Source organism: Anas platyrhynchos, chromosome 4 (assembly GCF_047663525.1).
Source record: "Anas platyrhynchos isolate ZD024472 breed Pekin duck chromosome 4, IASCAAS_PekinDuck_T2T, whole genome shotgun sequence".
Lineage (NCBI taxonomy): Eukaryota > Metazoa > Chordata > Aves > Anseriformes > Anatidae > Anas > Anas platyrhynchos.
The window spans coordinates 34328288-34400376 of NC_092590.1; the positions used below are offsets into that span (position 1 = coordinate 34328288).

General features: G+C 38.8%; 1 protein-coding gene and 3 long non-coding RNA genes across 8 annotated transcripts in view; 2 read left to right on the forward strand and 2 right to left on the reverse strand.

Annotated features, from left to right (window-relative positions):
- Positions 1-17795: 17795 nt before the first annotated feature.
- NPY2R (neuropeptide Y receptor Y2) lies at positions 17796-24183 on the reverse strand. 4 transcript variants are annotated; one of them, XM_027456614.3, is made up of 4 exons: positions 23388-23483; positions 22991-23198; positions 21533-21580; positions 17796-20333 (listed from the first exon to the last, which is right to left on the reverse strand). In XM_027456614.3, exon 4 carries the CDS (start codon positions 20295-20297, stop codon positions 19140-19142), a length of 1158 nt encoding a protein of 385 aa, XP_027312415.1. In that variant the 5' UTR covers positions 20298-20333; positions 21533-21580; positions 22991-23198; positions 23388-23483; the 3' UTR covers positions 17796-19139. The 4 variants fall into 4 exon arrangements, with proteins under 4 accessions (XP_027312415.1, XP_027312413.2, XP_027312411.1 ...); XM_027456612.3 differs by lacking the exon at positions 22991-23198 and having other exon boundaries at positions 23388-24183; XM_027456610.3 differs by lacking the exon at positions 22991-23198 and having other exon boundaries at positions 21533-21576; positions 23388-23502.
- A 7755-nt stretch (positions 24184-31938) lies between these two features.
- LOC106017552 (uncharacterized) lies at positions 31939-33916 on the reverse strand. Its single transcript, XR_002402845.4, has 3 exons — positions 33531-33916; positions 33334-33426; positions 31939-33227 (listed from the first exon to the last, which is right to left on the reverse strand). It is a non-coding gene; the product is annotated as an uncharacterized lncRNA (long non-coding RNA).
- Positions 33917-38765: 4849 nt separating this feature from the next.
- Positions 38766-43754, forward strand: LOC110352972 (uncharacterized). The gene is made up of 3 exons (XR_003496997.3): positions 38766-38939; positions 40140-40274; positions 42718-43754. It is a non-coding gene; the product is annotated as an uncharacterized lncRNA (long non-coding RNA).
- A 22058-nt stretch (positions 43755-65812) lies between these two features.
- The window catches only part of LOC110352974 (uncharacterized), a 14503-nt gene continuing 8226 nt past the window's right edge, over positions 65813-72089 (forward strand). The window contains exons 1-2 of one of the 2 annotated variants that reach the window (XR_005265545.2): positions 65813-65954; positions 69856-69952. This is a non-coding gene — a long non-coding RNA (uncharacterized lncRNA). Of the gene's footprint in view, positions 65955-66545; positions 66719-69855; positions 69953-72089 lie in introns of those variants that run through there. The other variant, XR_011809051.1, reaches the window with a different exon arrangement.

Here is a 72089-nt window from a genome sequence, read left to right on the forward strand (position 1 = left end):
AATGTCTTTCCTTTGACAACATTGATTTAGTACTTCTAGCCTCTTGCAGTTCCTTACACTTTAAATTTACACAATATGAAATTATTGTCAATTATGCTAATCTTTTTAATACACATTCTTAATGTTGATAATACTGTAATCTGTAAGACATTTAATTGTTTTCACATTTATCTTCCTCCAGGCTTCATAGGCAATGAATCCCTTTCCACACTTTCTTTACTTTTGGGCTTTCCGTTGTAAGGCATGTGGTCTTAACACAATTTGACCTAGTTCTGCATGTATCTAATAAATGCAGTTCTTCTGTAGCTAGCTCTCCTCTTCCACTTGCTTTACTCTCATCTGATTCTCAGAGGAAAATTGAAAGCCCCCAAATGCTCCTTTTTCAAAGAAAGGATAGGCACTTTTCCCAGTTATTTCACATTCCAGTAGTTGTAATTCTTTTCTGTGGTTTAAGCTATGTTGAAATAATGTTAAGAGACTACCATTACAAATTATTGGAACAATGAAAAAACAAAATTCCACAGAAAGCTGGTTTTAAATTTAAAGAAGTCATTTTAGATGTTTTTAGTTTTGCCACTTGTTTTTAAGAAATTATAAAGCTTTCAGAAATCTTTATAAAGAAACATTTTTCACTTTCCTTAGAAGATTTCTTTGGCGAATGCCACTTTCTGCTCTGGCATTGTCAGCCTGGTTGTTTGCATTGTTCTCTCTCTCTCTTTCTGTGGAAGAGACTGCAGTGTAATCCTACGGATGTGCCATCACAGACCGTGCCTATGTCCTTCTGTTTCTCTGGAAATGTATTCACAGGTCTGTGCAAAAAAATCATATTTCACTCAATTCATAATTTGACATTTTTATTGCTTATTTTTAAACAGTTCTTCCTAAAAGTTATATGCCTTTAATCCAGTTTCACTTATAGTTATTGGTAACTTTTATATTTCAGTCAGTTTTTTTCTTAACATAATATTTTAGTTCTATGATCTGAGATTGAAAAATGCTCTTATCTCTGTTAATACCGCATGCTTTCAACATCACCATGGGGAACTGAGCAGCTCCTAGGACAGTATTTTGAAAATGTGTAGTCTTGCCTGTTAAATTGCTCATCTTGCAGAAACTTTAAATTAAAAATAAATGTAAACTAATACTATTTTGATTCTAAAGCTGAACCATTTAAATGATTCATTCTGCCCAACAGATAGGCAATTTTTCCTAACAGGAGGATATTGTTGTTTACTACTTTGGGGGAAAGGTACCAGAATGTGGCAGGCAATAGACAGAGACATCTACCTTAGTAGCAAAGTCTTTTTTACCATAAGTGGTATACATTTATTTTTCACTTTTATGAGGATACCTTATTGTATTTCTAGCTTTTGTCAAGCTTTGCAGAAAATGTATCTAATTTCTGTTTCAACTTCACAGTACTTCATAGTTCATTATGAATATAATATGCTGCCGGTGTCATTCCTGAGCAGCATTGTGTACAGAATCTGTAGAGTCTTTTGAGGAAATTGACTGTTTAGACACAGTGAATAAAGAGATTCAAATGAAAATCACATGGGATTCATTCCAACTCTGATTTTTTCATCATCTAACTTGCTCAGGGCTTCATTTTTTTTTTCCTTATCTGTAGTCAGATATTTAATTATTTACTCCTGAAAATCTTAAAAAAAAAAATGAAAGAAAAGTCATTCTTCACATAGAATCAAGTGTATGTACATATTAAATAATTGGATAATAAATCAGATTAGAAGAGACCATGATTATAGGATGTGACAGCACAGTGTAATATCTCATTTTAAGAAATATTTGGTTCTTTATCATCAATTGGTTATTATCACTGACTGGTCACTTTAAGGGGCAGAAAATGTTAAGAAAAAAATCCCTGGGCAGCCCTTCTTCGCCCTGCCTATTGTTTAATTTAAGTTGACTTTTCTTCTGTTTATTCCATTGGAAACTGAAAGTGTCTTTTCAATTTTATGCAGAGGAATTTTGCAGGGCATTGGAAGAGAAGAAAAAAATCTCTAATGCACTTTTTTCTCCTTACATGCCAGACTGCAGTCTTGATCAACTTCCATGCTAGAGGTGTTAAGGATCCTTAACACAAGCAATAAATCTTCCCAACACAATGGAGAGAAGTCAGAAATTCAGACACCACTATTGGTAGGAACCATGACCATAATACCAATTTACTCCTCATACTAATTATGGTGTTGGTACACTTTTTTAAGCATTTAGGAAGAGGAAGATCTTTTCTCTTATACAGTTCTCTCCTCTCATACAGTTCTCATGCCCTGGACCTCTCTTCTTAAAACACATGCAAGACTGGAAGGTTTCACTGTTTTCCTAATCTGGATTGATGTATACTATAAGAGTAGGAGGGGGAGGACTGGGCTACAAAGTGAAAAGTGTTTTTAGTGTCCTTTTGAAAATGTCTGTGCTTTGTTCTTTAATCATAATGAATTGTAAAGTGTTAAGTCAGTACTTAAAGAATTGGCAAATAGAAGAAATTTTATATGCAGGAGGGAGTGATGAAGACCCCTGCTGAACTACAAAGGCAGAGATTACTTGTCTATATTGTGCCTAGTGGTCCTTGTTTGTATATTTATGATAAAAAACAGATTTCTGGAAATAGACAGCCAGGTTTATAAAAACTGATGACAGAAACAGTGAAAACATAAGTTTTCTCATTACATGTTAGTTACTGATAACACTTGACTGACCTACATACGTCTTAAACAAGAACAAGGTATTTCTGGAATGCCTGGGGAAATTAGCCATTGCTAAATATTCCTTAGATTTCAGAAATTATGTTAATCACTTTCTGCCTTCAAGTTCCATAATGTCGTTGGAGTTAGGGCAGTCGTTACTTAGGCCGTTGGTCTCATGCGATGCAGTAAGCTTATTGCCTGAAGAAGTGCTTCAGGATCTAGCAGTGTAGCAGTATATTAATGACCTGGCTTGCTAAACCTATGTGGTGCTAACCTATGTGGGTGAATAAAACCCAAAGAAGATGTGAAATACTGAATGAGCTTGTATAGAGCCCCTAGTGTGGGGCTAGCTCTTTACCTGTATTGCAGAGAAACCTTGAGTCAGCTCTAGGTGACTTAGCAGTCATGTTTAGAAGTTTTCTGTAACCTATGAAAAGGTTCTGGGTGCATCTGCCTGTGTACCTAAAGTGCTGGAATAATCATGTCTATGCAGCATGATAGTCCAATTTATTTTTGAACAAATAGATGTGATTTGGGACAGGCAGAAACTTTGAAGAAAAGCCTTGAATAAACCTCATCATGCTTCAACCACCTGCTTCAAACCTAGCATCCAGCTGCTAGAGGTAAGACTTACAATGTTTAAGCAAGTATCACATATCCTAAGCCTACACTTCTGCACACAGAAGTCCTAATGAAGTACGCAGAGCAACCTGGGTTATGGGAAATGGCATTTCATTGGTGGTATACAAGAGGATGATTGGCAAGTGTTGTGCTGCCACTGCTCCTCCCAGTTTCGGTGGGTGCAGAAGGCAAGTTCTGTTTCTATTGATGCCAGGCCAGCACCTTTCAAAAGCAACATATTCATAGCACCAGTAATAACTACAAGCAGCAGAGGAAAAATTATGAAGCAGAAATATCTTCCTGTTACATTCTCGTGTCTCAAATAATGAGATGCTTGATGCCTGCCTTTCACTGATAGCTGGCCTACTGATTGCTTTTATAAGAACTGATTTGCTGACGAAAAACCAAGCAGCAAAATGCTGAATGTATTACTATTTAATTTTATGTGTAAAAGATGAAAACATCCTGCTCCCTGAATAATAACTAAATATCGATTTTCTAATGGTGTTTTATCTTCACCCAAAGCATCACTTATTGATGGAGACAGTCCAGTCTCTGGTTTAAAGGTCATTTGGTATAGTTTATGCAAGCTGAAAAAAATTTGTATGACTGCTTGTAAAACCTTTACATATTGGAGTAGCTACTTTGTTTCCTATGTGATATCCTAACAGATCCTTAGTTAATTAGCAGTGAATACAGCTGTGCTAAAGGTGACAGGGAGAGGACGTAAGGAAATGTGGTTGAAAATGTGATACTCATAAAGTCATTATAATGCTAGTAGTTTCTGGGTTCCACAACAAAGGATGGAGTGACTCCTTTACTAATTTATTTTTCATATTTTCTGGAACTGCTAGAACAAACGTGCACGATATAGATCTACACCCCTTGTTTGGTGTGTATCAGGGTAGCAAATAAACACACAGAAGGTTCAGGCTGGCAGAAGCTAGGCACCAGCTTCTGAGCCATGCCAGATGTGGGAAGGTGGCCCAACCTGGTGCACCTTTGTGAAAACCAACCCAAAGCTCTACAGGTGCCCTGCAGAGAAGACTGAGGGATTCACTGTGAAGGAATGGGCTGCAGCCCTGGCTTCTCTTGCCTTACTCGCTCTGGACCTTGGTTGTGAATAGTAATGGCTCTATGCAAACCAGTCTCCCCCTACTTCTCTTACAGTATAGCTTTGTGTAAGTAATTGATTGAGAAATTTTTTTATCAATAGGCACAAGGCAATGGTATTTCAGACTTTGTTGTTGAAGTCACTGAGCTTTGATGAGGGAATCAGCAAATATAACTGACAACAATTAAAATGAAAGGAAACAAAGGGAGCATGTGTCTTTACTTCAACGTGTAGTTAAGCCTTAAAATCCTTTGGCCAGAGAGTATTAAACATTTAAATGGGTTTAAAATGCAAGACAAGTTTTCTTGGACAGCTTTGTGGAATACAGATATATCTATTTTATAACATTCAAGCATTTATTTAATATAGAGATATTACTTCTGTCTCTAATGGTCCAATAGGTAGCTCTCCAGGGAATAGAAAATAACCAGGGATGTGTCATTATATGCCTGCTCTGTCACTGTTCGTCCCTTTCTACATTACTGACTCATCCCTTCTGGCCTTATGGGGTTAAACAGACCTTTGATCCAACCTTGTCCAGCCATTCTGATGCTCTAAGAAAATGAACTCTTGCACACTGCAGGTAATTTCCTGAGCGACCTTTTATACACAAGCTGCAATCTCTGATATAGGTGAGCCAATTCATGAAGTAAGAGTTTGCTTTGTAAGCCTGCTTGAGTCTCAGGTTATGCATATAAATGATACACCGAGTCCATGTTCAGTACTGAGAGAATTTCAGCTTCTAAGTCAGCTACAAGGGAAATGGAATAAATTGGTTCGTGAGACACCAAGAGGACAAGAATACCAAGAGACACCAAGAATACTAAAATGGAGAGACTAGATTCAGCTGCCTCCTAAAACTAACTAACTAAATCTAATTTTTAACTCTCTTAGCAGTTTTGAACTGAAATTACAGATTTTTGTAGAACAGATTTTAAGAAAAAGCAGCACTCACCGTTCTTTGGCTTTTTATGACATGTGAAATTGCTTCCTTCCACTGCAAGTGAGAAAATGATGAAAGGAAAGCAAGTGCTCTTGTTAGAAGCTAATCTCAAATTAAAATCCTAAAATGTTCGTTATTAATGAAAACCACCAAGAAATCTCTATCTATATTACAATGCAAAAGTGTTATTGGAAATAGATGTTTCTCCCTCATGAATACAGACAAGAGTTGTTGTTTTCCCTCAGCCATTTTATTACTCCCGTCAATCACCAGCTCAGTTAGCTCACTCATCTTCTGTGTTAGAAGTAGCTCAAAGCTACTGAGGCCTGAAGACTACAAGAATCATTGTCTCCCTGTATCAGGCTCTAAATTATCACAAAAGGCCATCAAAAATTTTGTGCAAATTAAATGAAATTATATCGTAATACAAAAAATAGCTCCCAGAATGGTGGTTTTCTTTTTACAGTAACTTTTGGGATGGGTATCTTCCCATTCTGTCAATAAATCTGGAGGCTGTTTTTTAACTGATGCCCACTTGATAGTGTAATGTCTCAGTAAGAGAATGAGAGAATGTTGGCCTTTGAGGATGAGGAATGCCAGGAAATGCACACATTGTGGAAATACCACCTGCACCATTAGTCTGAATCACTGTTATTCATATATCATATATCTGTCTGCAAAAGCAGTGACTGTAGTACATAAGATCCACCAATTCTGAGGCAGAAGGTACCCCTGCCTGGGAAAATTGCTGTATGTTTTCCTCTCCCTTTTGGCACTTTTAAATGCCAAGTAAAATTGTCTTTTTTTTTTACAGGAATGTAAAAACATACATACACATTGGGCCAACTTCTGCTCCTCTACACTGTTAAAAAATAATTTCAGTAGGAATGAGAGCAATATATTGCCCAAAAGATGTGTGAGCACAAGCATTCTCAAGACAACAAGGCTGTAGCTTTTCACAAGATGGATATTACAAAAGGAAGAATTTAATTTCAGGAGCAAATGTTTTGATTGTGTCTGTCCATGGCATAATGAAAGAAACACAAACAATATATTCTGCTTCTTACTCATTAGAACAAATAAATACTATTAAATTACAAAGAGATTAACTCACACCAGTATTTTTTCATGCTTTTTATTTATTTTTTTTATCTGGTAAACTCATACTGATTTTTTTTACTACTGTTGACTCATTGTCTGTGTGCTTTTCTGAGGAAATATATAAATATCACTCTCCCACTTGAGCCCATACCACGCAGTTTTCACAAGATCTTATGATTCTGTAGCTGGTTGCTTGCATTCTGCCAGTTCCAATGAAAAAGAGCCCCAGGTCACAGATAACAAGTAGCACTTTATGAGTATCTTTGCTGTTGTTCTTTTTTTTTTTTTTGGTTTTTGGTTTTTGGACAAAGAAAAGAAGAAAAAGGAGAAGGAGAAGGAGAAGGAGAAGGAGAAGGAGAAGGAGAAGGAGAAGGAAAAAGAAAAAGAAAAAGAAAAAGAAAAAGAAAAAGAAAAAGAAAAAGAAAAAGAAAAAAAAAAAAAAAAAAGAAAAAGAAAAAGAAAAAGAAAAAAAAAAGAAAAAGAAGAAAAAGATGAAAAAGACAAACCTAAGTTTGTCTACTTTGGCCCTGTTTCTATGGGAACATACTTGAACAGATGAAAGAGCAACTGCCAGACCTCAGCTACATTGCTGAAACTCTGGCCAAGGCAACTGACTACTATGAGGAGCTTCAGGCTCCATTTGGACTGTCCACTGGGTTGCTAAGCTCAAAACAGTTTCATCATCTTGAGGGAAGAAACAAAACTGTGCGTCAGGTTTAAATAACCTGATAAAGTGAAAATATTTTTCTGTAGGAAGGGGTCTCCAAATCTTGTGTTTATCAGCACAACCTAAGAATAAAATATTTTTGACTAGAAGAACACAATGACAAGCAAAACCTTTCTGCTCAGGTGACAGATTGCCTTTGGACTTTCTTTTAATTTTCATAATACTTGCAAAGTATGGACGTTGGTGGGTACCGCTTTTATTCTAAGTACATCAAATCTAACTCTTAGCTGAGTGAAAAGGACACCTAGTAGATATAGAATTAATGGGTCTAGGCATTTTTATTACTGATCCCTGACCATCGTTCCAGTCCCTGACTCTCTCTTACTACCAAACCACAGAATTGTTGTGTTTTTTTTTTTATCAAATTCAAGTTTCTGGTCCCAAGCCCTCTACTTCTCTTTCCTATACTTCATGCTTTCAAGCTCTTGTAAACAACCAAGCAAAAGAACAAACAAACATCTTCTTGTAATCTTGGTCCCAGGCATCTCTGTTAGTCCCAAACTTGGCCTTCCACCATGAAGACCCCAGTCCCAGTCACCCACCACTCACATGCCCTGGTGTGATGGTTGCACTGGCTACCCTGGCTTGCAGACCCCATTTCCCCTCTGTTCTCTCTCCTGCTTCTGGGAGTATTTCCAGTATGAGGACATAAGCTGCATTTACCAACAATCCATCCAAACAGAGCTCCAAAGGCAGGAAAGTAGGACATGTGAAAAAGATCCATCATAGTGCATTTCTTTTTATAGACTTTACCTGAAATTGAGCGTGTGAAGGGGAAAACTCTTCAGGCTGGTGCCACAATGTGATATAAAATGGGCTTAGTGTTATGAGGCGCACTGACCTAATTTATGGGAGCTGAGAATCTGGTCAGCAGCTTACAGTGCCTACTATTATGTTTTTTTGTGCTCTGTTTTGGAAAACGCTGAACAGGAGTGTTTAGCTATGCCCTGTGCCAGCAAGAGTGTATAATGTAAATCTCTATTTGAGAAATTATTTTTCTTCTTTCCTGATCATTCATTCCTAGTCAGCATCATCTTCAGATACATTTGCCTGATTTCTTTCCCTCCTTTTTCATATAACATCTCTCCCAAGTTAAGCATCTCCAAGGGGAAAAAAAATAAAAAATAAAAAATAAAAAAAAAAAGACAGTCATGACAGTCATGATCCATCTTAGACAACTAATAATTTGTTTATTAAACATAATACAATAAGGGAGGGTAAAATAAAATAATAAGAAGATGTCAGGTTGGTCTTAAATTCTGTCCATGAAAAAGAATATTTTGATCTGGTATGATTTTACAGAGCTCAGTAGAGGTCTTCAGCATGGATTTACAAACCAATCATGACCTCAAGTGGCATGCTGTTCATCTGAATAAAATACCTGCCAAAGTGCATTAGGATTGGAGTACTCCTGAGTTGCTAGGTGCCTTAGTGTTCAGATCTACCAGGGTCTGCATTAAGTGTTTCCAAGATTATAAGCAATGGGAGCACATCTGTGCCTTAATAACCCACATCTCCCTTTTACCAGTCCTTTGGTCACATTATAAAAACATACTAGGAACACTGCCTACAATCATACTTTTAAAATGAGCTGCTGTAAAAATCAATTAATCTATATGTGTTAAAAAATGAAAACCCAATGAATTTTTGAACTCTGGTAGCTAATTGACTGTGTAGTTTCTGTCTCTCTCTAAGGTTGGATGATGAAACTAGGCTGTTTGTGTTGGCTTTCAGCTTTCTCCTCCTGAACTGTATCCAGAGAGAAACTAAAATCTGCAGCAGGCAAAGGTTCTCAGCAGCCTCTGAGAGGATCACCCTCTAAATGCAGCTTTATATGAGTTTCAGATGTTATACAAATGAATTCACACACCCCTATTTCAAATGTTACCTGTGCTCAGCTTGTTTGTCATTTTAATTGCATAAGCAATTTCATGGCATTTTGAAGAAATTGTGTCCCTGATTTGTATCCATGTTACAGAACAGAATTGCCTGGAGATTAGAATCAGCAGCATTCTTCTAGGAGAAGAGTGGGGAAGCAGGGTGAGAGCTGTCTTGCCTGCAGACTCAAACCACCCAAGTGATTTCTGAAAGCTGAAACCTGACCTTGGTGACAGCCCTGAGGGAAGTACCCACAAGTGATCAGTAAAGCACCTCAGGAAATGAAGCAAGCTAAATGCCTGGCCACACAAAAGTCCTTCCTGCCTGTCATGCTTTTCAGGATGGTTATAGCGATGAGTTTCTTAAGAGCTGCTACAGAAAAATATACGGTCTCTAAAATACCAATGGAAATACCGCTGCACGTTTTTTCCAAACAACACTGCTGAAAGCCACTTTTCCACAACATCCTAAAGTGTAGGCTCTACTGTAAGGGAATAAGTGTATCAAACTACACACACTGCATGCTTCCAATTAACTTTGCTGATGTTAGCCTTCAGGAGCCTGCTGATGGACTGGGCTGTTGAGTCATTCTCAGCCTTGCTGCATCCACATGGCATGGACCAGAATTTTACCAAGAAGAACTGGGCGCCTGCAAGCTTTCCATCCCAAGAGCACTCCAGCTTGTTCCTGAGAGTGTATGTGCTTGCTTAGGGCTTCAAAGGAGCCAGGTAAAATGAAGGCACAGTACTTAATTGCCTTCAGGCACAGCAGTGGGATAGATCCCATGAAATTTTAGTTGGATGCTGCTGATTCCTCCATATTACTGAAGGAGAGCAGGCTATGTGAGCTAACTATGCATGTAAAGGTATGAAATTGCTTATGGAGAGATTTTTAAAAGAGTATAAGGGATTGGAAGCCTAAATTCAGAACCATTTTTCAATTAAATTTGCCTCCCTACATCTCTCAGCACTTTTTGGTAACAGAAACCGGTATTCATCCATCAAAGTTCAGCAGTAAGCACATTAGCTTGCAAGAGTTCAGATATGGACACCAAACCCAGGAACGACAAGCCCAGTGGCACAAAAGATTAGAAGTGCAATTCAGTCTGTCTGTGTTGAAAAAACAGTCCTGTTAATTTATGTCTTTTATCAGCTTTTTGCCTTGGGAAATATGATGCTGGATAGGTAGAACTTCAGTAGAGGAACATGAGTGAAGTATCTAACTGAAATTATCAATGTAAGTAAAGTACACAAAAAGGCATCAGTGCTCTGACCTTCCCCATTTTACCTGTTTTTCTTTGACAAGTCAGCATTTCATTTGCTTTAAACAGGAAGCCCTGCTGTGATGGAGTTGTAGCTCTGTTTGCACTGTTGGCTGCTCCCTGCTGTTTAAATGTCAGTTGTTTTGGATTTGCAAAGACATAAGGCTGTGAAAGTGCCTGTGAAAGACTGTCACTTGTAGATCTCAAGAGGAAAATATCTTTCATAGTGAACTGGGTGGGGAAAGGTGCAGTGATAGGTTAGGAGGGGTGGAGGGATATATTTCAAGGCCGCTATAGTACTGTCATCATCAAGCTCAAAAGCCTGTATATTCTGCTCACCCTTTCAGCAGCAGAGCCCATGATGAACAACTGCGAGGGCCAGAAGAAACAAGCATTCTGTGTAACAGGACAAAACAGATAAGGAAAACACCTTCTTGAGCCAAAGATCAGTATCTTTTGAGATACACTGCTCTCAGGAGGCAGGAGTGGTTCAGACTACCTCCTCCTGCCCTCCTGTCCTGTCAAACACCCATGCAGCTCTTTCTGCTGCTTTATTTGTGCTGAATTATTGTGTTTTGTGTAGTGATTTGAAATTGTAAGTTAAAGCTGTAGGTGGGGGGGGTTCATAAAAGAAATCAAGACTCAAATATTATGCATCTTAAGATTCGAGTCTTCTGTACAGCACCAAGCTAGTACACAATACATCCCATATATACTATCTCATAGAAATATAGAAAATTTCTGGTATAACCTGTCTTATATTTCAGAGAAGTAGTAAACTGAGCAATAAAGATGAAGGATTGGATTTGCATTTACTTATTGGATAGGAACAGCTGTATTCTACCACAGGAAAATCAAAGAAGCGAGAAATGAGCTGTATCATACATATGCAACCCATGCATCTGAGATTACGAAGTGTTCTTGGAATTTGTCAGGAATATCTAAATAATAAAGACAAAGTGGGGTTAGAGGAAGTTACTGCCTGATCTTACAGCTCAAGCTAGAAGTGATTATGAAAGATACTAAGCAGCAGTTTATCAATAATATGGGTACACACTGTTGGGGGTTTTCAGCTATCTTAAGAGTCAGTAAAACATATTCTTCTGATGTTTAAAATCAACATTCCAAGCATAAGCTTAATGACTACTAAAAGGGAAAGGATGATGAATTGGACTGATAAACCTGCAAACATCCTTTTAGGGTATTTTTCAAGCTTAGGCTTTTGAATAGCAATTATGGAGGGCATTATTTTTCATTTCAGTTTATGTCCTGGTAATCAATTATACACGGAGTTGGTTTGAAGCCCTTTTGCTTCCCCGTTAGATGTAAGAAAGCAAATAAAAATGAGATTACTGAATGTAATGAGTTCTTTTCCCTTCCTTTCTCTGTCTTTGATTCCAGTTAACTGAGCTAACCATGGATTTTCCACTTTGAAGGAAACAAACTGGCCATATGCATTGAGGCCATCTTTGTCATATTCTAACCCTTACTTCATTTCATTTCTAGTTCTGCTCATTATTGCCTTTTTTTTTTTTTTTTTTTTTCCTGGCTTAATTTGACTCCTGTAGGAGCTCAACACTGGAGACCATAAACTGTGCAGCCCTATTGCTGATGTTGTACCAATAAACTACAATAGCAGGAATTAATCAGTTACCCAGCTGGACTTTCTTGACCTCTTGCATATCATACTAGCTGGTACATGCTCCATAACTCTTTGTGTTGCCAAGTCCCTCTACTGCAGGTAACTGCTATCTCTAAGCCTACACAGGTACCACTTGTACAAAACAAATAAACAATAACAACAGTAATGAGTCAGACTGGCCACACAGAAAAATAAGACCTTTTTTTTCACATTTTCATATTTTTGCTTTCAGAGAGCTACAGTGTCCTAGTGTCAACTCCACTATTTACTCACAGCAACCACAACTATACTGCTGAGTTAGCTTGGGGCTTGAGTGCAGTACTCAGGAAAATCCTTGCTGCCTACATGTTGGCTTACACAGTCTAGAAAGACTGAGAATTTCCTTCTCCATGCAGGAAGTTCATACCCAAAGGCCACATCACAATGCAATTGGACCATGCACTGTTCTTCTGGCCCTGTGGTGAGGTGACATAGACTGGCAATAACTCTCCTTCAAAGTCTGATATTTAACCTTAGGTCACCTCTGCACCTCTTGTGGTATCCCTGTGTCCCTCAGACATCGCTTCAGAGACTTCAGGATCAAGGGAGAGTTGTGTTGCAGCCCACCAGGAAGGAGTTTTCATAGCATGATCCTGTGGGTATCTGCTGCATACCCTGAGAGGTGGCACTGAGGGCACTTTTGAGGATGCATTGATAGGACAGCATTGGTGACTGCTGGCTGGCACATTTCAAAACAGTGCCTAGGGATCATACTAATGAAGTGGTTTGCTCTATCAGCAGTATACTGCTCAGCTTCTCACTCTATTCTTGTTTTATTTAGGAAAATAATTGTAATTAGAGGGACTCCCAGCCTGTTTCTACAGATAGTGTGGAAGCCTTCAGCCATCTGGCACAGCAAGCTGCGCCCACACACAAGCACTGCCACAAGCAGTGAGCTTAGCCCATATGACACCCAACAAGGCTTTTACTTGTCTGTGCCCTGGTTTTCCCATTTCCAGAGATGGCTGAAGCTGGCTGAACAACCATAAGCAAATTGATAAAGTCAAATTCAGGTTTTAATTAAAAAATCTACAGTCTTCCGCTTTCATTATAAAGCATCTTTACAATCTTAAGTATAAAATCCTATTGTTCTTGTGTGTGATTGCCTCTTGTAAGTAATGTAGTTTTCTCAAAATGTGTTATTCATAAATCTTTATTTTTACAGCCCTATTTGATGGTGCCATTTCAAAATAATCAGCCAGTAGTTAAATTGCTTTAGACATCAAGAATGCACGCAAACATAAGAAATCCCTGTGTGGTTCTGCACAAGCAGAAGTCCATTGTCCATCACAGTTTCAAAGGAACCCCCACTGAGTGCAAGGAAATCACTAGCTCCTCTGTTTGAGATAAAGTATAGATTGTAAAGTGTGTATTACTGTTTAGAATTAGTATTGGTATTGGTATTGGTATTGGTATCGGTATTGGTATTGGTATTGGTATTGGTATTGGTATTAGCATTGGTATTGGTATTGGTATTAGCATCATGGGATTTTCATGAAAAAGCAAACATTGACCATTGACCATTCTGACAAACAAACGTGACCAGAAGGTTTATAGAAATATATCAAGATGTTCCACTGACTGTAAGAGCAGATTATATCAACAGTTTGTGTCCCATGAGATAAATCTGACAATGAAATATTGGATTTTAAATGGAGGCAGCTTTTCTGGAGGAGAAAGTTTGTTTTGCCCCTTCCTAGAGCAGCAGATGCTCCATGCTGTGGCAGCAGAGGAGAGGTTATGCTGCTGCACACTCACATCCCACCACAGCTACACCCAGCTCTGCCTTAAAGTATTTATATTTTGGCATACCCATCTGTCAGGCAGTGTTTTTGTCAGGACAAGAACATTATCACTTCTTATGTGTAAAATATGCTCCCCAGTGGATCACACTGCCAGTTCATTTCTGTTAGGAGCAGGACTGCTGACGAGGGTACAGGGAAGAGCTGTGCTGCTGAAGTGGCAGGGTTTCTCAGCACTCAGGTCACATATTATGGAGTGTCCACCAGCGTTTGGTGCCACAGGGCACATCAGTGCTAGCGTCTGTGGGAGATACCCTAGCTAGTCTGCAGCTAGCGCTAACATGGGCGGGACAAGCCAGACAAATTGATCCTTGCCCTGTCACTTACCTTCAGTGCAAGGATGTGCTCATTGTAGCGCTGCCTGTGGACACTTGATTTATTGACACTTTGATTTCAGCTGCATTTGAGCTTTAGAAACAGATCTATGCTGAACTTGAGAGGCTGTAGACATATGGCACTTAAGCTTTGTGGAGTCATCAGCATCAAAGTGTAGCTGGGATAAAATATCACCAAACACAAAGTGTATTGTCCTCACAGCAGAGACTTGCTGAAAAACTAATTCATGTTTCTCCAATCCCATCTGCTGGGAGTAATCACCACAATCCACCTCGGAAGGACATATCTCCCCCAGCTTGTGTCTTCAGGTTCAGTTGGGTGGAAATGGCTGTGGAGCTGTGGCCATGCTCCGCTGAAATGTGCTCATACTGCTCCAGTGTGCAGTGGGAGCAAGGCCAGCTGTTTCACCAGCTTGGTTACCTCAAATAAATTAAAAAGTCACAGCGCTGCCAGCAAACACTGAGATCCATTTTAGTACAAACAGCTCTAATTCTGGAGGATGGCAGTGAATAGGAGAAATGCCCTAGACCTCTATTTTTCTGTGCAACCTTGGAGAGCTAAGAATAGTTTGGCCCCATGTATATTTAAGCACAGATTCTACCATTGAAAAGATCTTGAACTGCAGGGTTAGTAAATTATTGCATGAGAGTTGTGAAGTACACAAATAAAAGTCTGTTTCATATAAAGCCCAGTTGTGCAAATTCAACTCCAGGTTCAAGGGTCAAACCACAGTCTGGTTCTTTTATGCAGTATCAGCAAAAATATATATATATATACAGTATTTTTTTCAAACTAAATTATGCCTCCATCATCACATACGTAATTTCACAGTCTTTAAGTTTTATAGCTTGAAGTTCTCTTCCTTTTGGAAGTACTCAGTGAAGTCTGAGAGGGAAAAGATTTTAGCACAAACAAAGAATTTTTCATATATCCCATCTGAAATAAACTTTATGAGGGGTATGTATGCATTATTCATCTTCTGTACTATCTGGAATTAATAACACATCCATTGCATCTGACACATTATCACCACAGAGCTGTTTACCTATACCACATTCAGGTGAAATAATGTACGGACACAGACTTGCTTGCTTGAGAACATGACACGAACTTTAAGGCTCAAATTATTGCAGGAATTTCTCCTCAAAGTTCCTCAGTTTCCCCCGGCAACACTGTCCTTTGTGCATAGAAGTGATTTGTGTCTTCATTTGCCCTGGTTTCATTTGAACACGTTTCTCTCACTGCCCAGACTAGGGGAAGAAGGAAAGTCTATAAATCAATTATGCCCTGACTAGCCCTGTTCTTGTCTCTTCCTTGCTTCATGATGGGGGGTTTTATTCTCTGACATTCTTAGTTCTCCAATTTTAACCGCTTCAGATTTCCTCACTACTGTCATACCAATTTTCTTTTTAAATAATATCTAGTTTAATATCTTCAAAAATGAAGATATGAAAATCATTATTGATTGCATAAATAAGCAATTTTAATGAAGCATAAAAACATGTCTCTTCAGCAACACTAACCTTGCATGGATTTACATACATCTCCTAGCTTCTTAGAGCAAAGAACCTGGCACAAAGTAGCTCTGTTATTGTGGAGTGGTATTTATAATGATAGCACCAGGTAAATAACTCAGGAATTCAAAGACAAAATTTATCCCTTAAGGTCATTACCTGGATTAATACAAGAAAAGTCCCCAAGAGAGTTTAGAAACTACGAGGCAAGGATTATATTAATCTATGAATTCAGTGGTTCTTTATGGGTCTGACAAATAAAATGCAGATAATAGTTTTCATTCAGTTATTGCTCTTAGTGTTATTAAGATGTTGGTAATGTATGTATGTCCATTACACATTTTATACAAGACATGATTATACCAACTATGGGGCAACAGTCAGTTATGCCCCACAACCAGCCTCTGCCCAGCCATGTGGCACAGTTTTATACACCAAAACATACATATACTAAGCCCATTTTTGTGCAAGCCTAGCCCCTCTGTTTCTGTCACTTATACTCTCAAACCTAATTTTGCTCAAATTCACTTTGACATGCTTTCTGCTTTGGCTACACTGTGTTGACACACACTGAATAGCACTGTATATATAACACTGAATTGTTATATATACAATAGAACAGCTCTAAGAAGATGTATATGGCTACCTGAGGAGAGGTGGCAGCGTGGTGGCTAAGTCATTCTCCTGAGAAATGAGGCCTGTCAGTTCAAATTCTTGCTCTGAATCAGCGATGACATTTCACCTTGGGTGTTCTACCGCCTCCTTGCAGATCCTTAAACGAGTATTGCTGCTGACATTGTTTGGCTTTGTATAAAGCTTGTACCTATTCAATGGGAAAAGAACATAGTGCTTAAAAAAAATAAAGTACCAGTGTGTGAATGGGGAGACCTAGGTTCCTATTTCACCGCAGCAGACGAAACAGGATCCTCTGCAGACTCCTCAGTCTGTTGGTTAGAGCCTGCTTATAGATTCATTTTCTCTTAGTAGGAAATGGGGACAAACCGTGGGTTTCCACATCCTTCTCACAGCTGGGATTTGGGGGAACTCTGAGGGAAGTTGCTACCTGATTGCTTTTGGTGAGAAAAATGCCTAATTTTCCTATGCAGCAAGATACTAAAGTGAACCCTTGCATAGGTAGCTGTTGAATCCACACCATGCAGTGGTGCACCACATGGAGGTCTGTCACCCTCAAACAGGCACTGTCTCAGGCACCACCTCACCTCCACACGGCACAGTGGAAAGCAATGGGATAAATTAGTGCAACTTTGGTAAAAAATGATACTTCAAAGAAAGCTCAGGACGTAGTAACATAAAGATGCCGTGAATAGACAGAAAGATAATTTGTAATTAATCACTTTCATCCAGGATGATATAAAGCGGTCTTAAAATCATTGAGAATTAGCCCAGCAAGTATAACTTCAGCACACACTGTCATGGTTACTTCAAAACTCTTTATATACCACACTCTAACAGGCTTAAAAGAGTTGAAACAACTTTTAACCAGAGGTGGGGGGTGATGGGAAGAGGATTTACTTTTTAAATAAAGGATGCTATTTGTGGAAATAATACAGTTTTGATGAAGGGTTCAGAGTCAACTGTAACTGATACCTATGATTGATGTCCATAATAATCGCACACTTCTGTAATCCTTCCTCACCCATAACTGTTTTGAGCTTACATTTTGGATATTATTAACACTCAGACAAAAATACTTGTGGACAATATCATGAAAGTACATGGTTGAGAATTAATCTATTTTTGTAGAACTGTTTAAGAATGATGGATACTTTTTCTTCCTTAAGTAAACACCAGATAATTCTCTAGACCTCCCTTCTCTGCTCATGAAAAATCCAAGTCTGAATGATTTCATGGATTTGTAAAGGATGATAGCAAGATACAGTATACACAAAGCTGAATTTCTCCACCTGACAAACATTTGACGCCACTACATTGCTAACACTTCAGTACTGGAGTTTTGTTTGTTTTTGTTTTTGTTTTTTTAAATTTTTAAGAGAGAACACAACAAATTTAGGAGCACTGAAAATTAAAAAATAAATAAATAAATAAAAATGAGGAGGCTGAAATGTACCAGTAGAAAGAGACTCCAAGTGAAAGTATCACGTTTATTTTTATTCTTGATAAGCAACAGGGCAGCTTGGAATAAACACCAATTGAAATTTTCTTCATCTCTTTAATGAGTTCAAAGAGGCTAAGCAAAGACACAGAAGAGTTGAACATTGCTGTGTACAACACAGTAAACAGATTAAAATTTTATACCTGAGCAAAAAAGGAATTTAACTATTAACTACAGCATGCAGAATAACTGATAAGTTATCACATAAACCTAGCATACTGTTATTAGGTTACACTCATTCAGATGTTCTAATTTTACAAAAGCTAAAGATGGAAAAAGCTCCAAGATGAGATGAGTGTGTGACATAAAACCACAATAAGGAAAAGCATATGACCATCTAGCAGCCTTTCCAGAGGATCAAAATTATCTGCTGTTTTATTATGCAGAGAGAAAGCAGCAAAAATTCAAAGCCTGCAGAGTTAATAACACGTTAGGCATTTAAACAGGTCTTGAAAATTAAAATATTGGCAGTTTATGAAGTGTTCACAGAAGACCTGAGCCTGCATCTCCTGCCTTCAAATGCCATTTTACAGCTTTGTGTTTATGAGCTCTTCCAAATGTGGAATGAAAGGTAGGGACCTGCAGGGAATGAGCCATCAGGTCACAGGCTTGCAGTTTTGTCACCAGAATAACTACAGCCGATTCTTAAGGTACGACTTTCTACCCCATTTGATCGGCCAAAGCCCACCTTTTCCTTTCTTCACACCAAAACTGGTATTTTTTCATTTTTGCTTTTTCTTTCCTCTAATCCATTTTGAATGCTTTCATTTGAAGTGCTTCAGTACAAGTCAAAAACAGTAACGCATTTCTCATCCTAATTCCGTTATTTTTGCAAAAGGTTCCTGTGGGAGAAAAGGGGTCTGAAAACCTTAATCTTTAACCAGCAGAGACCATTCTCCCCAGACAGATTTCATTTTCCCAACAGACTTCTATTCTCCCCAGTCTCCACATGCAATATACAAGTTGCCTGCTCCCATAGTATTTCTGTGCTAGAAATCAGCTGTATGTCTCCCTACAGCAAAAGCAACAAAATCTGCTTTTGTCATTTAGATTTGTCATGAAGAGATGGGAAGGATGGGAGTGTCTCTTAGTATGAGACAGCCATAAATGAAGTCTCTCCCTTTTATTTCCTCAGCTGTATAGTTACAGCCTTGTGGTGACAATCTAATCTTCCCTCAAATCACACCACCTGCCTTGACTTCCCTGCTACTCTTCTTTCACCATTTATGAGTAAAACTATGCATTAAAAATGCATGTGTCAAAATGGATTTGATTCCTTTGTCCACAACATATGCATATCTTCCTTAAAGTCAGAAATTTTAAACATTAGTAGGTTGTGTGAAAGAGTCTCCAGGGAACTGACTCCTCTTTGCTTCCAGTTTCTTCCTAGCTTTGAAAGCTGCTGATACTTCAGGGTGGATGGAGTCCAGCCGCTGCTCACACTGAAAGGCTGTGAGGAAGGCCGTCCTGTAGTTGTTATTCATCCAGCCATAGAGAAGGGGGTTAGCAAATGTTGAGCACATGGCAATGACGTGAAACACCGTGTAGATCAGTTTGTACTCTTTCAGGTCTAGCACCTGACTGTCAATATCACTGACCAGCTGGAAGGTGTGAAAGGGCAGCCAGCTGACAGCAAACACCACAACCACGCACACCAGCATCTTGGTGGTTTTCTGCCGCCGCTGGTGGTAGTGGTCGTTCGCCGCCCCTGGACTAACGTGGTTCTTGAGCTTGGTCCAAATACGGGTGTAGGCGTAGGAGATGACCGCCAGAGGCAGCACGTACTGGATCAGAAGCATGGAGATGCTGTAGATGGTACCGTAGTTAAGCTGCCCCTCCCCTGGCCATTTCTCAGAGCAGACCACAATCTTGAAGTCAGGAATGATCTCAATCAGTGAGTATTCACGGAAGATGGCCAGAGGACTTGCCAACAGGGCACTGACAGCCCAGGCAACTCCTATGATCAAGAAGCTGATCCGCTTAGAGATTTTGCTTTCCAAGTGGTAGACGATGCAGCGATGCCGATCCAAAGCGATCACAGTCAACGTAACAGTTGACACATGCACAGCAAGAGCCTGGGCATAAGGCACCAGGTGGCACAAGACTGGGCCCAGTTTCCATTCACCCAACAGTGTGTAAACTAAAGTGAAGGGCAGGCACAGTGTATTCACCAGCAGATCAGCCACAGCCAGGTTGGCAATGAAGAAGTTAGTCACTGTGCGCATGCTTTTGAACTTGATGATCACGTGGATCACAAGGGAGTTTCCGATCACCCCCAGCAGGATGATGGAACAGTAAGCAAAGATGAGGATTATCTGCACTTCGACTAGCGTCGTGCTGTCCTTCAGTTCTGGTTTTGGGTCGAGAGCCAGCTCGTTGAGTGGCGTGGTGTGTCTCGGCAAGTACAGCTTGGTGAACAGCTCCATTTTCATTTCATCTGTCTGGTTTTCTTCACCTATTGCTTCCAGGGGCCCCATCCTTGCAGCAGTCTGGTCTAAGCAATAGAGCTGTCCCTGAAAAACAAACCAATACAAGAACATGTGGAGAAATCAGCCTGTGGTGGTGAAGACCAGAAGTAATGAAGGGCTACAGCTACAGTAATGAAAAGCTACAGCTCTTTCCTCCTCTAACCCAGGTTCTACATCCCAGGATTAAGAGGAGATCTGTCTTAATATATTTAAATTCTGTTGCCCTTACATTTGAAGCCCGATCCTGTAATATTATTCAGGCATGACTCCTGCTGAAAATTGGGACAGATTTCAAAAGCATTTCAAAGACAAAGTTTGCCTCAGTAAATGCAGAAGGATTAAGATCCAGCTGGGCAGCATATCCTTTTTTTACAATCCACTACCTAAAACTATTGCTGATTTAGCACAAAACTTCCATTAATACCTATGGGAATTCTACATGGAACTGCATCATCCAGACTGTTATTAGCATAATTCCAGCTTTTCCTTAATGGAAAGTGTCCTTTAAATAGTTACCAAATTCTTATAGGTTTAGGCCCATCCTTAACGCCAGAGAACAGATTATTGATGTCTTTTTTAATGAAAATTTATTTTATGAAAGTTAGTGCCACAAGGCAAGCAAAAATACCCTTCTAGCAGATCTGAAATAGTAGCATCTCTCTGAAATGACTGTACAATGTATTCATGCTGAAATTTAACTCAAAACACAGCTAAATCTTGGATGCAAAAAATATTTTCTTTTTGTGTAATGTTTGAAAAAACACAGTTCCTTGGAGGCTGCCAATCATTTTTTGACTGCAGCCATACAGAAGAGCAAATCATTCCCCTTCTGATGTCAGTAAGAATTTCACCACTGGCATCAAAATCACATTTTGTTGACTTCTCCACACAGACTGAGCCAAATTCTGCTCAGCTAGCCTACGCTATCCTAAGAATTCACTAGGCATGGATGGATAAATGCATGCTTTACAGTTAATTTCTGACTTGGACTTCAATCCTATATAAAGTGTGCCTGTCCCCAGGTAGACTGTCCAAACCATGGATGGCGTCACAAGTGCCATGCACCTGTGGACTCCCTGGCTTGACCTGTGAAAGTACTAAGCAAGCATTTGTCAGCACAGTGGGCTCACAGAAAAAACACCGCCATTTGCCACTGGTGGGAAAGCCAACACTGTTACTACTCTGTTTGCCCATTCATACATTCCGTAAGTAAAGCAACAGAGTAGAGAAGAAATGTCACTTACTTGACACCAGGTGTTGCACAGTTTAGTCCACCTTGAATTCAGGTCTGCCTAAAGAGACATTCAAGCTATTAACAACTGTGTTTTTGTATGTTGTTTGTTTGTTTGTTTTAATTTATTTATTATTATCATTATTTAAATCACATCCACATCACTGCAGATTTTCATTCCTACCTCTATCCCCACTGACATTTACTGGCAACATCGCTAGGTGTGATTTCCTAACAGAATTGCTGTACACGTGCACCTGCATCTTATGACTGGCTACTACATTATGCCTCAGAAACAAGCACCATCTGCCAGCAGGTGACCGAGCCCTTTGTGTTTTGCTTGCATACCACACAATATCCCAAAGAATTTCTCAGTGCAAGCCTTTGGTTCTTTCAAAAGGTGCAGCTCAACCACATGAACTGAAAGCTATTTTTCCCCCAGAATAAGCTGGTCATTATTATGCTATATTGTTTAGTCTACACTAAGTGTAAAAGTAATAGTGTAAGCCTGAGAGATACACTGTGAGACATAGCTGAGATAGTGTAAGACCGTGAGATACATAGCTGAGGTGTGCTAGGTGTTTGTAGAAGCTTACAGTGCAGTTTTTGGTAATGTAATCAGTTGTCACCTACTAGTCTAAGCAAGGGCGGCAAGGCAGGACTCCTAATCAATACACCTTCAGTCCACCAGGTAAAAAATGTAAAAGATACATGAAAATTTGCACCACCAAGGCTATGCAGATGTCCAGAACTCATCTGAGCTTTTCCCTTCAACCTGTGTGCCTATGCCCAAGAATTATGCTTGCATGTATTAGTAAAGTAGAGCTTTGGTGAGGTCCCAAGATTGTCAGGTACTCCAAGATCTCATAATGTTTTAATTGCAAAATAAAAGCAAGTCATAATTGCACATTACATGAGATGGGTAAGAGGGAAGGCAAATTTCATACATTTTCCCTTCTTTGCCATGAACCCAGGGAGGATGATGGAACTCAGCCAAAATAATAATAATAATAATAATAATAATAATAATAATAATAATAATAATAATAATAATAATAATAATAATAATAATAATAATAAAAGGTATAACAAAACAAAACAAAACAAAAAATAGTATCCCTTTCTTCCATAGCATCCCTTCCTTCCCAAAAATGTTTTTGCTTGTTTCTCTAGTCACAGGCATTCTCCTGATTCCTACTTCCAACCCCTTATTTAGCAAAGCCCTCTTTTCTTCTGCCACTTTCATTTCATTTGTTACTATTTGGTCTGTTGACAAGCATTTTGGTCTTGTCAATACAACAAAGCTGGGGGAGGGAGAAGGGACAGCCAGGATTTTGAGCCGAGATGCACTGGTGTGTCACTAAGGGATGCAATAAACTGGACAAGTTTGACATTGCCAGTGGGACAGTTGAGTGGGGGAAGAATCAGCTCCTTTCGTTGTACAGGGGAAAACTGAGGTGGCGTTTGCTACCTGAGGAAGTGTTTGGCAGGACCCTTCCTGGTCTTTTTCGGTACAAGCTCTCCATCCGATGGCAGGGCATTTGCACCCCTATTGCACATTGCTGTTTGTTTGGGTGTTTTGCTTTGTTTTCCATTTTTCCCCCAGCCCCTCAGGGATGCGCATCAAATTGCACCCAACTTTCGGCAGAGGAAGGCCCGGGGCGGATCTCTTACGGTTCCTGCAGCAAAAGAAGAAGGGCGACCAACCCCCGAGACCACCTCGGCACGCACCCTGCCTCCCGCGGCCGCGGCGCCGCCACCGGGGGCGGCTCGGGAGCCGCTGGGGACTGCGGGGGGAGGCAGCAGGGACCCCGCACCCCTTCCCGTTCCCCTCCCCGGCCCTGCCCGGCACGGCACGGCACACTCACCGCGGCGTTTCTCTCCTGGCTGGCGCTGGGGCACGGCGGAAAGTTTGGAGGTGGCGGCGGCGGCGCCCCCCGGCATGTCGGGGGGCGGGACGGGGCGGGACGCGGCGGGGGAACGGGGACAGGCGGGGGGGGGGGGGGACAGGAGGGACGCGGCTCCGCCCCGCAAGGCTGAGGGAGGGGGGCTCCTTCCCCGGGAAGCAGCGGCCGGAGAGATGCCGGAGGGAGCGGGTGGAGGTTTGGGGGAAAAAAGGGGAGATTCTGGTCGGTGCCGGGTGCCGCTTCGCGGTGTTCCCGGAGCGCCTCCCGGAGAGGAACGTGAAGGGGATGCTCTCGCTGCAGGGAACTGCTGAAATCCTTGGCTGTGAGCGCCCCTGCTCGCGGAGATTTGCTGCTCCTCGTTAGAAGGGATGTGCCTAGTGCTAGAGCAGGTGTAAGGGTGAATAAAGCATCTACATATTCCATCAAGAGCGAAACGGAAAATTGCAGGTTTATTTACGAGGCTGCAAATGCAAAGGCAACAGCTGCTGTAGTAAAAAGTTCTGTGCCCAGTAACCTTCCAAAAAGCCCTCCTGTCAGCCTAGTTCCAGCCAGCACTATCTCTCTCCAGGGTGTAACTTACAAAATGAGAATCAAAGGAGTATCTTCTCAGTGCATGGCTGGAGGGCCTTATTCACCAAGCAGGACTTCAGCCCTAATGTCACTCCCAAGAACAGGAACCAGAAGGCTGTGCTTTCTCTGAGGCTACAGCTCCAGTGCTGGGACAAATCTTTCAAATCTTACAGAGGCTGCTATCTGGAAAGGGAATTTTTCTCTATCTCTTCTTTGCATTAATATTTCAGGTAGCTTCGAAGTTCAGCAGCATAAGCTTCCCTCTTCTGTCCTCCTTCCTAAGATGACCCTGAACTAGAACTCTTTCTTTGTTGAAGGTAATGGTCCTTACCTTGGTTGTAGCTCAGTATGGTACTCTTATCAGAGCACAGAATGTAAGTAGAATATCAAAGAGTAACTTCAGCAATTTAAAGTTGTTTTTGAAATTCAAAACATGTCTTAAGAACCCCCTTAGATCTTTGCTAATTCAGGCTACCTCTATGAAGGGCCTTGCTCTTTGTCCTTTGGCACTTCTGAGGCTGTTAATGGAATGCTCCAAGCTTCTTGCAAAATAGATTTCTTTGATGACTAAATAAAGAGCCAGGAATTTCAGTTCTCCTATCCCTGTTTATTTATTTTCCCAAATTAATTTCACTGTGGCATTTATTTTTTGGTGTAACATCAGACATGACTGCATGCCATGAGTTTTAGTACAGCACTGTTATAATGCATGGCTGTTACTGCAGTTCTTGACTTTCCTTCTCTTGCAAACAGTGTGTGCTGGTGTTTACTCATCTTAGGGGTGTAGCTATTGTGCTTTATGCCACACACTCTTTCTAAATTAAAATGTGTTTTTGCTTCTCCCAACATCTTGAAGAATATAGCAATGCTACAGATCTTTACAATCTGTATAGCTCAAATCACCTCAGCATCCCATAGCTAAGGAAAAGCTGTTCCTTTCTTTTACTTCCAAGCTCCTGGAGAAAAATCAAGAAGTTGTGCAGGCTCCTAGAAGCTGTTAAGCTGGCAAAGGTCACAACCCTCTCCAGGCAAGGCAGCACATCCCACAATTTGACAATCTTCACTGTAAGATAAAATTTCATTGTGTCAAATCAGAGTTTCCTCTGTTCCAAATGCCTCTTGTCCTAGCCCTGTGCTCCTGCTGGTGTCTGCAAACAGTAGTTAGATCTCCCTTTAGCCTTATCCTCCTTAAGGTTGAACAAACACAGTTCCCGCAGCCTCTTTGAAGGCAGTGTGGTCCAGCCCCTGTTCATCTCGGTGGTCTTTCCTTGGGCTCACTCCCATCTGTCAAGGTCTTTCTTGCAGCGAGGAAAACAGAGACAGTACTATAGAGGTGGTTTCACACCTTCTGAATGGGGGGGGGAATAGTCACTTCTCTCAACCTGCTGGCTACACTTTTGCTATGTCCTGATATAGACCGTAAGCTAGACTATGTCAGTTGTCTTGTATTAAATAAATGAGCTACCCAAACTTTAAATCTCAGCTTCCTATTTAAGGCAAGCCTACAAAATGAGATTTTTCTGTGAATATGTATATGTACCAATGTGAAATACAGGCTGTATAGCTGAAGAGCTTGAAAAAAATATCTGTTGGACATATGTTGTTTCTGCTGGAAATCACACTTAAGGAAGAACTGCAGGATGTAAGAAATTTGATATGCGTAGCTTTCCTCCAGCAGTAGCTGTTTAACCATCTTTACAGTTAGAAAGTGGTCTTGCCAAATTCTATCCAACATAGGGTTTCTCCGAAGCAATAATAAGCATTCCTGCCACCACCTCAAAAGTTTACCACTTCTCAGAAGCAAAACAAACAGATAAAAAGTTCTGCTCGTAGTACCCAGACTTGAAGCAGTAACACCTTTTGTTTCATAGGCACATGTTCATAGTAATAGAACAAAAAAAGTCTTTGTCCATAAATTGTCCAACATCAGATTTGCCAGAGTGGAGAATAATATTTGATGGACATCATCAAGGCAGGAAAGTCAGAATCTCACTCCTCCCTTGTGCCCAGACAGTGTTCTCCTTATTTAATTGTGGTAAGGAGTGAATTTAAAAGAAACCACTTTCCCTTGAGCACTGACCTTTAAAGTAGTATTGTGCTGCATGCCACTTACTTGAGCCAAACTCTGCCAATCCTTAATCACACAGATATTCCTGGAGTGAGTCAGGTTTTATAGCATGCAGCATTCTACCTAACACTGACAGTGGCTTAAAATGACTTAAATGAAAAGACAAATAATAATACCTGAAAATGTGACCTCAAGAGAGAAAATCTGTCTCAAATTTTTTATGTGGTGCCAACACCAAGATTATGGAGTATAAAATTATTCAGGACCAAATTTAAAAGGCCTGAACAGAAGTGTTTAAGTAGCTAAAGAATGACGTTTCTAGTTACATAGATCTGTGAACACTTTAGAGTAAATTTATAAAATGTCCTTTGTTCTCATTCTCTTTTGGTTTAGATTCAGCCTCCCAGGTTCAATTCAATCTCTCTCTCTTTTTCAAATGCAGTAATAAGAAAAAGCTGTATGCATAAACAATAGCAATCAATCTACCTTAGGCAAATAAGGAGATAAATACAAGACAGTGGGGAACAGGAGAAATTGATAGATATGTGAAGTATCAGCTTCAAGTTGCTAACAGCAGTACTTCACAGCCACTGCTTGTTAAACGATCAGTTTAGTGCATCTGGTTCAAAAACTAATACCACTGAGGGCTCAATTCAATTGCCTGTTTGTCACAGGCTGTGATTGAATCCAGCACCATCACCACATAAGACAGCACTGCAGAGCTGAATGTTTTGTTTTAAACATTGTCTTCTCAAGGCATCTAACATGTTGCCATAAAGTTGTTCCATGCAAAGAAAGTTAAAACTGTAAAGTACAGTAACTCACTTAGGAAGTGACAGATTTAAAGAGGCCCATTTAATATCAATACAGTCATTTTTGTTTATATAACTATGATACAGTCTTTAAGTAACTGGTCACATATTTTTTCTTTGTCACTGCTTTATTCAGAGCCCCAAATTAGCAATATTTATGCAATGAGTAAATTATTGGTTTTCCTTTTATTTATTTTTTTTAGTATATATTTTGCAGTTTCATTAATTTTTCTTTACCAATATGCTATGTTTTCTCTGCAAAGAATATAAAGATTGCCATTTCTTTACAGGATTTTCAATAGTGTTTTCATCACTAGACCTTGAAAAAAAATACTCAACTAAAACATTTAATTGTATTTAAAAAAATATGGGGAATAAACATTAATTCCTTTTTTTTTTTTTTTTTGACACATAAAGATTTCTGCAAACCCCAAAATGTAATGTGGAAGGTGATGCTTCAATAAGCTATTAAAAGTTCGGTATAAAGCCAGTTGTTGCAATTACTAAAGACTTTTTAGATGTTCCTGAGGCAAACCTAGTCTGTTTATTTTTAGAACATTCTTCATAGAAAATAGATTCTCACTTATAGCTTAAAGCTTGAATATCGTACACACTCCAGTCCTCAATTTCCGGTAGCTGGGAAAGCAGTATCTCTCTAAATGGTTTCCAAAAGTGAGTCAATTACATCTACTTGCTGTATGCTTGCTTGAACGTTGTTTATTTCTAATTCTGGAAATCCTTGTCTGTTACAAGCAACAATGCCACTCACCCTTTGCTTTGCCTAAAATGATTCCTGTAGCAATTTCAAAAAGTTATGTAGGTTCATAAAGCTTAATCATATGGTCATAATGCTTATTTTCCAGTATCCTGATGAAGTTCATTGAAGTGCTGCATGAATTGTCTATGGAACAAAAACAATTAAGCTGAAAAGACAAATATCTTTGTTTTTTACGTCCCCTCTCCCGCACCCTTCCAAATTACATTTCTTAGAATGTAGAAACACTTATATAGTTTACAAGATGTGCCATGTAAAGCACATCATGTTCATTGTGAGGTTAAATAGTTAAATATAAGATGTGATTAAAACAGCTTCTAGTAGTTTATGGAACCGTGTCATTTAACATAAGGAAACATTTTTTCACTCACAGTTCATGGGATAGTGACACAATAGTGAAAAGCCAAGTTAGTATCTTTCCCTCTGTTGAAAGTGAATTAGTATGTTTTCAGCAAATTATTTCAGTTCATTTTTTCATGTTTACAAAGAAATTTCAAGCTGTGCTAAGCCACATCACTGTCTTCATCCAGGGTTATTTTGTACCTCTGTATGGCATTTTATGGAATAATGCAATTTGATAGCAACATATGACATTAAATTCATGGATTTCATTTGTGAGCATTTTTTGTTCTTGAAAAATTAGTTTGATTACTAAAGAAATGAAAAAGGAACACTTTCCATACCTATTATCACTTCGCTTCATTTTGAAATGAAGTATTTACTGCCTTCTTTTGTGCACTCTGTCACAGTTTTAGAACTTCTAAAGGACATCTGTTCTAGGCTAAATGCAACAAACCTGCACAGTCCTGTTCTCCAACGATAATCATATGACTCAGACACTAGCATCCAGAAATGTTTAACAGTGTCAGCTGCTCCATCTTCTCCCTTGCTGATACACTGACAGGATACATTCCATTACAGTCACCACATCTACAAGTATCATGAAACTTTACGGTCCTATTTTTGACTGACACCACTGTACGTGAATCAATTAAGCTTGTCAGCCTAGCTTCACAGAGTTGAGAGAGAACTCTAATACTTTCATAAAGAGTCTTGCTTCCCACTCAGATTTGAACTGGCAGTTTTCTAAATGAACCCTTTGTTTTCCTTTGTTAATTGCCCATGATTCACATCCACATTTTGCAGAGATTGATGGCATTTTAATTGCTAAGGGTATTTAAGGATTGAGGATAGGAAGAGGCTTGGGGAAAAGTGGGTAGGGGGCTGGTATGTTTGGAAGGCTAACTGTTCTGTGGTTGCACACAGCCAGGAGATCAGCAGCCAGAGCACCATCTGTGCACGTAGCTTATGTGTATGACCCGGCTTCCTCACAAAGGAATGTGTCAGCTTCTGCTTTTCCAGATCAATTGAAAGCCTCCTTCATGCTCCAGTGAAATTCTGTGACTGTTCCATGAAGTCAGATCTAATCTCCTTGCCCAGCACGCCCAATGGATACAGGTTTCCTTCAGCAAGAAGCTCTTCCTGCAGTGCTGCTTCCACACATTGGAGCTGGGAAGGTTCAGCAGCTCTTCAGCGTCACCTCACCACCCTGTGAGTTGTGGAAGAATCATCTCAGCATCCTGGAGAACGGTAAGAGATATACGATCTCTCACGGAGATGTCAAAGCATCTCAAGAGGCTGTGTGCAGTTGTCTATGGTGGAGGTGTTTGCATCTGAGATAGTTATCCTCAACTTCCATGTAGATGATGGCAGGCTTAGATAGATCTGCCATTACACAAAGTTAATGCCACATGTTCTTGTCAACAGGTAGCTGTGTGGAGACTCATAAAAAGCAGATTTCTCTACAGATTATATAGCAGAGTTGTCTACTAAAGACCACTCTGCTTCTGTGGATCTCCACACATCCTGTCTCACCCTGGCTTTTCTGTTATTTCTGTTATGTACAGAAATTTTCATTTGTGTCTCTCACCAATTCATTCCCCTTTATTCCAAAAGCTTTCTGTGATCCTAGTTGCCCTCCAGCCTTGATTCCTATCAGTCAGGACACTCCCATCCATTTCCATCTTCTTTCATTCCTGTCACCTTCTTCCAAACTTAATCTTACCCACAGCTTCTGTACTTGCTTCTGTGTCTGCTATTGATCTCCCCTCCTGGGGATATCAGACGCACTCTTCTCTCTTCTAATAGCACAATTTGTTCACCATCAGAAAACAAGAAAATTGTGTTAGTGTCTCTGTGTGAGAGGGAGGGGGAGCTTCTTTATCTTCCTCTTTATCTATGGTCCAATATAAAATTTAAGAGTGAAATTTGGCACATTGTTTCTTTACCACCTCATTTCTCTCCTCAGCAAGGATGAATCGCCACATAGTTTTGCATGTTTTTAGCATTATAGTCCAGTTCTTTATAGTGCAAATGTATCTGGCCTACTTAGTGGAAAAGTAGTGAATGTCATTAATAGGAATAAAGATGAACTCTTGAGTAATTTCTGTTAGATTTTCTACCACCTTGTGGCATTTCAAAGAAAATTTACTTTATGAAAAAGTCAATTGTTTAACTGATTTGACTTGTCAGAGTCAAAAGGAAGAGGCATTGAAGAAAATAGCTTTATTTTTTCTCCAAGCAGTCCAGGACATTTTATCTTATACTCTGTAGTTAAATGTCAGTTATGACCATTACAACCTAACCTACAAGCAGTTTTCTGAAGCAGTCTGAGGAAATTAGCTTTCCCTTAAACGTAATGGGAATTGGGTATCTGTCTTCTCAGCCACTACTGAAAATCCTAACCTCAAAGTTTTAAATTATTTGTACTCTGGCAGAGGCTTGTACTTGATAGTTTCTCGGGTAAGTATTATTTCTGACTGTTCAGCAGCAGAACAGAACAGACATTCCTGTGTCAAGGAAGAAGACAAAAAAAAATAAAAATAAATCAGTAAGTTCTGTATATCAAGCGGTTGCTTCTCCCTAGAATGGATTTGCTCCAATAGCTTACATCATTCCCTCAGATCTTACAAGTACAAGTCAAACTATGAAATATGCAGAGCATAGTACAGAAAAGTATTGCTGAGTAAAAAATAAGCACAAATCTTCCTGACGTCTGCACAAGTCCAAGTATAAGTAGGAGCTGCTGCTGGGAACTTCTGTGATATATTTTCAGGCCAGCTTTTGGTTGCATAGTGTAAAATTAAAGAAAAAAAATAGCAGTGCAAAGAGATTTAGCTTTTGCTTGCAAACAATTTTCTTGTTCTTTTAGAGTCATCTGGCATTATGAATACCTTATGCCTGGAGGCATATGACCTACAGCTTGTTCCTTGAAATGTTAAGGGCTGCTAAGCAAGCCTTGGCTCCCAAGAAGAACATGGGGTTGAAAGGTGTTCTTGTATTCCCATTGAAAACAGAAGTATAATTCACACCAGGTTTGGACAGGGCAGAACAGGATTTTTAGGCAGCGGTACCTGCTGGTATAGAAATTCCAGTCAGGAATTGTTTCCATGCTCTTATATTTCTTTGAAAGTAGGCCCTAAGAAAGCAGTGTCTTCCACTGAGCAATACCTTGGTTAATGTGAATTGAGGAGATATTTCCACCTTGCAGAAAAGAAGGTAGAAAAGATCATCAGTTAGGTAACCCTTGTAGAAAAGGTCATCAGTTAGGTAACACTGATGGTGGGCTTGTTTTCTTGGAGTAACCCATTTATGAAATGGCCATACAGTGTGATTTTGTGAAGAGAGATAACTAGGACCTGCACAATGCTAATTTTATTTTAAAGAAATCTCCACTTAGGAATGGGTGCCTCCAGGAGCTTCCACCCTGGAGCCTATTTCTCTTAGAAATTCCAACACCTTCTAGCTTAAACATACACTTCTGTGTCTTCCCTCTACCATTCCCTCTATTTCCTGTGAAAACATTTCATTTTGGAAGCAGCCTTATGTATCAAATATTGTTTCTGCAGATGTATTTTGCAATACAGGGCAACAAGTCAATGAATTTGAAGACAAAAAGTGCTCCACCACACTCAAACAAACAACTCTTTTGGCAGGATAAGCCCATGGTTTAATCCATTGCAACAGCAGTGACTCATAACATCCACAATGCATCACCTCTTACCTTATTATTAAGTACAATAGGCTTGTGCCTCTTGAGCATATTTAAATCCTGTATCAACATTTATTTGGAGGTGTCCAAATTAGTTTATTAAGAAAATCTACAATAGTTTTACTATTGCAATATTACAATAAAGTACTAACATACACTAGAGGAAAAATATTCCCCTTGTTAGTTATGCTTCCTTGTGAATGTTTACAAAGCATAGTAGAAAGAATAGGTCAAGCTTATAGATAAGAAAAACATGTCTTTAATATAGATAACACAGGTCTGTGATGTTTTTCTGGTAAACTCAGTAGAACAATGCAGTAATGCTACATTGCACATTTATAAATATGATTGCAGGGATATAGTGTGCTGTATCAACAAACATTATTCTGTAATAATTCCCATGTCAAATATAATTAATAATTTATGTATATAAATGCAAGAAGAATTTGCATTGTACCTTTCTGTGGAAAATATCCATTTATACTGCAGAGGGTCCATATTAACAACCACTGATATATCATGAATAAATATAATAGATAATACCAAGCTTAATGAAAGGGAGAAAACAGGCATAAACTTAAAAATCAGGTTTGGGGGATCTTTCCATATGTCAGGCTTTATTTTATTACTATTTTTTTCATCTTATGTGAGCTGACACCACAAATTTCTGATGCTGTACAAATAGAATTGCTAGTCCTATAGTGGGGGCTATAAATTTGTTCCAGATTTGATCCAGATTTTCCAAAGAAGTTTATACATGTGTTATACTTTGGAAATTTTAAAGACAGTCATGCAAGAAAGGCCAATTTAAAACAAGGGCTTGGATCCTGCTGCTCACCTTTGTTTTAAGGAAACAGGACTTTAATTTGGTGTTGAGCACTACTTCAGCACAAGTTCCACAATTTAAAAACATGTTAGGGAAACATGTCAAGATCCAGAGTCACCATCATGTCTGACAACAGCCTTGCTGTCTGCTTTCCATCGGTAGCTTCACCTCCTGCAGAAAACTGGTCAAAAAGAGTCTTGGGGTTAAACTAAATATACGAGGGGGTTTCCATGCTGGGAAGGCTTTTACAGGCACTGTATTTTGTTTTTGTCTATCCAGAATAGATATATTTCAATTTATTGCAGACTTCTTAACATCCCCTCACTTGGGCTGTTTTGATCTAAGCTTCTTCACCCTAGATAGATTTGCTAAGTATTAAGTCTATATAGAAAGATCCATCCCTCTCAGGTTCCTGTTGCTCAGAAGCAGCTTCTAGCTGCCAACACTTGGATTAGCACAGAATCACCCAAAGAGGATTTTCTACCATTTCCACACACAAGTGGTGGGCTTCACTGGGCTTACTAATGCCTGTAAAGGGAAATCCTGCCTCACTAGCTTTTGGAAGTTATACAGGGTATCCATATATCTGTGGTATATTTTACTTGGGTTTTCAACAAGCCATTGACGAGGTTCCTGACAGAATACTACTGAAGAAAATAAGTTGCCATGAGACTGATGCTTGGGTGAACTGAAAGCTGCCTGCAGGTAGAAAGCAAAGGGATTAATTGTTGCTATTCAGGATGAAGAAGAATTAGTAACAGCACCTCTTAGGGAATGAGTATTATTTAAGATCTTCATCAATTACCTGCACAAGGAAATGTTGAAGAAATATCTCAAAGTTTGCAGATACAACTGTACTGCTTCAGGGAGTCAAATGACACACACGTGGCAAGGAGCCCTAGAAAGGCAATACAGCGCTGAGTGGGTGTGGCAAAAACTGGTAGATGAATTTCTGCATAGATATATCATGCACATAGAGAGAATAATCTAAACCTTACTTACCCAGTGCTGAGCTGCAAACTGGCAGCTGCAGCTCAGGATGGAGAGAATGGGCATTGCTGCTGGCAGCTCTCTGAATTCATCTGTTTCAAATGCAGCAGCAGCTAGAAAGGGGAACAAAGTTTTGGGTACTCTCAGAACAGATGCTAAGAGCAAAATAGAAAACAAAATCTTGGTGCATTCACATCCTGAACACTGTGTGTTTCCACATTTTATAAAGGACATAGAGAAATCTGAGAAGATGCAGAGAAAGACAAGAAAGATTATTAAAGGGATGGAGCTGCAAAACCGAAACACCTGTGACTTTCATGATCTTATCCCACTCCCACACCCAAAGGCTTGAGGGTCAAGGCTTACAAAACCGTGAAGGCAGTGAGTAAAGCAATACAGAATTGTTATTTGCCAAGTTCTATGGTATCTTATGGGTACTTACTGAAAGTAGTTGGAGAGAAGTTTAAAATCTGTGAAGGAAGATACTTGTTTTATACCACAGATATACCTACCCTACCTTCTGGAATTTGCCGCTACAGGAGGCTGTGGAAACCCATAGTGTCAACAAGCTGAAAAAAAAGGTGAAGCAGACAAACTCCAGGGCAGCAGGTCCATAAAAAGATACTGAAAGGCACAGGCAGGAATGTGCTCGCTGCCATCCTCATCAGGGTTGTGGGTGCTGGAGGGGTACCAGGAGGAGGACTGCAGAGGGGCAGGGATCACAAATTTTCTGGGAGCAGCATTTCGTATTGCCACTGTTGGAGGTGAAACGGATGATTAGTTTGACCCAGAAGGCCATTTTCTCTGTTGTCATGAAAATAAGACCCTGCACTCCTTTGGTAGAGCTTAAAGCTGCCACTTCAGAGTTATTTCCACCCATTTAATTTTGATTGCATCTCAGTAGGCAGTAAATGATGTGGGATATTTCTCAACTGAAAGAACTATGTGGTAATTATCAATGGCAGGATTTTGTGTGTGTGTGCTTTTTTGGCTGTGTCAGGATAGGAGTTGAAGAAACAACTTTAGATTTGGATCATCAGTATAAATCTATAGAACTTTAAAATGATGTAAATCTATTCAAATAAGAGAAATATGCTGAGCTAAGAGAATGAGTTACAAACAAGCAGGCACATAACACAAATTTTATTTTTAATGAGTGTATTTTTTTAGGACCACATTCTGTTACTCTCATTAAAATTTCTGGATCAGAGTCCAATTTATACAGCTGGATTTTGTTCCCAGGTGTTCTGATGGCATGACTGTTGTACTTTGCATAATGAGCAAATCATTGTTTTCAATAATGAGGAGTTGCTCTAATAACGGTTTGAGGCCTAAATCATTTTTTAAAGGACCAAAAGGCCAAGAGGCTGTAAAACCCCCTGGCCACGTGGTGCCAGCTCTGGGGCCATCAGGAGCACTTCAAGCTTCTTGGAGCTGCTCCCACTGTGCCATTCATCTCAGCAGCAATTCTCTTTCATCTTGAGGATTTCATAGGAACTTAATGTGGTAGCTTCTCCTCACCTACCCCTTTCTGTCATACTTAGTTTTCTTTCACTGCCCATCTAGCTCTAAATACCCTGCACGGCAGAATGCCTCTTTGCTTTTCTCTATTTCTCCTTGCTCCTTCTCCCAGTTCAGAGAAACAGCAGAAAAAAATGATGAGCTTTCCATCACCCCTCAACCAGAAGGTGATTTTCTGTTGCAGAAAATACTGAAGAAAATATTTGTGTTACGTATAGCTAGCTATTTTTTCAAAAATTGTTCTGAGGCATGCTTATGTCTACTTATTTATATTCATCAGGTATCACGTCCCAAGACAATTAGTTGTGGGTTGCAGTTTTGATATACATTTGCTGTGTCACAATGCAGAGAGAAGAATGCCATATCATGTCATCTGTAAATGTGCTTTATTTGAGTGAAAGTTTGAAGCATGATGTTTAGTGTATTTTGTTGCTGTTGATGTTGTTTTGTTTTTGTTTTCTTTTCCTTTTTTCCTGAAGAGTAAGAGAGCAAATAGCTAATAATGGGGAAAAAAAAAAAAAAAAAGTCTCTCACAGACTAGTTATGTGTGAAAAGATGCCATTTGAATTAATGGCTGGCAATTTGCTCTGCATATAATTTACAGTTTCTGTGTCCCTATATATAACAGCAATAGTAAAAACCAACATCAGTTATGCTCTTACTGCTTTTAAATTTCGTTTGCTGCTGCTTGCATTAGCCTTAACTTAGTTTGGTCTATTATTGCCACAGAGAAAAAAAAAAAAAAGTCGTGCTATAATTAAGGGTGGGAATTTGTCTATGTTTAAAGGTGCTCTAAAATCCATTGTTTATTTCAAATACAGTGAAATTTGGTGGGTGTATAGAGAGTGTATGAAGATGTAGTTGCATTGCAATCTGGGATAATATAAACGGGAGATTGTTGAGGAACAGTGCCTCAAGGCAGAAACTTTTCATTTTCATGTTTGACAGGTTCTTATAACACATTGCTGACATTGTCCCTAGACAATCAAATCGTAATTCTGATCATGTCTGATTGATCTCAGTGGCTTGACATTTCCCATTGCTAGCACATGAGACTCACATCCCAGTATCAAGTAAGGAATCCTGATTTGAAAACCAGTGCTCTCTAAACTTTTTGCAACACTCCCACAGCATTTTCTGCCCCTCACGGCGAACTCAGCTGAGGCAGCAGCAGCAGTTCTCCCCATCTGTGTTCAGTTTCAAGAGGGACTGCATAAAGGCTACTGGGATGCACAGCTCAACTTTTCGGTTCTGTTTTCAGTTCTCTCTCTGCACTATATGTTTCAGAAATGTAATCATAAATCTTCCTCTGTTGCCAGCCCAAATAATTAAGGGCTAAATCATGCCATGAAATATGAGACTAAACAATGTTATGCTGTCTGGGAGCAAATCCAGAGGCAGAGCAGCTACATCTCTAGTGCTGTAGAGGCCAAAATGGTTATCCCTTACATTCTTTGCTCACAAATGCCCTCAGAATCAGCAGTGACAAATACCCTTGCTGGTATTCCCCTAGGGAAGCTTCAACAGCATCCAGTATTTAAATCACCTTTGGAGGCTCACTAACTTTCAGGCTCTCTTGTGTGACTGACTGACAGAATTTGTAGCATAGTTGTGTCCCATAAACCATCATTGCAGAGACCTCAGTAGCTTCCTGAAGTGGTGGATAGCTCCACCTCTTGATTCAGTCCACAGTGGCAATACCAGCTTGAAACCTAAGGAAAGATCAGCAGAGTTGTATCACCTTTACAATCAGTTTGAAACTTGGTTCTTACTTCTCTCTCTGCATGAGCACTGAGCCCCAATTTTCTCAGTCTGTCAATATATATCCATTGTACAGTAATCCTCATGTTCCTTCCTTTGATTTCCTTTTGTCCTATCCTCTCTACATGTCTCTGACTATTCTTACTTTATCTTTAAATGATAGAAGAAATATGCAGGCTTTTTCAAACAGCATATTTTTTTTCTTACGTGAGCCATAAAATGATGTACCTCTTTACAGCTGATCTCCTTCCCTCATGAGGTAAGACAGTCAGTGCATCTTGGAAAAAAGAAATAAAAGATGCGTCTAAAAATAGCTTTTGGGGAGTGAAGGTGGAGGTGAACAAATAGTTCTGTTATAAATGACAATTAGCCAAGCCAGCTGTGATTGTTGAGACTATCTCATTTTGTATCATTTGCTTCTGAACATACATATTGTATACACATATATGCACATATGCATATGTGCATATATATGAAATGGTTGTCTTTTTTTTTTTTTTCCAGTTCTTTCTGCTTCTAGATTGAGGAAAAAGTTAAAATCTGAAATTTCTTAATTTTAGATAGAGGTTGAGACAACTTTACAAATTCTTGTAATGTTATTCCAAGTATCACAACTGATAATGCTTTCTCTTCAAGGCCCAAATGCTAGCAGCGAGAAATTGCAGAGGAACATCCATTTTCAATTTTGAGTACATCTTGAGCTCTTCTGATCTCATAGAAAAGTTTGAAGCTGGCTCAGAAATGTAGCCTAAAGAAAAAAAATAAAGTAAATAAAAAAAAAAATCAAGACTTAAAATCATATGACTTTTAAACAAGTCTGATGTTTTTCCAACTATATGAATTTTGAAGACAGGATTTGCAATACCGTGCATCATAGCTCTAAGCCAGTTGAAGAAAATATCCCTATCAGGTGTACTACTAAAAATGCACCAAAGTGCTGTCCTGACTATGAATTACCTTAATCTTTTATGTTCAAGTAACTGTCCTAATTCAAGTCTTTTCTATGTTTACAATCTGAGCAAGACCCAGAAAGATGTTAGGTACTTTGCAAAATTAGACTCAGCTGTATAGGCAGAATTCATGTCAGTGCTGACATTTTTTCTAACAACTTTAAACCTAAAACAAAATTTTTACTCCTAAATTAGAAATTTACAAAAATTCAGCTAATAGTGATAAAGTTGCAGCAAGATCTTTCTCTTAATAATCTTGCATTGCTCTTTCTAGCAATTTCACTGTGATATTAATTCCCTTGACTTCAGAAGCAACAGCACAGTAGACAGATCTGAATTATGTCAGTGAGCGTATTTTGCAAGCCATCTATAAATGCTTCACTGGTAGAAAATGGCACAATTTTATACTACCTTCCCAAATTACTGCAAAGTGCAGCTTTCATATTGAAATAATAAATGTATTCTTAGTCTCCACAGGCCAGACAAACTGAAAGAAGTCTTTGCTATAGGTTGTCAGAGAAGCTCACTGAATCTGCGCTGGGTCAGGGTTACTAGGACTTCCAAGCAGCACACAGTCTCTGCATGCGGAAGCAATCTGTTCAATACTCCAGAAAAGCTGCCAACCTACTGCTGCTGCACTCAGCTTCCTCTGCTCAGGGACTCTTCTCTGCAAGGCTTGAGAGGCATTAAGAATTCAGTTGGGCCATTTCCCTGATTCTTCTTTTAGGGTACCTAAATAGGCACCCTAAAAGAAGGTGCAGCAAAATGTATGAAATACATGTTCTACAAACTGCCTTGCAGTGCTCTGGTCCTCCTCTGGATGTGGACTCATAGCAGGTCCTCAAGCTCCCAGTGGAGATGAAGTCTATTTTATGTGTGGGCTCTGAGAACTGATAAGCCAAGCTTTAGGGATAACACCTTATCCCCTTATCAATTACTCTTCCCTTACACAGCTCATCCTCCTGGTTGCAGTTTCCCTTTGTAGACAGTAGTATTTGTCATTTGTTTCAGCAATGATAATGGAAACTAAAGGAGACATACAGTGAGATAAATGCCAATAGCAGAGGTTCTCTGGATTTACACAGATCTATCCCAGACTTGCACCTAATCCCCTCCCAAGAAATTTTTATGAATGTGTGCCTTTGGAATGGGCTCAGACTGACATTTACAGCTACAAGCAGTGAGAGAGGTGAGATACATTTATTTATTTTATATTTGTGCTTGTCCTTCCAGCCTTTGGGATATACTATATTTGTTGGAGGATGGGCTTGCCCTTCTGGACTCAGCAAGGGCATTTTTTATCCTTTTCAGAATCAGGGATATTTGGCAGTACTTTTTATCTCTTTGTCATATGGAGGTGATCAAAATCTATAAAAAAGGAGACAAAACCAATTCCTCCAGACTGGGCAACATATCAGAACCGCTTATTGCACTTTATTGTGTCTGAGAAGAATGCTTCAAATCATAATCAAAATGACTCTCAGAAGAATGAAAATAGCTTGCTTCATCTTTACACAGGAAAAATAAAAACAAGTAAATGATAAGTGTTAAGCATAACACTGTAATTGCCTGTCTAGTAGCCTATATTCAGGCTGAACTCCCACTGTCTTAGCTTCATTTGTCACGCAATTTATTTAACGGGTCCATCATCACAGAAATGCTTTAGATACCAGGAAAGACAAGTCAAGAGATAGTGGTGGCCTTTTAAAAAGATTGTACAAAAACATGGTGAAACCCTAAAAGAAATGAGTAATTTCAAGCAAAATCAAGAATGGTATTTGCCTGACACTATAATGAATTATAAGTAAAATGGAATGCAAACAACATAAATTAATCCAGACTTCCTGAGCATAGAGCTCAGAGAATTCATTAAATGCATAAATATACTGTATTCTGTGTACTTGGATCAAAAAGTATGAAAAGTATACTGTAGCTGGAAATTAATAGAGTAGCTGCTTGAATAGTAATACCTTTTATTTTATTATTCCTTTTTTGAATAGGTAGTTTTTTTCAAGTCACCATTTAAGTCAACACTTTTCTAACACTTCAGAGCTATGAAACAATCTTTGAAACACTGATGTTGCTTATTTCTTGGGCTGGTCCTAAAGTAGCACCTCTGATATTGTAGTAAATTTTGGAACACATGAAGAGCCTCCTAAGGCTATATCCCCAAGGAAATTGAAGTTCTAGGAGATCTTCCATTGATTTAAAGGGGGAATACATAAAAATATTAACAACATTGATATTGAGGAAATAATAGAAATAATCCTGCAGAAGTATTACTGCTTACTTAGTGTAATTTAGTACCGCACCTATATAGGGTTATGTTTTCTCTTGAGCTATACTAATTACTAGTTATTGATTACTTATGTTCACCTTGTTATTGCAGGTCTGTGACAGTAGGGACAACAAATTAAAGAGTCCCTGAACACTTTTCAGAGAACCATTGCGTCCAGACAAGAGATGTTAAGCTACTGTAAGGAGCATCATTTCAGGGCCTCACAATGCATTTTTATAAACATAGGTATGCTTATATATGCACTTCATGCAGAGAACAAAATATTTCTCTTTTACAGGAAAACTCAAATTTTGTGAGGTCAAAATGCTGTTAGATAACTCTACCCCTCAGCAAATGCATGTTGTTCTGGAAATGGTTCCAAAGCAAAATCCTGTATCCAGAAAGAAATCAGCCCTTGCCTTGGCCAGAAGAACAAAAAGCCATTCCCTGGACTGCTGAGCAGGGGGTGGTCAATTGTTCCAACCCAAAAGAGTGAATATGAGAAAAGGAAGGGCTATAGGCTGGTTGACTTGCAAGAAATATGTGCCCAGCCTATGGTATGTGACACTGAAGAGCTGCCTCTGGAAAGGATTATGATCTTTAAATTGTCATCCCATTTAGTAATCCTAATGGTGACCACTATCATTTTCATTTTAGGCATACTGCATTGAGCCACAAATCTAAAGGTTTGATTGTCCCTCTGTGAAGAGTGAATGATCCATCTGCCTTTAGCAGTCTGCAATACAGGAAAAACTCTGTTATATGCTTGCAGTTATTCTTCATGGCAAAGAATCTGTATTTAGGGATTCAGATGTATAGTTCTTCCAAATGCATGTTAGAGTAATTTGAGAGGTTATCATCCGCAGCTGCCTGTCTTTTCTCTCTGCCAGAGGTTATTGCCTCTACAGCAGAGAAAATTGAAAGGCTGGCACATTATGTGCACTGCTCATCGCCTGGCACATTGATTTCAGCTTACATAATCAGTGGGCTGGGCTATGAGTGTAGGTGGCAGTAAGCTTTAATTCATCATCCCTACTGGGATGATGAATCCCTACTGGCAGCAGTAAAGTACTTATCAGCTTCTACAGGTGATAGCCAAATCCCACAGGTATTGAGGGCAAAGCCCTAAATGCCCACCATGCAGGGTGCTGAGCATTGCTACAAAGCACCATTTCCCACATTGCATGTCACACGGTTTGTAAGGGGGCAGGAGGAAGAAGTGCTGGCTTCTAGTGTAGCTGCATCAGATAACCCTGGGGATCAGGAGAGCGCTAGGCACATCCAGGTCTAGTTGGCCCAGGAGAAGTAAGGCCGAGAAACTTTGCAGTTAGGAGTTCAGGCAGCCAAAGTGCTAGAAGTAGCCATTGGAGAAAAAGCCTGGAGAAGGACTTGGAAAACTTAATAATAAGCTCTGTGAAGCCAATCTTTTAAACAGTACTTGAATAGCAACCCCACTGGGCACCTAGAAGGAAATCCCAGGAGGCATCAAGTCAACCAAGTATCAGAAAGTGAGGTGATGGGCAAGTCCTAAATGGTATCCCTCCCAAGGCAGCTGTTTTCCCAGACTTGCCGTGGAGCCTGAGAGCATCTCAGTCTGGCACGTGTTGTTCAAGTATTCACTTGAGTAATGAGAAATGCAGCTCCAACACCTGTTCTAGTCCTACAGGGGAAGGGACTGAACAGTTGCCTCCTAAAGGGACTAGTTTACCTCAGCAAAGTGCTATTGTGGAAATTGCACATCACTTCTCTTTTGTCTGAATAACGTGCAGTCTGAGAATGACTAATCTAACAGACTTTGGGGGGATCTAGTGTGTGAATACATCTGAAGCTGCTTGGCATAGCCAGGGTTCTGTGAATGCCAAACAGCGAGAGACACTGAGGGACCATTTATGGATGCAAATCAGCAGAATTTAAGCACCTCGGGGATGAGGAAGCAATTAGTCAGAACGTCTGAAATTTCTAATAGTAATTTAATTCTGCAAGCAGACATCTTGATTCACAAGTAGGCTTTAGGTTCCTTGGTGGATTTGGCCTTTTTGATCTGAAGATATTTCAAAATGTATCTGTGAATCATTAGGAGTTAGGGGCCTTGATGTCTTCTGTGCTCATTTCCTTGTAAAAGAATCTAAATACCTTTCAGTGTCTGGGTCATGAGGAATTCTGTGAAGCACACTGGAGTGTGAGGCTTTTCCACAGACAGAAGTGACCTTGCTTGAGCAAAGATGTTTCAGCACAAAGCAACATAAAATTTGTACGGTGTTTAGTAACATCAGAAAGACCCTCTAATCTGGGCATTCCTGCATAGAAAAAAAATATATATATTGAAGACACCCAGGCATTGTTAATTATATTCAACCCATTAAGCACAAGCATCATACAGAGCAAAATCATTTAGGATTGACAGGTTTTCATATTGCTACCCTTAGGCTTACCCCATGTTTAGAGCAACTCCCATTGATTTCTGTTGACATTAATGACCCATTAACAGCGGCTGGCAGGCTGCTCTTGCCTACACCCATCCTCACCCCCTGCTCACTAAGCTCTCTTCTCTGCACGTTGCTGCTAAAGCAGTGGCCAAAGAGTGGGGCAGCAGCAACTGCAGTAGAACCAGACCTTCCTAGCATAAGTGAACATCACTGCCATGGCTTTATCTTCAGAGATCATGGTGATGGAAAGTTTTGTTTTCCAGGGTCAGACTTCACCACCTGGCAGCCCAGCCCAGCTACTTTCCCTTCCTCTATCCCAGAAGGTGCAGCAGACGGAGGAGGTCCTGGCTGCAGTGAAGCAATGGGATCCTTGAGTCTCGTAGGAGTGGAGGGTGGAGGTGTGAGGCTGAGTGGGACTGGGTGCTGGGAAGGGGTGACAGGTGTGCAGCTTCCAATTCTAGGGTGGAAATTAAGCAGGCAATGATCCTAGGAAAAGAGGCATGGTGAGACATGGGAGAAGGGTGGAGAGAGGAAAAAAAAAAAAAAAAGTGAATAAGACCTGCTTGCCCTGCCAGACTTCCACAGCTCCCTTAAACCTTTCATTCATCCTGCTCAGAGCCCTTCAGACTTCACTGACCCCCAGTTCCTCCAGGAGGATGAAGTTTCCCCTGACCTCTTCCAATCCCACCCACATACCTGTGAGACCATTAGTGATCTCCATCCTAGCCCCTCTGCTCAGTCTTCTCCAAAGCCCGTCAGTCCTCATGTAGCACCTGGATGGCCTTTCCTCACCACCCAGTGGCCTTTCCTACCCCAGGAGCCTGGGCTAGTCACTCTTAATTACATTGCCAGGAACCCCCACGTGAGCTTGACTGGCTGCACTAACCTTGCTCCTGGTGGGGAGTCTTTTCTCACCCAGCACAGCCCTTTGAAGTCAGCAGGGCTGTTTTTGTGTGGAAGTGCTCACCGCTGAGATGAAGGAGTGCATAATCAAATCCAAAGTATTCTGCTCTGGCACTGTCATCCGCCACACTTCTCCCAGAGCCCAGTCAATACACATTTATGGGTCTGCATCTAGGTGCTCTGCATAACTGGTGAAGATAATTATTCCAGTCTTTCAGTCTTTTTCACCACTACCACTCTCTGTCCCTGTTCTCCTATAGTGAGGAATCCCATAATGAAGACATACTGTAAAGTTTACATGAGACAGTGTTTCTTCTGTATCTTGGTTTTCCAATACTATCTTCTATCTGATACCAGGCTTCAAAGTTGAAAAGTAATGTTATATTCAATGATCAGTGACCATGGGGTTGACAATATCCTTGTAATATGTGATAGTTTTTTGAAATAAACTATTCACTTTTGATGAATGTTGTTGTTTTGATGAATGTTGTTGAATTTTTAATCCCTGATTAACAAACGACCCATATACATGTATATTTTAGGTAGGGATACATTTGATTTTTAATACATATCTTATATTTTAATACATATCAATGTTAACTATGCTTCAAATAATTTTAGCTGCATGGAACAGATGATAGCTGATTCTTTCTTTCCATTCTTCAGTTCCTCCTCACCTAAGTCTGATCATTTTGAGGCAATGGAATAAGTTGCTGGCTAGAAAGAAAGTTTGGTATGGGATCTGAGACTGTGATACCAAAGTAAAGATAACTACACAGAGCACAATGCGTGTAAATGAGACAGAATAAATAACAAGAGAACAAGTTACTGAAAATGGAATTAAAAGAGAGAAAAGAAATAGAGAAAATATAGACATAAAGTAAAGAGCAGAATATAGAACTTTGTTACTGCTTACTATTGTAATGGCCTTGCTAGAAATGCATAAACTAATCCAATTCATAAACTTTAAATCCCCTGCTCCAGATGAAAAATAGTAATGATGTAAAATTCATGGTATTTGTGACTGGTCTTTATTGACAAAGAGTAAACACCCATGGCTCTTAATAGAGCTTCAGCTACTGATATAACATTTCCACTAGAGGCTAATGCTAGAACTTCAGACTGCACAGGAAATATGTCACAGGAGCTTAAGAATCTCTTAACATAAAGTGATTATTATATATCCTAGTCTTATTGCTCTCCCAGCTATTCATATTCAAGCTTTGAAATGTCTGCATTTATTCCAGCTCTACCATCCTTTCTGCTCTTCTTAAGTTGCACAGAAGTTGTTCAGGAAATCAGCACCAGTGTCTTTGTGACTGATATGTAAATCAAAAACAAGTGGGAAAAATATAACAAGCCTTTAGGGAAATGGAGGGGCTCTTTATGGCACTTGCTTGATGCTCTAGCTCCTCTTAGAGTAGCTATTTCTAAGCTATCAATTAGACAGGGATGAGTAAGTGAGATTATTAACATTAGAGCCATTCAGTTCAGGACTGTTATTTCAGCTCTCATTTAGGCAGGTAGTTCCTGAAACCTGTTAGCAGCGCAACAAAGCTCTCTGCTGTTCTCAGTCCATTTCTAGCAAATTAGGGCTGAGAGAACACTGATAGCGTGAACTGTCTCGTCAAAGAGACCTCTTATGAAGATTCAAGACCTTGATGTTTCTAGATGCCAGTTAAATAGCTCCAAAAGGTATCTTTGGGCATTGTAAGATCTGTTTGTAGGTGAACATTAGCAAAAACTCTAAAGCAAGGAAATTCTTACTTGTTATTTATGCTCACCTACAGACACAGTTTTCTCAGGTGCTGAAATTAATTTGTTCTGTTTTGCTCACAGTGTAAGAGTGGCATAAGTTTTGTTGGAGAAATAATGAAGTAAAAAATAAAAATCAACAACAATTACACTAATGAACAGTTATACAAAATCCATTCATTAAGAGGCAGGAAATGAAAGGGATTATAAATCTGCAAGATTTTTGAATGTGGGAAAGGTAACACAGTGGTTAGATCTGCTACTAGCTCAGAAACAATTGCATATGTGATATGTGAGAGGAAAATTAGAGAAACAAAGTTTTCTTCCCAATTTTCTATCTACAGCAGAAAAAAACCAACAACAACAAAAAAAAAAAACATTTGCTTAAATTATACTAGTACCTTTAACATTTCATTTCTAAAGAATTAGCAAAAAATAGGGTTGACAGATTTCCCATCCAGCCACTAGTCATTGCAGTCACAGATTGATATATAGTTATTTAAAACCAGAACACAGATTATTACAGAACAAAAAACACAGAGGCAAGGTGAAAATTGAAAATGCCTTGGTTTGCAGTTATCTTATTTTTGTCATACTGTCCTTTTTCCTTCTTCAGTCAAAAGAAAGAAAAATGCAAAACCAAACCCAATCTAACCCAGAACTGGAAAAAGAAAAGGTATTTAAATTTGCTATGAGTTAAAGGCCTGACTAAAATTTGTAAGAAAAAATAATTAAAACTGAATCTATTAAGATGGATTACTTGACTGACAACAACAAAAGGTCTCTTTCAGGTACTCATTAACCTCAGCAATATCAAGGCACAATGCAGATAAAGCACTTGTTTACTGCAGTACAGCAACAAAAATTAAAAGTAGGGAAATGCAGAAATTTGAAACTGAGTGTTTTTTTTTTCTCATATTTTCCTGCTTTTGCAATATAGTTTCCAATTATTGAGGGTCAAACTGACTTTCATGTGATCATAGATTCACTATTTCCTTAGTTCTTAAATCAATAATTATAACACTTCCCCATGTATTTTCATATCATGCTTATTACATTCATGAAAAGTATCTGAAAGTAATAATATGACAGCAGTATCTTTGTGTTGAGATTACATTTCTTACCAGCTTTGAAGTCGGTTCCTGTCTGAAGTCCCGTGCCCAGTTGTGATAGATCATTAAAAAGAAAATGATCTTGACATTTTATTTTAATAGCCCGATTTTGCTTTGGCCAAACATGAAGCACTGACCTTCTAGGGTATGAACTTTCCCCACTAGTGTATGTTTTGGGAACAGAACACTGGGCTGAAGAGGGAATCAAGAAGGAAAAAACAGTTCAATCAATACCAGACTAATAGCTCCTTACCAAATGAATTACTTTCCAAGATGGAGGGAGGGAAGAAAAATCTTGCCCTATTCTATATCCTGATATTTGTAAACATAAAAATTATTTACAGCATAATCTTGGCCTTTCCTGTTCAGGCTATAAACTTAAGATTCTTATCTTCAGGACAGTCACCCTTTATAAAGCCAGTAATGCATTAATGCATTACCCTGAGCTATGTAAAAGTAGAAAATACATTTATATTAATAGAAGAACAATCTGCACATGTGATTTTAGTGAAATGTATTTCATTTATATATATATATATATATATATATATATATATATATATATTTGCATGCCAATTCCTTATAGCTCAGAATTCATATTAATGTGTCTTCTCCTATGGGACCAAGTGGAAATAAGGCAGATGAGGGAGACAAGGGTGATGCACTGAGTAAGAAGTTTGCTTCAAAGACAGATTGAAGGAACTAGCATCTTCTCTGGAGGAAGAGAAATGAAGATGGGCAATTGTCTAGGTGCCATCATCTCTACCACATGAGGCTATCATAATGTGAGTCACTAGAGAAGTTGGATGTACCCCAGGAGAGGGACCTGTATGTGTCTGGTCTACCTATCCATCTAGTATTGACCACTGTCAAAGACAAGTAATTTGACTAGGTGGATACAACCAAAGAAAAGAGCTTCATGTCTTCTTATGTAAGATAGAGTAGAATTTACCCTTGCACACTGTGCCTGTATATTTATAAACTTATTTCCAATCCACAGCTTAGGAACTTTTTCCAAATATATTGGCTATTGAAAGAGGGAATGACATAGTGGGAAGGCTGAGAGAACTGAGAAGGGATTCTTATCAGCACTGCTGCCAGTAAGAGGAAAACAACAAGCTTAAAACAACAAGCTTACCGACCAAAGGCTTGTGATTTGTGTTTATACACCTGAGATTTGGAGTCAAAGTACAGGCTGTTGCCCATAGTTTTATAAGGCTTCTATTGCTAGAGGGTTAGATAATTCATTTTTCTATCAGGGTATTTGAGCTAGTCATCTGAAACCTTTTCTTTTTTATTTTTTTTATTTTTTTAAACAAATGATCATATTTGATAATATCTGTATTGATTTTAGTAGCATAACCAGTATTCTAAATTCATTGCAATTAATGAAATGAAGAATATCTTTCTCTTTTTTTTTTTTTCTTTTTTTTTTTAATGTCAACAATATGTGTGGGGAAGTGCGATGCCAAAGAGTTCAGAATTTTGGAAAATCTCTGTAGTTCCCCCTGGAAGTATAGGTTTCCATGAAAGCAATCTGAAAGCTGGAAGCAATTTGCTCTGGAATTTCACAATATATTTTTTGATTGAAAAGTAATAATATGTGCTAGGAAATGACTGGACAAGAATATTTACCTGTGCATAGACCAACACAGAATAATCTACAGTACAAGAGAAAGTGCAAATTGTCAGGAACGTTATAAAAATACACACAGTATGTGCAGCAGTAAGTCTTTCAAGACAGTCTGTTAAAACTGAGACTTTTTTTTTTAAAGCTCATGCATGATGAAAAAGATGGAATAGGAAATGTCTAGGTCATTGGTTATTCTTTAAAGGTAGAGGTAACAGTTGTAGAGGTAACAGTTCTCAGCTGCAGCTGTGAAACTTGCTCAAATCTGATCCCAGATCCTATGTTCTTTTCAAAGTAAATAAACATAGTCAGTGTTTCAAAACAGGTCTTTAGTGATCAGTCCTATCACATGTCATCTAAGGTTCCCAAAACAACATGTTTAAATTGTGCTGTCCTACTGATTAAAAAATAACTGTAGAAAAGATAACTTTAGTACAAGTGCTAGGCCCCTATATCAGATCAAGACAATTTTATGAAATCCTGTTCTTATACTACATGGGCAAGTGAAGTCAGGAAATTCTTAAATATCACATTTTTTTCAGCAAGGGAATAAAGTAGTACAAACAGTGTTCTCAGAGAAGAGGCAACAGTTGCATTTTGTGATTTCAGTGTGCTGCTCTGTGGGAAATGTAAAAAGTATGCTTTAAAAGTATGAAATAAAGTAAAGTCCAGAGAATTATATCTCCTTAGCTAAGCTGCCAAAAATATTTATGGAACTAAAAATCTCAAGAGCATAAAGCAATTCATACTATGTTAATGTTTGTACTGGGAACTTTCCATTAGTAAATATATGAGAGAGAATAATCATATCCATCCATCTGCTTGGTGGCTGTTCAACCACGGAAGCTGCTACATGTCAATTATTAATCCTCCTGGGGATAGAAAAGCTTTTCTTTTTTTTTTCCCTCTGGAAAGCTGGTTTTCTGTTTATTTGTTCTTATTTCTTTTCTGCTATATATATAAAAATATCTTTTTCTTACAGATTTTTACAGATATTGGTGGATACATTTTCTTCTCAGCAGTATGTTCCTTTTTCATACAGGTCTACTATCAACCACATTACTTTTTTCATTAGTAAAATCAATGATCAGGATACATGAACCAAATCTTTTTCAACTCATTCAAGTTCTTCTGAGACTGTGACTTCAATGCCTTTCTTGCAGTGATGTTTGTTCCACAGATACTCATTAAGACATTTCAGCAGCCATGCTGCTACCTTTTTCTTGATCAGGTAGTGATCTTTCTAGTTTCTGGCACAGCAACAGACGTGAATGCAAGAAAAATATTTATAAAATATAAATCAGCAATGTCTAATCTAAATGTAGCAACAACAACAAAACAGTGAGCATGGCTTCTGGTACTACTATTTAAAAGCTAATCAAGCAAGCAATGTAACATTGAAAAGAAATTAACATCAGTGAAGGAGGGTCATTTGCTGATGCTAGCCACATTGAGAAATCATTGATTTCAGCTGGAATCAAGAAAGATTAGTTGTTTGTTGTTGCATTATGCTACTTTTCACAGGTTGATTTCTGCTGGGACAGTCTGCATTACTAATGTCACTTTAATAGCATGAGAACGTTAAGTACATTGCATCAAAGAAAATCTTTGCAGTAAACATGAGTACTAATTCAACTTACTTCTCAGAACTGTCACAGAGTAAAAGCTAATTTACTCATGCTAATTATTGAATGTGACTCAACACAAGCAACTAAGTTGAAAATTAATGAATAAACAAGAAAAAACTAAGCTTCATATATTACAGTTATGAAACTATTTGCTTAAGTCATTTTAGGAACATGAGGAAAATCTGAGGATTACAAATTTAAATTTTAATTTACCCAGAAAGTCTTTTGGAAAAGAGGGATAAATAACATTGGGTATATAGTCTGTACAAAAGGTTTGCCCACACAATGTATCAGTGTTTCACTTTATCTTATTTTACTATTATCTGCTAGTAAACAGAAAGCCAAGGGAATTACAATCCCTTTGTGCTGGGCAGTGCCACGTGAATATCTACATCAGGAGCCTGTCTCAGAGACACCACGCTACGTAGACAGTTAGTAACCAGAGGAAGGAAACAAAAATCTTCCCTCCAGCTCACTGACTTTCTGAGTCTGGTCAATGACAAAACTCAGGGCCCAGGAGCACTCATAGTTGTGTGGCTTTTGTTTCACCTTCTGCCCCCCTGCCTTCTTGCACTTCCTCCAATGCTACAGCCTGCTCCAGGCTGAAGTTTTCATTCAATGTTTGAAAGGCATTTGGATAATCCTGTTAATGGTATGTTTTAACTTGTGGCTAGCCCTGAAGTGGCCAAGCAGTAGGACTAGATGATCTCTTGGGCTTGCCTTGTTCTGCACCAGGACTGAGCAGAAGTGAATGAAAAGAATACAGAAATGAGAGGAAATGGCACCAGCCCCAGAGGACAGCGCTGCCACACACAAAATTTTTATGCTCACCTTGCCCCAGTCCTCAGTGAAAGTGCTTATGGCAGTGAGGAACCTGGCTGGATTTGTGGCAGTGTTCCTACCATGTTCTTCAGGCCTGCAGAGCTGGGAGGAAGGTAGACCTCAACATGCAGCTGCAGGGCATTATTTTCAGAGATACTGAGCAGTGCTGTTGCCTAAGGGAGCAGAATGGAAAGAATTAAAATAGACATCTTTCCAGATTCATACTGTGGCTTTTTTCCAGGCAGTTATCAAAGTCCTCTGGGTTGTCCGTATCAAAAGCACAAGGTAGAAGTTCACATCAAGTGCTTTAGACATCATAAACCCAGTCAAAAATCCCTTGTGCATTTCTCAGAATATTTCCAGTTGCTCTGGTGTGCTTTATTTCAGGCTTTAGGTGGAATTCTTTGCTGTATTAGAGATGTATTTACAATCCTCTCATTTTTGTATTCTTTTCAAGTGTTTTGGTTTGAAGTTCTTTAGCTTTGCTTTTATTGTCAACACACTCCTTTCATCTTATGACTTTCTTTGTCTTCTAAGAAAACTGATAGAGAATTGGACACCAAAAACTTATGGGGAGGTAGACAGGGAAAGATTTTACTCTCGAACAGGGCTTGTTTACATCCTGCAGGCAGAATTGTTTGGACATATTTCTGTCAGTAGTACATTGTATTTTTAATGCCACTAAGTAGTGTTCTTTTGTCCTTTCCAGGAGAAAAAGGTTAGATCCCTGATTTCTGCTGAAGCAAGGTAAAATCTTATTTCCAATGGTATAAAAATCATGTTTGTTCTCGCATAACCTTATGCATTTTCTTCAGGTTCAAAACCCACAGACCCTATGAATAATATTCAGGTAGAAACACTAGGCTTCACCTGCTTCCATGTCAAAAGGAAAAATGTAAAATGTAAAGCTATGGCAATTTCAAAGCACAATCACAAAGCAGTCTTTCTGCTGATCAGTTACTACAGCAAAATTGACCAAGATTTGAGAATTTTTTCAGTTATGAACAGTGTGTCAAGTCTGAAATGAAAACCAAAACCTGACAGATTTTGCAAAACTTGGGACTGATATTATTTACACTGATCTGCTGGATATGTACCTTGGATCTGAAAGATTCTTGGCTTTAAGTAACCAATGGCCTCTAATCCTGTTCCCCCTGTTTTTTCTGCATGTAGGGAAAGTGTTGGTTTTTGTATGTTTGTTTTTCCTCTGCATTTAAATAAGTATCAACTGCAAAACTGGGATCCAAATCCCAATTCAGACTTCTCCCAATTTTAGAAGTTTGGGATCTACAGCTTTATTTCGGGCACATTTGTCCTTTCAGGCTCTCTGACACATCAGTTAAGCATTTTCTTAAAAAGCAACACCCAGCCCATCACAACTTGTCCTGAAAGCAGCTCACTACTTCATAGCATGACTTACCTGCAGCCCCAGTGTTCTAAGAAAAAACAAGACTATAATGATACTTGCATATGTATTAAAATACCTTTATACTTATTATAACTTATGTGTATATTAAAAGATAATTTTAGTATATACCTGATGTAATTTATTGCTTATCACTTCATGGTTAGTTGCAGTTCTCAGTTTGAAGGATTTACCCAGCAGAAAACTTGAGGATATAACAGGGTAAGTCTTATGCAGTCTGGAGTGGTGAATGATATGTGTCTGAAAAATTGTTTATTTGCAATTTTTTACACTGAAATGCTTCTTAAGTATTTATCATTTTTCAAGAGCTTGTCCTGTCTACTTAATGGAGAACTGCAGAATGATACCTTCATGAAATAACACATTCGACCAAAGTAACTTGATTTTCTGTCTCTCTAGTACTGTTTCTATCTGACAGTTGTTGAAGGAGGTATTTGACAGGGCTCTTTAGATGCTGTGCACATCACTTCACCCATCTGTGGCCCTAATATGTTTTAGTTCCATTTCTACAAATTAAATAAAATTCCCACCTACCCTGATAGGACTAGGCCTTTTATTTACCATTGCAAAGTCATAATGACAATTCTGCAGAGACATAATAATAATTAAAAAAAAAAAAAATAAAAAAAATTGTGAAATCTGGTTGTTGCATAACACACTCCATCTCCAGATGGTAAAATTAAGTTGTCTGTAAACACTTTCCAGTATTGCAGGGGGAAGGGACGTGGAGAAGAAAAGTCAGGGCTGTGGGTTTGTGACAGAATTTAAACCCTTGCTTACCAATAACATTGCAGGCGAAATCTTCTCATTGCTTTCCTTTCTTGTTCCTTCCAAGATCCATCATTTATGACTTATCATACAAGATAGGATATAAAATTGCAAAGCATTAAACTGTAGACAGAATTAGCTTTTTCACAGGATATCTCCTGCTACTGTGGCAATTGGAGGATCATATCTTGTGCTGTAGAACAGATCCAAGTATTTCAGCATGCAGCAAGGTAAAGCAGGTCAGGAACTGTCTCCAAAGTGTACAGACACATCCAGGTTTCTACTTCTAAAAAGTTACAGTAAAACTCTGACTAAGTCCCCAGTCGGGGAGGGGTTTTGGGGCTTGATTTTTTTGGCTTTTTAATATTTATGGAATACATGTTTTGAGTTCATATTTTGAGCCCAGAAAAGTTGCAAATGTTCTACACATTTCTGAATAACACATACTTTAATTTAAAAATTTTGTTCTTGTGTGAGTTAATGTCACTCTAGACTATAAAATCATTTTTCTCCTCCACTGCTTCCTAATGTTGATGTCTTTAGACCAGATCAACATAACTGGATAGGTGTTAGCTGATGACAGCAAATTAATTTTTGTCATCTGACATATAGAGGCAAAAGAAGCATGCAAGAACCAGAAGAATATCTCTTCTCTGTGACCCCACCTGAAATTATGTTCTGTCTCTTATCAGTCATAGCCCCATCTCCTTGATGCTCCTGAACTGCTGCTGCAGAGTGAGATACTCCAACAAATCATTTCAGTTAGTCATTCTCCAAAGTAATCATCATGCTGTCAGGAACTGAATCAGTCTGTTTATTTACTTTGATAAATCAGCATTGTTACATCGTGGAAGAAAGCTAGAGAAAATACTGGCACAGTGCTATCCCTTTGACCTTGGTGGAAGTGAGGTTCCCGCTTCTGCAGCTCGTCCCTTAGAAAAGTGATCAGGAACCTCAGGGCAAGAATAACCCCAGTCCTGTGTCCTGCACTTCAGCAAAGAACACTTTCAATACAAATGTGTTCCCATGCTTCATATATTATAACTACTGATGTATAATTAATATTTACTGTTAAATAGAGATTCTTCCTCAAGAAAAGTAACAACGCAGGAAGAAGGGAGAAATATTTTTTTAATCCTTCACTTATTACTAGCTTCTCCAGAAAGTGTGAGGCCAGAACTGTGCCTACTCTGATAGTGTTGCATTTAAATCAACTCTTGTCATGAGTGACAACTCCACAGTGCTGTGTCTGCTGCTCTGAATGCACTTCACTTTAGCTGTGGAAAACTGTAGGCGTTTACATTAGGAGATACCTGACCTGACTCTCAATCTCCTGCAAGAGACTGCTTTGCATTAATTCCATCAAAATTCTTAGACCAAATAAGCTTTAACAATCTCTCTCTTCACCATTGTACTCTAGCAACATCATCTAAATGTAAGTAATGAAAAACAAACTCTGATTTTAGAAGAATAGTCTTGGGAGCCTTGATTAGCTGTTGCATTCATGTTTCTAATACTTACATCTGCATAAAGCAGTGAGAAGAATAAAAGATCAGGGAGAGAGTCAACACAATTTTGCCAGGCTTGTCAAAATCTCCTTGTCCAAACTTCTTTCTTCTAAAAGCAAGCTCCTAGACTGCAGGGCTTCTTTGATACTCTGCAGCTGCCTTCAGCATGATGTGCTCTATGACACTCTGGCTTTTCCCTGCCAGCACCTCTTCAGGAAAGGTTACGGCTCTGAAGGCTTGATATGAATGGTGAGTAAAATTTTTGCACTAACTGTAGACATTTGGGCTCTCACCGCCACCTTGGATAGCTTATCCACCACTGATTTTGATTCTGGGCATATTTCATGACAGAGCCCAGAGGATTAATTCCCAGACAGAGTCAAGACCCATTGGCAGCACCAGCAATGCCCCAGCACGCAGCAGGCTGTGCTGCACCGAGCTGGCCTGCCCAGCTTCCTATGAAGCCACCCATAAGATATCATCTAATAGCAGGTGTCTGTGCATACTATGAAAAAAAAAAAAAAAAAAAAAAAGAAAAAAAAAAAGAAAAAGAGCTACTCTGTAGTGCTCTGTTGTCTTTCAGAAGGAAATTCCAGGTTCCAAAATGCTGGCTGACATTTTGAAAATCTTTTCTCCTTAGAGCACAGCCCCAGCTCAAAGCAGGCGTCATTTGCCCTTCTGTGCTAGAAACATCAGGCTTGCCAAATGTGAAGTACACTTGACAGGAAGGTGATCTGCTGCCATGAAGATGTCTCTCTGCAGCACCCCATTTCCACCACACTTCTGCTGTCTTCTAGGTCTTCAAACTATGGGTTTCAGGACTATGCTGAAGAGCCCCCCAGATCAGCCTGTTGTATAAATTTGTATTGATTTTCTCTTAAGGTTAGAGCTCAGGCAGTGTTTGCAGATAACCTCTAGTGAATTGCTCTTTATTATACCTGCCTTGAAAAGTTTGAATTGCTTGAATAGAGTATCACTGAAAGCTGCCCTTGCCCCCAGTTTTTCCCTTTTCTCTGTCATGCTTTTTTAATCCTAAAGCACTAAACCTAATATATGATTTCGAGAAATAAAATAACAATACAGCCTTATTGTATGGGGCAACAACTAGGGAAATTCAGAGAAAACAAGCTGTTAAATTAAATATACCTCTGACTTGGAAGCAGGCAAATTAGGAGTGAGGGAAAGTCAGGAAAGGGAAATGTTACTTAAATATAATTAAGCAGCAAAATGAGGCAGGATGGAGTGTCCTGGCTAGATGTGTGGGGAATATACTGGCAGTAGAAATACATACCACTACAACTATAATGAGAGCCATATTTACTTGAAATAGAAGGCAAAATACAGTGATACCAATTTATTACCAAGTTAAAGGAGATCAACAAAGCTCCAACATATTTTAAAACATAGTATTGATAACAACAAGAGAAAGCCTTAATGAGGCATTTCATAGCCCAATGCACTGAACTTCAGAAATTAATATTTAAGGAGAGTCTCAAGTCTTATTTCTTATTTATTGGTGTTCTGAGATTTCCTTGCAGTAAGGCCTTCTTACAGCCCAGTTTCTTGGCTACAGTTTATTTTGGATAATTATACCATGCCTATCTAAATACATTCTGGTTTTTGTTTGTTTGTTTGTTTTATTTTTTGCCTCTCTGTGGGCATTTTCTGCTATTTGTGAGTCTGCGGCTAGGTCTATGCAGGAGTGGAAAGGGAGAAGTGAGGATCTTTTCCTCCTTGCTCTGCTCACCTTCTTGGGCTCACTGAGCATCTCTATAGACCCACGCATAGCCTGCCTTGACATGCATTTAAATGATTAACAGTTGGCTAATACACATCCATTTTAGTCTTTTTTTTTTTTTTAAATCATAAAACGTTGCATGATGTTGCAATACAGATATGTGTTTACAGATGAGGACTATGTGCAAAACGTAAGGGGTGGACTTTCTATGAAAAATACCGATAGTCACAAATTTTGTAGTCACTATTAGGGAGATCTCTCTTTCCAATGCAATATGCTGTGAAAAACCACAGAGGAGAGACTGTGATACCCATTATATGTGATGTTTGTGTACATCTGGGAGTATTATAATATAAAAATAAGGTTAGAGATGCTGTTGATAAATTGTCTTTTTTTTCTTTTGACAAATTAAAGAAGTTGAAGAAATGAACTCACTGTGTAATACCACTGACAGCCTACAGAATAGTGCCAACCCTTCAGAAACCATGGGCTCTTTCAAATGTGCATGAAAATGTGAGCAACCTGCTAACATATTTGATCTTGAAATCACTGTATTCCCAATAGCAAAACTAAATAGAGCTTTCCTGTCCAATTCTATTGCTTCCACTTAGACTGAAGATAAAATGCAGCAATGAGTCACACATTCACATACATTGTCCACAAAATTAAAATGTTTATCCTTTAAATTGCTTTGTGGCACCCTTGCCATACAGGATTCTTTTTATCAATTTAGCAATATGTTTGTGAATTTAATAAGTGCTTATAACATCATGACAGCTCTGAAGACGTTTGTAGAAGCAAAAAATGGGTAAAACATGAACCCAGAACAAATCTGTTACTGAGAATAGATGTGGACCCTCATATTATCTTACAGTACCTCCAGTACCTAAAGGAGGCCTGCAAGAAAGCTGGAAAGGGACTCTTTATCTGAGAGTGTAGTAATAGGACAAGGGGGCAATGACTTTGAACAAAAAGAAGGTAGATTTACCTTATATATTTGGAAGAGATTATTTACTATGAGGGTGGTGAGGCACTGGATCAGGTTGCCAAGAGAAGCTGTGGATGCCCCATCCCTGGTGTGGTGGTTTTACCGTGCTGGGCAGCTAAACCCCACAACTGCTCTCTCACTCCCCCTCTTTTTAGATGAGGAGGGGGAGAAGTAAAGCAAAGAACAACTCACGAGATAAAGATAATTTAATTAAAGGGAAATAATAATAATAATTAAATAAAGATTATTATGAAATAAACAATTTAACTAAAGGGAAATAAAAAGGGAAAGGGAAAAAGGGAGGGGGAAAGGGAAAATAAAAAGAAGGGAGGAAAACAAACAAATAAAATAAATGAAGGCTATGTGGAAGTGCAGAGGAAATAAATTACTCTCTACTTCCCACAAATGAGCGATGATTGACCACATCCTTGAAGCAGGGCCTCAATGCACGTAGCCGGTGTTCAGGAGGAGGACCAACTTTTTCAAAACGAGAGCCCACTCCTCCCCTCTTCTTCCTGTTTCCACCTTTTATTGCTGAGTGTGACATCACATGGTATGGAATATTCCTTTGGTTGGTTTAGGTCAGCTGCCCTAGTGATGTTTCTCTCCTCACTTTTTGCCCACCCCCTAGGAGGGTTAGAGAGAGGCCCGATGCTGTGCCAGTGCTACTCAGCAGCAGACACAACACTGGTGTGATAACACTGCTGTTCCAGCTACAAGTGCAGAGTACGGCACTGTATGGGCTGCTGCTGGGAAAGTTAACATTCCAGCCAGACCCAGTACACCTGGAAGTGTTCAAGGCCAGGTTGGATGGAGCTTTGAGCAACCTGATCTGGTGGGAGGTGTCCCTGCCCATGGCAGGGGGTTGGAATTAGGTGGTCTTTAAGGTCCCTTCCAACCCAAACTATTCTATGGTTCTGTGATCTTTGATGTCTTCAAGATGGCATTAAGCTGTCCACTGAGCTTTTGTCATGTCTACTGTCTATCATCTCATCTCTGTGCTATTTCCCACTTGGCAACCAAAGCAACTCGATAATCAAGTCAAGGATTTTTAGGGGAAGAATAAAGTTGCCAGCAACCACTTAAACAACCATTTGCACCATAAGTACGACAAAAACTTCTGTTCCAGCTTCTGTGTTGCAGGAGTAGAATTACACCTGAGGTACAAAGGCAAGTTTTATAAGAACAGAGGCATCCGTCTAGAGCCCCAGCAAAAATCTTTTCTATTTGAGTCCTTTCTTTAAGGATCTGAACTGTTCATCCAGCTTGCTTTATGCTGCAGCAAATCTGCCTGCATATGTCCCAGACAAACTACTTTACAGTGGTGGAGGCATCTTTTCCAATATTCAGACTATGCAGAATATATTTGGTATCCTTTTAAATGTGAGACCTGATATTAAATAGTTATGAAGACATTGTGAAGAACTGTACATCTTGTAAAGAACTCTCTCTCCATGTTTTTCATGGTTAAGAAAAGCTGCGTTTCCATGGCATTCGCATGCCCATCTTGCTGATTGCTTTTGTACTGTCCAGAGGTGCTGAATCACAATTGGAAATAAACAGATCTCAATTCAGTTGCTGAATCATAAAGGCAGAGTATTTTTTATTTTACTTTATATATTTTGTGTAATGAAGTATAGGGACAGACAGTTGAAATCCATGGTATGATTTAAAATATGATCACATGCTTCAGCAAACCAAAACAGTTTGAGTGATATCTTTCTCTAAGAAATATGGAAAAAATATCAAGAAATAAAGGTTTGAAGTTGACCCAAAACATAGTTTAACTTAAAAGGAAACATTTTATTTCATTCTGACCAGCCTAGTTTGCATTTGGTTGTGTATTTTCCAATTTTGTCTTTAATATATATTCATTTCTAAATAATACATGAGATTTTGAAAATGAAAAAAAAAAATGTTTTGATAAGGCTGAAACAGAACATCTCAAGACTTTTTAAAAAAAAGTTTGCTCTGTGGCCAAAACTGTTTGTTAAATTTACTCCAAATTCTCAAAAGGTCTGATCCTCTGAAATGTCTTTTTCCTCTAAATTTCCTAATCTGCAAAGTATTTTCCAGATCTTCCACACCTTCCATTCTAGTGGATTTATTTTTTCATTAAAACATGCACTCCAACAAGTAAAACAAATTGATACATATGTTTATAATGTATGAGATACCGTAGAATTTTCCTTGCTCCCATACAGTTGTCTTGTTTCAACTAGGTGTGGCTCTACAACCCTTTATCATGTGATTAACTAGGAATGTGCTTGCAGAAGCATCCTCAGAGTGGGCACTGTACAGTTTAAACATGGGATTCAAAAGTGGTACTGAAATATATGTGAAGACAGAACAGGTACTTAAATGTAACTACAACTCAGCATATCCCAACTTTCACCACAGGTGTTTTGACAACATGTCCTTTGCTAGAGAAAACACCAAAGTCATTTACTGTTCAAATCTCTCTGAAATCAACCAAAAGGTCTCCCTTGACTTTATGAGACTCGTGTGTTTGCCTGGCATATGTTGAAGTCACAGGACCATGTGGCATGTCAGGGGTTTCACATGCCATGCTTTTACTCACAATGCCAGGGATTTCACCTACAATGGAAAAATTAGGTCACCTGACAGTAAAGGTTGATATATTAGGAACTATGACACTCCATTCAGTAAATCCAGGTAGAACGAATATCAATCGATCAGAAACATGAAAGGCCAAGAATATTTATTCAAATATAAACTGTCATTACAATAGTTACTCTTGAATATTTTTTTTTTTTTTTTTTAATATTTACTTAGTATGCTTTTCTCTTGGATTTGGTAAACATAATACTGTATTAGTGTTCCTGCAATGACTTATGCATGTGCATATAGTTGAAGTAATATCATCAAATAAATGCTCAAAACAGCTTTGCAATACAACTTCATGACTTATTCATGAGGCATGCTGTTTGCAAATGAGACCACAAATAACATACACCAAAGGAATTTCTTCTGAATCTCTTCTAGTGCCTGATAACTTATATACAAAGATGCATATGTTTATATGTTTTATATTACAATTGGTTTTGTACCAAACTATTTCTAGGTGAGTCAGATAATGAGCAATAGCAAAATACTTATCCCAAGCTTCATATTTTGCTACTATGTACTCCTGGAGATATTATTAACTATGGTTTTTCTCTTGGGATCTGTTTCTTTCTTCAAACACTAACTGTGATATTTTTATAGGGAAAATATTCTTCAAGTTTACATCCTTCTTCCAAGTTTGCATCCAAATTGTTTACAGAATAGTTACAGAATACTTGGGCTGATTTTATGTAGAAAACGTATATGTGTGACATTTATCTGCCAAAGATAGGCTTATAAATGTAGTGACAATAAAAAGACAAAGATTTGTTGTTGACTGCTTCTCTGTATATCAAGGCTCTTCTGTTATGGTAACGTCTGAGAATTTATTGTGAAAATAACCTTACAGAAAGTCATTTTTCTTTAGGCATATTCTCATAACTGTAGAATTTAAAAGCCAGGGATCATTACTGTACTCATCTGCATAAAAGGTAAGCCTGTTAAGAAAAGACCAGACTTGCTAAGGATTGGTCTTAGGCGAGCTAGTGGTTTCCTATACCTGTATCTTCTAAATCTTTCTCTGTATAACTGACTTCTTAGTTTACAGTTCAAGGTTGCAAATAATAGTGAATGTTGATAACCTGGATTCTTTGAAAAAGCAACAAATGAATGGTAAATAATGTTAAAGTCCTGCTTTTATGCAATGTGTTTTTTTCTATTATATCCAAAATAATTTTGAAATTCTCATTTCACTCACAAAAGGATTCAGAACATACTTCCCCATGTCAGTTCACAAGTGTATAAAGTAATATTCAGACAGCTTCTTACTGAAACCATTGTTTCTCCCTTCCTCTTTCTACTTTGTTAGTGATCACTATTACAGTGTGTTTTCATACCATATCCTAAAGATACTAATTATTTTCTAAGATACTCCTCCCTGGAGAGAGAAGGTCTAAATTCAAAAAGATGTTGATGTTGCACCATGTGACTTCCATGTGTTCCTTCTGTTGAAACAGTGCTGCATAAGTTACCCTACCTGCCTGCATGATGTTGGAGTTTTGGGCTGCTAAGAACTGGAGTCATGGGAGCCATCAAACTGGTTCAGGTGAGCCTCAAATTAAGTAGGTATGGCAACATAAGGAGATGGAAGTATCTGGTGAGGACTCTTGACCATAAGTTATGATGTGAGAGGAGATGTCAAGGGCTTTTTTTAAGAAGTCAGAGACAGTGATTAATGCATTGTGGCCCCCCTTCCACCTTCTCATTTTGCTAAAGTTAGCGTCAAGATTAGCCATAGGTGCTCCATGTGCCAGAAGGATGTCTTTACTACTGTGTGTTTGGAACAATGAGGGTTTTTTTGTTTGTTTATTTGTTGTTTTTGTTGGGGGTGTTTACTTGTAGAAATATTTGGAGATCATCTAGTCAGAGGCTTGAACATGACTGTGGTATACAGACTCAATCCCTTCCCTGTAGACACTCGTTTTCTCCTTTTTTTTTTTTTTTAATCTGGTTTAATATATATTCAGTTACTAATGGAAGTTAACTACCTCCAACAGGAAAGATTGTGATTATCACCTCTTAGCACAACAGTCCCTGCTGACTTCAGAATTTTGCTAGTTTCTAGGATACCTGTATCCAACTCTAATTTCTATCAGACAAAATGGAGCTGTAAAAACAAGAATTTTCACACTCTGAGCCCTCTAACCAGTGATCATTAGAAAAAACACAATATCTGCATGAAGAAGGCCTTGTATCTTCTGTCTTCTTTGTGAAACACAGCCTGGTTCTGAGAACATCTAGATAACTTGACCACTGGAAGTGAGATAGGCTGGGGAAAGCCTGCAGTGAAATTTTTGCCTGGGCTAGGACATGGTGCTATTTGGTGACATAAGGACAGAGCTGCTTTTGCACATGGCTACTGAGAGAAAGGTAGTACATATACTTACAGGGTATGTGACAGATCAGGATATTAGGATACAAGGATATTAGCAGTGTAGCAGACTACCCTGAAGCATGGCAAGTTAGGACTACCATAACAGTAGGCCAAGAAAGCGGGAGGACTGTGATCATTAAGACTGTGTAGCTACTCATCAGTTGTTAGTCTCTTGCATCACAGAAGTTTCTATTACTGCTTCTTTTGAGGTAGTAAATTGTTTAAGCAAAAAATTGAGTGGATCCAAGAGAATAGACCTAATTCAACAAGACTCTCTAGTACTATATGATTGCTGAGTCTACCCCTGACTTAAGAAGGGGAACTTTGAGCTCCTCTTTTCTTTTGTCCATTTAGTATTTCTTGAACGGTTCTCATTTGGGTGTCTGTAAATAAATAATTCTCAATTTTCCCTTAAAGTGTAACGATCACCGTGTAGTAACTGAAAAACAGTAGAAGCACACTTGTAAATGAAATTGCAGTTTCCTTATCTAGTTAAACATAGGATTTAAAACTGATGCTGTTACTCTGAAGTTACAAAAACCCTCAAGATGTTTTTACCTCATCTTCAGCTTCATACAGATATCTCTGTATGTGTACAATGAGACCAAGGAGTTTGTCCTTCAGTAACTAGACCCTTGGAGGTTATTATCAAAGCAGAAGCAAACAGCCCGGAGGTTTGTACTGACTTTCTGTTATAATAGACCTGTGTGACTATGTGAGAAGTCTGAATAATAATGAAATCCTGCTCCTTATCAGAAATTATTCCAGTGAGAAGCTGGAAGTGGCTGAGTTGAAGTGAAAGTTAAATAAGAGTCAGGATAGTTGAGGTTTTGAATCAAAAGAACTTTCTAAGAAACTCCCAAACTTCATATAACTATTTCCATAGCTTTTTGCTAACAACATTTGACAACCAAATTCAATTTCCATTCAGCCACAGCATCTTGAAAAAGGAGTGATTTGCTAATTCCTGAAAAGGCAAGACAAAGAAGAGCTCCCATTCACTTACTACTGATAGTGAGGAACCCCTGAGTGTGAACAACTGAAAATATAAGACATACTTTTTTTACATCTCATTTATTAATAAATGCTAACTAATATTTATGGGCAATCGAAGGTATAAAGTTTCAGCCTGAGCCATTTTAATATCATTGAGCATTGGGCTGCTATTGTGTTTCAACATTCTCAAGCATTTTCAATGTTTATATATAATATTTACTTTCTGCTAATCTTATTTTCCTCTGTTGTGATTGCTATTGGTGCCTTTGTAGCTAAAAGGCCAGTGCAATTTATTATACAATTACTTGTACTTACAAGGAACCAAAATCTACCCATATGTAAAATCTTCTCCCCTAGGCTTATATCATAGCTGAATTGGGTTAAAAAAGTCCTTCATTCTGAAGTACCATCAGGTGATAAAGTCATCCCTTATTCATGCTTAGCAACATGTAGGGGAAGAGGCAGCCTCATGTGAATTTATTTAGATTGAGAGACCTCACTTCACTTTTGTGAAAGATAATTTCCTCTGTCAACGCTGGGACTGCTTTAGAGCTACAGATCAATGCTGGATAAATTTTACTTTCCATGAGAACCTCCAACAGTAACAACTCAGCAGGATGAATCCAATTATATAAAGAAATATAGTGTATTTCTTACAGAACGTAAAGAAGTTTCTTGAATGGCATCTCAGTATTTGCTGAGTTAGAGATGAAGATCTTAATTCAGCAAAGACTAGATTCTGTTGTCAGAAAACTTAACTCAGCACAGTTACCCGTTCCAGTTCGTTGGCTGATTTTCTGCTCAAAACCAGATGCATCTTGTAACAGAAGTTCAGTTAAGCAAGAACGACAGAAGCAAAGGGCAAACAGTCATTTTTTTACAAATTAGAGTCGTGAGAAAATATTCTGAATATAAATATGCAGAATGTAGGTATTGTGCATGACATTTTAAAATAACAGGCAATGGATTGTGATATCAACACTAAGCTATCTTTTTCTTAGGAAAAGAGAGCAGGTCAGAGCTTCACAGAACTGCCCTAGCAACGCAACGCATTGCTGATTCTTGTCCTCAGCCAAATATCTTTTCATGCATAAAGTGAGATGGTTACTCAGGGAAATGGGAAGTGAAGAGGAACATGATGGAAAGGAATACAAAATACAAGGTTTTGATTTAATTCTAGTATTATTAAATGAGTGATAAGTATTTATTAAGTATAGCAAAAAATAGTAACCTGAAGCACAGAAAAGTGATGAAGTTCCTAGTTTCTTCTTACACTTTTTTTCCTTACTAAGCCATTGGAACCACATTCCCTACAGTATTACCTGCCAACCGACTTAATATCAAAAATATTTAAGGAAACAGTATATCATATCTGATAGATTCTCTGCAAGAGAATAATAAGCATACAAAATAAATGGCTGGTCCTCTGTACTGGGGAAGCTAATGTTTTTGTGGATTTGCATAAACTCCTTAAAATTGTGCAAAAGTCTATGACTTTGTTAATCTACAAATGCTTTAAATATCAAATGGAAACAACAGCAAGTCTTAAGAGTGTGTCTTTCACAACCAAACCAGACATATGAAACTACAGTCAGTCATTGCTCCAAGATTTGTTTGTCTGTCAGTCAGAAATGGGCCTTATCATCTTTGGAATAGATAAATAGTGGGAGATTAAAAGATCTATTAATACAGGTCCGTGGGAATCAAGACTTTGTAAAAACTACTTACAAGCATGGGTGAAAAACTATCTAAAATACTAAAACTCAAGAGAGACATTATCCTTTGAAGCTTCAAGAAAAATGACAAAAATTGGTATAAAATAAACCATTCTCCCTCTTATCCCAAGCTGAGATAGATTTTATTTGTTCTTTTCCATGCTCCAGAGTGTATGATAGAAGATCAGGTAGAGGTCAATGTCCTGGGAGGGTCTCAATGACAGAAAAGTGCTTTTGCAACTCTGGGATTTACATAACCAAGATCTGCCCAAAAGTGTACTTCATTCACTGGGACTAGATTATGCCTGTAAGAGTACTCTTGTATTGTACTCAGGAGATGTAATTATATTGGAAGAAAATATATCTAGGCAAGTTTTATTCCTGTGTTTTGGTTAATGTCACCATCAATGCAGCTAGGGCACCGTGTTTTTCAGCAAACCTTAGCTAACAAAGAATACCATGACCACTGGAGGAGGAACAGAAATCTTGCTTGTACATTCATAGATCATCTGTGGTCAGGAGCAGGAACTGGCACAATACATGAGGTACTTTTGAACAGTTCTAATTTAGCTCAGAATTCAGACCTTATTAGCTCTGAAAGGTAAATGTAATTTTCTTTTGAAAGACGCCTCTTGTAACTCATAACCTAGCTCTTTCCTGTATACTAAGTCAAAGAAGATCTTTATCTAAAACAGGAAGTACATAACAGATGGCGGCTCCATGAGCAGTTACATTATTATTGAATAATTTTATTAAGGGACAAAACCAGGACCATTAGGCCATGCAATGAGTAGAGATTGGTCACATCTAATTCATTGTCTCAAACACAACTGAGGAAATTATGTTAGCTATTAAAAATTAATGCAATCTACAGATAAAATTAAAAGGCAAATGTAATGAGTGGGGACTGGATCCTCAGGTGGTTTCTTTCACTAAACTCTGCCTGCAGGAAGTAGAACTTCACTAATGGTCCTCAACTGAGAATAAACGCTTCCAAACATACTCTTTTTCAGCTATATTATGTAGATAAATTATCATTTATTCCTGCTACACACCTGTAATTTTAATAACTGAACTTATCTGAGTGGATGTCATGACTGCTGACAGAGAATAATGACTTGTGAATCAGCAGATAGTTGCTATCTCCGTCATAGCCTCTGATTTGCCAACTAGCCACAGGCAGAGTAACCTTATCTCCCCCATCTGGATTTTATCAGCTGTTTTGTGAGGTTAATAAAATAGTGGAGAGCTGTAAATAAAAAGTTATTATATGTGTTATATTACCTATAATAAGTAGCAGGTCTGTCACAAACTACAGAACATTTAAATGCAAGAGATGCTCTATTGGTTCACTAGTCTCTGTGGAGTATACAATTTGCTTGGTCTGGGGTCAGGGTGTTTTCTCCAGCCCTTCAGACTACCAGCACTCCTGCTTCAGCCACCTTGCTCTTGTAGCTGGCACCAGACAGGAGCACACAGGGGTATTAGACCAAAAGGCACAAACAAGATCAGGTAAGATGTGGTTTTTAGCTTTCACAGATATCAAAGCAATTTCCATCAGGTACAGGTATTGTAAAGACCCACCCACCACTCCTAGTAAAAGAGCACAACTGTCTTTGCAGCAAAATATAGTGTGGACATACCTGAGTCAGTCATCTCAGACTCCCAGCCAATGTGATTTGGTGCAGGGTGGTATGCCTTTACCCGCTGAAATCCGGGAACAGTTTAATGTCAGGTCCAAAGAGCTGGTGTTGCAAACCCACTGGCTCTGCCCCCAGCTTAAGTTTCAAGTTCAGCTTGCAGATCGCCAGTTTTGGTGACCTAAGTGTCAAGTGTATTCATAGCTTCAGGCCTCCAGCAACTCTGTTTTGGACACTGTCTATTATGCAACCAGCATCAGACAACAACTGAATGAGGGGCATCTGTAGCTGAAAGCACAGGGAACGTTGCCAGCTCCTGCAAAATTTTCCAGAGGGAGAGAAAGTCAGCTGGAGCTGTTGATGTGATGAGGGGAGATGCACAAACTCACTTAGAGAGTTGAGGCCCGCATAAGAGTCTCATAGCTGCCTGGCTGACCGCATCTCCAGGGTTGCAGACTCTCAGTTGCAGCTGCTCCGGAAAGCCTCCCTTCATCAACTTAATTAGTCGTACCCTGACAGAAGAAAAGGGGAAGAGCAAACAACATTTGCTTTGCCTAATTCCAGGGCATAAAGCCATGGTATTTTTGCTCTTCTTTCTGCCCTTTGCCTGTGAAAAGAAAACGAAAAATCTGGGAGGTGAGCCTTGTTTAATGTGCTGAGCTTTATCAAGTAGTAGGCATGTGTAGGAGCTGCATCAGACTGCTGCATTTGCAAGGAGCCACAGGTGTGCTACCCTCGGTGTGTGTGGATGTGTGGGTAGGAGGGAAGTGCAACATAAAACCCCAACTCCCTTTCTCAGTGAACTTAGGATCCTCTGTGATATTGGGCCGCTTCATGGTGTGATTGGGCAAAAGGTTCATTCAAAATCTACCACACAAGGAATGCAGCTGATTTCTTGAGGTGCATGTGCTCATTCTTGAGGTTTATGACTCCACAGAAGATGAGGCCTTAGTCTAAAGTGGCAAACTGGCAGGTGTGGCAAGTGACGAGTCCTCTCAGATTGGCATGGCACCCACGGCAAATGATCCCTGGCAGGCTACAGGACTACTAGGATGCTGTGGGAGGTGTGTATGGAAAAGACAACAGTCACTTGCAGCTAGGCCTGGATGTGGGTTTAGATGAAGGATGTGTAGCGAATACACATAAATGGGAGTGGTATCTTCCCAAAGTTGCTGTGAATGGCTTGTGATTAAACTTTCTCAGCAAACTTATAGCATGAAATGCTTTTTCCTGTGAGTTATTCAGAGCCTATAAAGAACTCAAGGCTTAAACAGAATCAGCTAGTACTGTCAGGTCTTGCCTCTTGGTTGCCACTTGGAGACAAAGCAAACACTCCCCTGTCTCCAGTAAAAATGAGCTTTCTGCTCACGTTCGCCTTTCTGAAATACATTCCAAGAGTGGAGAGGGAGCAGTGTCTTCCTTGTTAATAATTTATCTAGTTTTCTTTTGGGTCAGATGGGAGTATTATCTCACAAGTTACCTGAGGGCATGCAGTAGCACCCAAAACACAGGGAATAGAGCCTTGCTACTAGAGAAAATATAAAGTATAAAATGTTTTTTCCTATAAATGCTTCTCAGATATATTTGATGTTCTAATAGATTACTTTAAAGCTGAAAGAGATGTTTTCATATTTGTTGACTTAAATAGTTTTAGGATAAATCATCATGGGGAAGCAGAGGAAGGAAGCTGTATGCCTTAGAGACTACACGCTTATAAATTGACTAAAAACAAAAACAAAACACTTAAATATGTTACTGACAGCAATCCACACAAACCATTAAACAAAAGAGAGTCTTCCAATTAAAGTGGGAAACAATGGAAAATATTTCTGGTAAATGTGCCCTTCTTTTGATTCTTTTGATGAATGGAACTTTAACTTGTGAAAATGAGATCAAGTTACATTTTGGTTTCCAAGAAAGGAGTGAAAATTGAATTTTGACTGCAGAGTTGCTGTATTAGCAAGGCTTGAATAACGCTTTTATTTTACTACATCCAGCATAAACTTACATGTTGTAAACAATCACGTAATGGCAGAAATATAAATGATTTGCCAAAAGTGACTCCTATCGCAGATGACCATCATTGCAGATATATAAAACAGGAGCTCAGAGTGATTAATTAAAAGGTCGATTTCTGCTTGTAATAGGGAGCAGGCAAGCTCACAGAGTAAAAAAATGTCTCTTGGTACAAGTGTCACTGGCTGAATTCAACAGAACTGATTTCATTAAGAACAGCAGAATAACTTGATTCACAAGTGCACATGAATTTGTATGAGAAATCTAAGACATAATATAGACTTATGGAAACGTAAGTACTTTTGGATGGATGTAGACACTTCTTACAATAAGGTAGCCTCTACAAAGGAAAACAAGCAGTGGTATACTTTAATGTTGTTGACTTCAACCTGGACCCAGGCCCTTCTGTCTGTTGGGTTCAAGGCATGAACCAAGTGGAAAGCTATTAGAGAAAAATGGTTGACACTAACAGCATGGCTTTCTGATGAGGATGTTCAGGTTGTTTTAGTACTGCTGTCTTCTAAATTGTGCAAGTTTATTGCATAATTGCTGTTAACCTGGTGAGTCTTAATCAGAGGTTTCTTATTCAGTGCTTGGACATCATTTGTTTGGTGAAGTGGAAATAAGCAGTGCATGTGAACTAAATTATATTCTTGCTCCTACTGACAGCAAAAACAGATTAAACAAAATGAAAAAAAGTAGATGTAATGTTGGAAGGGAAATGTAAAACTTATTTTGGGAGACTTACAGGGGTGATTAGGGTAAGGAAGAAACAAATCTCTTTTTCTCTCTGGTCTGTAATGGAAATGCATGCAATCATAAGACAGCATATCAGAACTCATTCTGTTTGTCCACATTATCTCATCCAGCCAAAAGAGAATTTGAGTTCTCTGATGCAATCCACACTGCAACCCACACTGGCTCTTAGACAAACAGCAGTACAGACGTAATTTTGATATGTTTATACTTGTGACTGAGATCTTTGTGCTGTGGTACAACTCCACAGGAGCTTCTAGGGGAGAGACTGACAGGGAGGAATACCCTAGCAGTCTCTGTGAGTCTTGTCCTCAGGGTGTCCCTCAAACTCAGGCCTGGTAGCAAAAGAGTTGTGACTCCACAGGGATTATTGCTGCAGTGTCTGTAATATGGTCTGTAATAAATAGACATATGGAATGGCTAAATATGTTTATCGATAATTTGGTTTTGGGGTGGCTTTTTTTTTTCTCCTTTGGAGTTACTGTACCACAAAATGTCAGCCCATGTAGTTTCAAAACACTGCATGGAATTAAACACACAATAACATTAGTTCTGACAGATTTTACAACCAAAATCTCACACAGTGAAAATGTATGACATTCTGAAGAGTTTAGTAATCAAACCCAACAGATGGGCAAAAGTAATAATTCCTATAAGCTTGAAATTAGAAAGCTGCTTTGTCTACTTGTTTGTGATTCTTCTGACATCAGAGTTAAGTGACTTCCTAAACTGAGGTATCCAGTGACATTACAGATTCCCTTGAGTGCCCTAAACCATCTGCAAGGCATTGGCAAGTATGACACAGAGCATATGGGAGACCTGCTGCCTTCTGCAATGGCAGCTGTATGCCACTAGGCATTTCAAGAGGCGTTGGACACCTATGCTTAGGAAGCTCTGTCCTTTCCCTTAAATCCTGTATTTTTCCATTAATTCCCTTGCCATTAACTGTAAGTGTTAGAACGTGCAATAATTAGCTGAGAGTTATTGTTTGTCTTTCACAGGTAAGAGCGAGATATATTATCTGTGAAAGTCTGACCATCACATGAATTAATTCTGCCTTTGAAAAGTGACACCAAATGTTATCAACAAAGCTAAAAGGTAATGTGTTTGGATGCTTTAAGTGAGTCATGTGAAGTCCAGTTTCTTGTTATATTACGGGTAGGATGATTCTAGATGTTTTTTGCCAAGGCAGACCAGTACGGCTTTAAGTGAGGGGGAAAGATATGATTGTCTGCTTGACTGGACTGTAAGTGAGCAAGATCTCAAGACTGGTTTGCCACAGTGGTATTTTGACAATATGCCTGCAAGGTCAGGCTCTACCAACAGAACTGCATTACTGATCTTGATGAAGAAGTTATATAAATGAAGTTGTTTAGCCAACTAAAATGTAGTTGGGGGAACAAAGGGTAAACAAAACGTCTGGAAAGGAAATGAAGTAGGCATATAAAGCAAATGCTTAAGGGGTAATTCTTTGGAGTGACTTTCCCTGAACAATATCTTCAGCAGCTCTTGGTTAGAAAAGAATAATCATAGTGTTCATTTGGCTGAATTCATCATTAATTTTATGCCTTGTTTTTGCTGTATTTTCTGTCCCAGTTGTACAAAACTCACAGTAATAGCTTTCAGGTAGATGTCCAGATATGCAAAAGAAATAGCTGAATAATTTCACCTGGCTCTATACCCAAATATTTCTCACTGAAAATGAACTTCAATTTGGAAAAATAGAATAAAAAATAGAATTTTGAAAATTAATCATTTTTCAAATACAAGAGAGGATTCATATTTTAACTTAGAATCTCTTTATTTTGGTAATAGTCTCTAGTTATGATTGAAATATATTTATCATTATACTATTTAGATAACTAAGACTCTGACCTAGAGGCTGTGGAAGTCATTAAAGCCTCTCACTTTAATTTGGTTGGCATTTTATCATACCATGATTTGTTTAGCATCAAGCAGGTTTATTATCTGTTATATGATATCTGATCAATGGAATATGATAGGGACAGTGATGATGTGTAGGAATGTACCTGTTTTTCTTTTACTTCTGTGCTGACTCTGTCAGTTACCAGGGTTTAAACTTGTCTATGTAAAATGATTTTCAGTAAGTGTCTGGCACAGATATATGGTCACTTTTCACAGTAAGTGTAAAGACCGCTGCCATTAAGAGGTTTGTAAAGACCAGTTGGTAGATAGTGTCTGCTTGGTCATGATAAACATGTTAAACTGTCACAGTCGAGAACAATAACTCCGTAACTAAGAAAAACTCTGAGAAACCTTACCAGCTTCTTCCAGGATTTGAGAGGTTTCTCAAATAGCGCTACAAAGATCTGCCAAAGCCTGAGTCTGTGGATTGCAGAGGGTTTCATATTGAAAGAAAATCAGATTTTTTTTATATTACTTTTCTGAGCTGTTTATCAAAATTCAAACTAGAGCAAACATTCCTATATAGCAATTTCATATATTCTTGCAAATTCACACTCTCATTCTGCAATTTGAAATGAAGCATGAGGATTGCTGGAGTTAGCATGTTCTTTTCACTGAAACAGCTGCTGTCAGAACAGGTTGTAGCTCTTTGAATCACTTTAACTATAGCACTAATGGCATTAAGTACAGGTGCATGGGTCACAAGGTAGTACCTTCCATGATTTCCCTAGAGCTGCTCAGAATAATGCTGCTCAGAATAAGGGAATTACCAAAGTGAGCAAGTAGCTTCAAAACCATCACAGCTCCATTATGGGTGGGAGCACTGTTGTAAGTTTGATAGGTCACAATTTGATTCTTCAAGTGCCAAATGGAATGAGTCTGCTATTGCTGGGCACAGAATTGGACAATGTGTTTTACAGAACAGCTCACAGCTTTTAGCCTAAGTGATAGAAGAATTAAGTTTCAAGGGTGTTCAGGTCTTATGTAAAAAGTCTGGCAGTATTCTCTAGGTTATAGCTATTAAAATGGCTGCTACAGACAACTTTGAAAATTGCATCATTTAAAGCACTCACTGCGTTCTTCATGGTCATCAGGTATGGTACATGATATACAGACTAGGCATAATAACGAAAAATAATGGACCTGGGTAATACTGGTCCCTACATATGTAACAGAAGCATTTATAAATTCGTTCTTTCTTTTTTTTTTTTTTTTTTTTTCCAAATAATTGCTTTCAGACCTCTGTTTAATCATTATTATTTTTTAATATGTGCTAGTATTTAACATTTTGTACTTCCCAGGGTTTTAA

Bases quoted from the DNA above. Each gene is read 5' to 3' on its own strand.
- NPY2R (XM_027456612.3), bottom strand. From the start codon at position 23,849: ATGGAATATGTAGATGCTTTATTCACCCTTACACCTGCTCTAGCACTA. The intron at 21,581-23,387 runs GTGAGTGTGCCG...ATGTCTCTTTAG, and splicing joins GCCAGGAGAGAAACGCCGCG to GCAGACCTGAATTCAAGGTG. The intron at 20,334-21,532 runs GTAAGTGACATT...TTTGTTTTTCAG, and splicing joins TGTGCAACACCTGGTGTCAA to GGACAGCTCTATTGCTTAGA.